The sequence below is a fragment of the Lissotriton vulgaris genome, chromosome 1_1 (genome assembly GCF_964263255.1).
Source record: "Lissotriton vulgaris chromosome 1_1, aLisVul1.2, whole genome shotgun sequence".
Taxonomy (NCBI): domain Eukaryota; kingdom Metazoa; phylum Chordata; class Amphibia; order Caudata; family Salamandridae; genus Lissotriton; species Lissotriton vulgaris.
Window position 1 is genome coordinate 1,524,479,977 of NC_141685.1, and position 72,089 is coordinate 1,524,552,065.

Here is a 72,089-nt window from a genome sequence, read left to right on the forward strand (position 1 = left end):
TACCCCTACGCTATCCAACGTTTTCCCTACTGTTGCACTCACTGGAGTGGGAATAGTAATTTTTACCTCTACGCTATCCAACGCTTTTCATACTGTTGCACTCACTGCAGTGGGAATAGTAATTTTTACCCCGAAGCTATCCAACACTTTCCCTACTATGGCACTCTCTGGAGTGGGAATGGTAATATTTACCCTCCCACTATCCAACGCTTTCCCTACTATTGCACTCTCTGGAGTGGGAATGGTAATTTTTACCCTCCCACTATCCAACTCTTTCCCTACTGGTGTACTCTCTGGAGTGGGAATAGTAATTTTTACTCCAACACTATCCAACGCTTTCCATACTGTTGCGCTCTCTGGAGTGGGAATAGTAATTTGTACCCCTACGCTATCCAACGATTTCCTTACTGTTGCACTCTTTGGAGTGGGAATGGGTATTTTTACCCTCCCACTATCCAACACTTTCCCTACTGTTGCACTCTCTGGAGTTGGAATAGTAATTTTTACCCCTACCTATCCAAAGCTTTCCCTACTGTTGTACTCACTGGAGTGGGAATAGTAATTTTTACCCCCACGCTTTCCAACGTTTTCCCTACTGTTGCACTCTCAGGAGTGGGAATAGTATTTTTTACCCCTACGCTATCCAACGCTTTCCCTACTGTTGCACTCTCTGGAGTGGGAATAGTAATTTTTACTCTCCCACTATCCAACGCTTTCCGTACTGTTGCACTCTCTGGAGTGGGAATAGTAATATTTACCACTACGCTATCCAACGCTTTCCCTACTGTTGCTTTCTCTGGAGTGGGAATAGTAATTTTTACCCTCCCACTATCCAACGCTTTCCCTACTGTTGCACTCTCTGGAGTTGGAATAGTAATATTTACCCCTACGCTATCCAATGCTTTCCCTACTGTTGCACTCACTGGAGTGGGAATAGTAATTTTTACGCCTACGCTATCTAACGCTTTCCCTACTGTTGCACTCACTGGAGTGGGAATAGTAATGTTTACCCCTACGCCATCCAACGCTTTCCCTACTGTTGCACTCTTTGGAGTGGGAATAGAAATTTATACCCCTACGCTATCCAACATTTTCCCTACTGTTGCGCTCTTTGGAGTTGGAATAGTAATTTTTACCTCTACACTATCCAATGTTTTCCCTACTGTTGCACTCACTGGAGTGGTTATATTAAATGTAACCCTCTCGCTATCCTACAATAAAAATATTGTATATGTTTAAATATTTATTAATTTTACATGTATTTGATTATTTTAAGTATGTTTAAATTTATTATATTTATCATTATATTACTTTTAAATTAATTTCAAGACATTTAAAAAATTCGATATTTTCACAGTCTATATGTTTTTACGATCAATATTTTGGAGTCAAACGTTTTTGTAATTACCTGTTTGTAGATAGGCAGTCGATATTCTGGCATTCTAAATTTTTACCTCGATATTTTGGTAGGTCGAAATTTTGTCTGTCGATATTTTGTCAGTGATCCGTTCAAAACACTCAACTCCAGGACCTTAGGATTGCAACATTGCTGTACGCATCCAACTGTATTTCTAGCACACGATTCAAGTGTTTTTCAAAAATCGCTTCTGTCTCCATGACAGCCCATTGCCAATGATTGCGCACGGCTTGGAAAACTGACTATCCAACGTGTTTATTTTTAAAAATACGCCTCCGTCTGGATACGATTCTATGGGCTATGCGTGCACACAGCTCAGTCCATGACTGTACAACGCATCTGCTTATGATTCACCCACGTTGGGTCAGATTGCATACGCGTCCAACATGCATGAACCGAGCCGTGCGCAGGCAATGGCAATTGGATTCAATGTGATTCGATGCGGGTGACTGTAATGCATACGCATCATACAGTCAATGGACAAGGTGTATGCACAACTCAGTCCATGCATGTACAGCGCGTCTGCATACAAATCAGCCGCATCGGATCACATTGGTGTGGCTTGCAGACAGTTTTGACACTGATTTAAGTGCCATGGCCACACCTTCAACACCACAGCATGTCCCACACTGCATTCCATGGCATGTAGGGCTATATCACCTGTGTGTGTATGGAGTGGGGCAACCTTTCTATCCTTTAATCATGGCACTTAGGTCAACCCACTCCCAGGCTGGGCATGAGTACATGGGGACAGATTACTTTTGGTGTGCTGCACCTCATTAATGTGATGTAAAAGTGTTGGCTTATGGGCATGAGTCATGGACATAGTACCAGTTTGCAGATGTGTATGATCTGTCACATACAACATGATTAGAAGGTTCCATGTCATGTACGTCATAGACAGAGCCATGGCTACATTCATGATCTATCCACAAAGTCTGTGTGCATGTTGTGTGTCTGATGTTTGTGTTTCCATGGCCCCAATGTGAGACAGGGTCCACCATGTGCCCTGTGCATGCTATTTCATGCTGTGTGTGTAAGGGGCATCCATGTATGGCCTGCAGGGACTAACTGAGGAAGTCATTATTGTTTGTTGGATTTCCATGACACAACATGGCATTCCAGTGCACATGTGGAAAAACAGGGACCATGAGTATCTCCCTGACATGGAGTTGTTAGGCCTGTGAAACATCTGTCATCACTTGTCTGTTGTGTGTTTGTAATGTGACAGCAGTCCATGGGTACTGTGCCACAGCCCAATGATTTGCCATAGCACCACAGGGAACTCATGCACACATGTGTCAATTATATGTGAGATGATGGGCATGAAGGTGACATATATGTCCATAACAAGAAAGCACACACCTTTGTTAATAGTGAATTATTTGATGTATATTGTGAATGTCTGCAAGATGAGTGCTACATGTGTAGCTGAATGTATAATGTAACTTTACCCATCTCTGTACTGCAGTTCACCATCAGTTCATAGACCATTCCCGGACCTTGAGGCCATGATGGAACGCAACAGCATCCGTCAGTACCGCTTCACCAGGAGCCTCATTAATGAGTTGGACAGAGCAGTTGGCACCACATCTCAAACCTGGCCGCACATACCCGACAGAACTGACGCCAAAGGTGAAGGTGATGTCAGCCCTGAACTTCTTTGCCACTGGTACCTTCCAACACACTGTGGCTAGTGTTGGGGGTATGTCACAGACAATGTTCAGCCGTGTGCTGCGGGATGTGTTGGAGGGAATGCTGCACCACATTGACTCATACATCAAGGTTCCAACACCAGGTGAACTCGCTGAGATCAAGGATGCCTTCTATGGACTGGGGAGGATGCCTAATGTGATTGGCTCTATTGATGGCACACATGTGGCCCTGATACCACAACGGGCACAGGAACAGACCTACCGCAACCACAAACATTACCACTCAATAAATGCTCTGGTGGTATGTCTGGCAGACATGGGTATTTCACATGTGTGTGTACGGTTTCCTGCTTTGGACCATGATACCTACATCTTGAGGAGGAGTCGCATCCCGGTGAGGATGTCACAGATGCCAAACCAGCGTGCCTGGCTTGTTGGTGTGTACTGTGTACCACTGTATGTGTTTTGCAATGTTGTCTCCAACCCTCTTACAATACTCAACTAATATGTGATTCTTTGTATGAAGGTGACTCTGGATACCCCAACATGTCTTGGTTGCTGACACCCCTGAGGAACCCTGTGACACCATCCGAGATGCGATACCATTGGGCACATGGCTGACCCAGGCAAATCATTGAGCATACCTTTTGACTCCTGAAGAGACGCTTCCGCTGTCTGGATAAGACCCGAGGGGCCCTCCCATTGAGCCTTCATAGGTGTGTAAAATAATCATTGTCTGCTGCATGCTCCACAACAAGGCAGTATGGAAGGAGATGCCTTTCAAGCTGGACGATGACGACCAACAACTACCACCTGTGGAGGATCCTGGCTTGGGCCACAAGGCCAGTGATGATGAAGAGGCTGACGTCCGCTTGCAGCTCATCAACAACTTCTTCAGCTGAAGGTGAGTTGACAGTGTTGTCATCTCAATGTCCTGAGTGAACCTGTGATGTGTTAGTGCAGCTCAGTTGCTGTTTGTGTTTGTTAGTGTGGTACTTGACTGGAAGCGTGCTGTGATGTGTCCCGTCCAATGGTCTGTAGTCCACAATTGTGTGGACATGCTAAGTTGTTGCTCTGTAGGTTTCTTGTGACATGTGATTGCATTTCCTTCCTGTTCCGGTGTGCTTCTGACTGTGTCTCATTTCGGTCCTTCCCAGGGTTCTTTGCTAGTTGCTGGGGCAAGTCTGACACCATTAACCAGAATTCAACCTTACAGCGCCATTTGACAACAGTTGTTGACCATGTGCCCACTGTCATGTGGATTCACCTTGAAACTGATGTGTAATAAACTTGTTTCTGATTTGTAATGTACCTGTGCTTCACTTAGTAATGTGTATTGTCTGTCTTCACACATCTGACTGGCATTTGGTAACCTCACCTGTGGGCTTGTTGGCAGTGACTGTGGAAAGGTGTGGTGTCTGTGGATTCCACCGTATATCTGGCAGCCATCTTTGTAGGCAATGTGTCACATGTCCATGGTAAGAATGTGTTGTGGAGCCCTATTGGTGTCTCTCCCTCAAAGGTGTCACATCAACATGAGTCACATATCAGTAATGACAGTACTGTAGTAGTCGGCATACACTGTGCGCTTCAGCATTTCATCATCTCCATGACACATACCAAGCTTGAATCACAACATAGGCAAGTATAGTGTAATGGTGATTTTATTTACTAACATGTGTTGAGATAGTGCTGTACATGAGGTTTAGAATCCACAGTTCACACATGAGTTAGAAGTATTGGTAGATGAAATGTCCAGAGTGAAGTCCACATTAATCTTCTACATTGGTACAACATGGACCCTCCATGTCATGATGGGGACCTGTGTCATGTGCAACAAGGTGAACGCTTTGCACCCAAAGACCAACATCCAAAACAGGTTCTGGTTTCCTTCTTCGGATGACCCCTCCTCTTCTTCTGTGGGGGATCCTCAGGAACAGGCGCCGACAGTGCATCGGAAACCTCACTAGATTCATCATCCCTCCCTGTGGCATTAGCAGATGTTGTTGCTTGAGATGTTGTGGGCACACAGGGAGGTGTGGGCATATTTGTGCGGATCTGGCGGAGACAAGTCAATATGTCCATATGCACCGCCGTGAGTTTGTCCCTCTTGGCCTCCATGCTGGCATGATGGGCAGCCTGCTCCTGCTGCATGTCCTTGAGGAACCCCACTACCTGGCTGAATCCTCCAGTGCTATACTGGTATGCATCTATAATGCGCACCAGTTGGGGGTCATCAGGCAGTCCAGGCCCCTCTGCAGTCCATGTCCTAGACCTAACACCACTCCCACCAGCCCTAGACACGCGGCCTGTACCTGTGGTGGCAGGCACAGTTGACCCGGCCCCCTTGGCTGTTGCCACTGGTGTCATTGTTGGTAGCATCCTGTGTGGCCGAGGCCCCTGTGCTGCTTGAACTTGGTTTCCTAGGTTGGTCCCTGTTGGCGGGCATGTTAGGTCTATCGGCAGATGGTGTTGACATGGCTGCAGGGGGTGCAGGCGTTTTTGATGATGGGGCTGCCTGATGTCTCACACCGGAAATGCCAGGGTGAGTGTCGTCACCCGAAGTGGACAGGGCCAGATCAACACCAGAGAGCTCATCCTCCACCAGATTCTGGGCCAGGGACTCATCTTCACTTGGTGCTGAATCCCTAGTGGCACCTGTGTTTGGAAGAGACAGACATTGTAAGTTATGTTATTACAGATATAAATGGTTGACCTATGTATATTGCAACAGGGAGGGGGGAAGAGATACTGAAATATTAATCTTGCAATGGGTAGTACTAACAATAAAGGAGGGGCAGTGGATCACAAATCCTGTGCATCCATGATATGTACATGATTTCATTCCTTAGTAAATTCCCTCCTATAAGTATACAGGAATGGGGCCGTGCTACTTGGATTGCTGCTTCAGTGTACTGTAGCTGCATTTACTTTGGGTCACCTTTACTGCAAATGATGTGCCTCCACCTGGAGGTAGACTGGCTGCTTTCCCAGTAGTGTCCAGTGGAGATATTAGGTCTTGGATCATGGGGCTGCTACATGTTGACCAACAGTGACCAACCCTGGTGTGGTGGATAAGTAGCTGGATCCACACACAACACCTTTGTTTGTAACTTCATACATCACAATGTTCAACATTTTTCCTTTGCCTTTGGGTGTTGTATGTGTTTTTGACTCACAGCACTTGAGCACAAACACACACTCTCTGTTTTCTGGGTGCTGGTGAGGAGGGATGTGGGTGTGTGGGTGCAAGTGAGGGTGGGTGTCTGTTTTGTTAGGTGTATCTGTGAGAGCTTTTGGAGTGGTGCTGATGGTGTGTGGTTTGAGTGATGGGTGAGTTGTGTGTGTCTGTGGTTGGTGTCTCAAGGTGTTCTGTGCTGGCTGCTCTGTTGTCTTTGACAAGGATCATGGTAGTGTGCTTTTGCCTTTTTATAGGTGGAGTTGGGGGGTTGTCTTTGTATTTTTTTTTATTTTTAGTGTATTTATTGACTTGGTCATTGCTTGACTGGTCCTTTTTTTGTGTATTTGGCATTGTTTTTGGTGGGCATGTAGGAAACGATCTTCTGACCAAGTCGGACTCTCATGTTGGCTTGTGCGGGCTGATCCGTGTCTTTCACGCTGATTGTGTTCTGTGTTGCATGCGAGTCTATCACCATGGTCTCTCGTTTCAGGTACTTTTTCGATCTGGGTCGGTCGTGTGGTTTGGGCTCCGTGCAGTTTGGTTTGACTTTATGCCTTTGCCATCCTACTGTGCGGCTCGGACGTCACGGGTACGTATCGGTTGAGTTTGTTGCGGGTTCGGGTCAGTCAGTGCGGCTCGTGTCCATTTATCGGTAGGATGGCTGAATTTTGAACGGCTCGGTAGGACGGGTTGTTTTTTTGCTATGGCTCGGTTGTAAAACACAGGCTTTTCATGGTACTGCACGGGTCGTAGGGTACTGGTAGGTGTTGGTCGGACTCCGCTCCGGATACGAGTCGGTCGGGCCGATTTTCGACTCGAATTGGAATCGGCCCCTAAATGTTTTTTAGAATTGCAATATTTGGTCTTCATTAGTATATCAGTTTTTGAAAATACACATTTTTCTATCAAAATCAGTTTCCAATTTGAGCAATCAAACTTAATTTTCTAAAAGAATAACCTTTCTGAAAAAAACATTTTTTCTTTTCAAAATCAAATGAGTTTTCCTTGTTAGAAAATAAACAGTCACTAAACGGTAAACAGACATAATATTGAATCAAAAATATAGAATGAACATAATATCAAAGTCAAAATATAGAATAGACAAAATATGGAATGGACAGAATATAGTGGTGAAAAATATTGAATTGAAGGTAAGTGATGCAATATCGGTTTATAACTATAGAAAGTCAAAATATCAAAATATATAATATAGGTATTTAAATATATCACATTTTTAACATATCAAATTTTTTAAAGTGTTTTTTTATGTTATTTAATTTTTGCGTAATTTAGTTTTGTAGCGGGTTGTGGGTTTATAGGAGAATAGGGTGGGAAGTAATTTAATTGTAATTAATTAAATATGTAAATGTATTTATTGGTATTTATGTTGAATTAATTGGTAACTCATTTTGAATTGGTAATTAATTATTTTGAATTGGTAATTAATTTTGAATTGGTAATTCTTTTTTATTAATTGATTAATTGATAATTATGTATATTTTAATAATTTATTTTCTCTAGCAGGTTGTGGGTGGGAAGTAATTTAATTGTAAATAATTAAATAGGTTAATTGATTTATTGGTATTTATGTTGAATTATTTGGTAATTAATTTTTAATTGGTAATTAATTAATGTTTAATTGGTAAATAATTTCTATTTGGTAATTCATTTGTATTAATTGATTAATTGATAATTATGTTTATGTTATTAATTTATAGGTGAATATGGTGGGATGTAATTTAATTATAATTAATTAAATATGTTAATTTATTTATTGGTATTCAGTTTGAATTATTTGTTAATTAATTATTAATTGGTAATTAATTAATTTTTAAATGGTAATTTATTTTTATTAATTGATTAATTGAGAATTATTATTCATTTTATTAATTTTATTAATTTATTTTCTGCAGTGGGTTGTGGGTTTATAGGGGAATAGGGTGGGAAGTAATTTAATTGTAATTAAGTACATCATTTGTATTTATTTATTTGTATTGATTTTTAGGGCCCCATTAGGATAGCGAGCTTAAAACCACCCCGACCGCCATGGAGGCGGGAAACAACCGCCCGCCGGGGCCGCGGATAAACCGGCGGCCAAATTAGGATCAACCGCCAAAACCGTCCGACGCGGGCGGTGACAGCAAAAAACTGACCACGGCGGTCGGACGGGCAGAGGAAAAGCAATAACCCGCCGCAAGCAAAGCGGAGACATTGCACGGGAAATTAGGATATCCCGGATGGTCCTGCGGACGGAACTGCTTTTTCCGACCGCCGCAGTTGCACACAGCAGTGAATAGGAGAGATAGCGGAAGAGCCACAGCATAGCCACCGCAGCGGACGGTACATCGAAAACATGGCGGACGATGCCAAAACACCGCAGTGATGCCAAACATTGCACAAATCAAAGTAGCCATGCCCTCCAAACACATAAAAAATATACAAATGTAATATATAAATGCAAAATAAAAACAAAAGCCCAGGACAACTCCCACAAAACACCCAATAGCCAAATCCCACTTGGACACACCCACATAGCTGAATATAAAACCAGCCCCTTCACTGACCCCAATCCTTTGCAATACTCCAGAAGAGAAGGCCATACACCAAATCCGAAAGGAAAGGAAAAAGAGCAGAGCACACACATACCACCACCACCACCATCATCACTACCACCATTACACCAGCACCAACAATTGCCCAGCATACAACACACCTCACACACCAACACCAAACCCACCACCCACATACCTGCACCCACAAACACTTCAAACACCACATCACCATGGCATCACAGAAAATGCCCAAATTCACAGAGGGTGAGTTGACAGTCATGGTCAATGAGATAGTCAGAGTGGAGCCACAACTGTTTGGTAGCCTGGTCCAACAGACACCATTAGCCACAAGGACACAAATGTGAGAAAGGATAGTACAAAGGGTCAATGCAGTAGGGACCACCCCGCGATCCAAGAAGGAGATCATGAAGCGTGGTATGATCTCAAGAGGGTTGTCAAAGAGAGGAGGAGCAAGAACCGGGAGCTGGCTGGCAGGACTGGCGTGGCCCTCCCATCCCACAGAAAACATTCACACAATGGGAGGAGAAGGTGCTTGCCATACTGCATCCTGAGAGTCTCACAGGAGTAGCCGGGGGAACGGAGGCTGGTAAGTACAACCAACACACTGAGAAGTACTTCCTTGCACAATCCAAACACCATTACACTGCCCACGCTTACCCAAAAGGTAGCTAGCCATCTTGCTTAGGAGGCCTGTATGGGAGAGGGAGGTCTGCATGACAACTCACACCATGCCTCCTGTCCCACAGCTGAGCAGCAGGATAGAGGCCTCCTCCACCCAGAAGCATGTGTCAGCCATTGCACTGTTAAACAAACAAACTTACAGGTAGGTAGCCATCTTTACTGTTCTGGATGTGTGTGTGTGGGAGACCTGCGTCCCTACACACAGCAACAATTGCATGTAATGCATTGACACCTGGCATGTATGAGTAAATGATGTTCCTCTGCACCATGAAAGTACACACTGTGTTGCAATGAATTATACTAGTGGAGACTTCTCAATTGTGTAGTGTACAGACAGTTGTTGACACGCAGCTGACACAATACTTGCACTGTGCACAACACTGACCATTCCTCATCTAATCCACAGGTGATGAAGAACTCACTGCTGAGGACCACAACAACGAACAGCAGAGCCAGTCTCCAACCCCGGAACATGGACTCTTGGATGTTGACTCCCAGTACAGTTTGGACAATGAGCTCCAGGCCGGCCCATCTGGTGTGCCAAGGCCCAACAGGTCCCAGGCCCCCATACTCCCCACCACCACGTCTGCTGCAACAACAGCACAGCAGACCCCTGCAGTCAGGGCCTCTGCCTCCACCACTGCCACCACCGACCACCACCACCAGTACCACTAGTACCACCAGTACCACCAGTACCAACTTCAGCACCCTCCCTGTCCCAGGGGATGACCAGGCCACACCAACAACTGTGGAGGACAGGGAGAGTGTGCCTAGACCTACAGTGGCGAGGCAAGAGGTCCGTGGCAGCAGAGCTGGTGGGAGGGCCAGGGTCACCACCAGACCTCAGGAGGAGTGGACACCATCCCTGGATCACTTTACTCAAGTTGTCGAGGCATACCAAGCGGTCAAGGGACAAAGTGGCCGGTCTGATGAACTATTGCGGGAGCTCATCCTGCTGATGAGATCCATTGACAACCACCTTGGACAGATGGTGGACCTCATGGGCCAGCAAGTGGCGTTGCAGAGGGACAGACCTGTGTCCCAACCAACGCCTCCGCCCCCTCCTGTTGTGCCGCGGTATGACAGTGCACCATCCTCCCCTGCGCCAACAGGGAGGGGTGAGTCCTCTGATGCCGCTGGCCATTCAGCAGGCCCCCCACTGCCAAAAAGATCTAGGGGGCATCCAAAGAAGAGCCTGGGAGTCTCCAGAGGCAAAGCACCTGCCACATGCTAGTCACGGACCCAGCCCTGATGGCAACCCTCTTCCCCACTGCATTGACCCTTTGGACTGTCCTTCCCCACACTGCCTTGTCAATGGCACATGTCTGTTGGACTGGGTCACCACATCCATGTGGTCACTACTCTTGCATCTCATCCACCATGACTGTCAACTCACTGCTCCATCACCACCTACATGTGGAAATGCCTGCACCCCTCACATGTCAACTTTGTAAATAAAACACCTTACACATTACAATCTGTGCTGTCTTGTCTTTAGTGCAATATTTACAGTGTCCAAAATGTCCATGATGTATCCAAAAGATGTACATTAGGTAGGCTATGATGACTATGATGCACCTAGGGAGATACAACAGAACAACAGTCACTGGCGTCAGTGTGGTATCACAGATGGTAACACAGACATAACACTACACCAAACATCAACATTACTGTACAGGCAGGCTACACAATGTGCAGCAAGTCTCAAGGAACAGAGTCCTGCATATGCTCACATGTGAAATGTCACTGCCACATTTTCACACACAGGTGACTCCACATGTGCCTGTCCGTAACATTCGCGCATAGCCCTTCACAACAAAAACAACCACACCAGACAATGTACAAATTGTACCTTGTTACCCACCTTCAAGTGAAGTAGCGGTCGATGAGGTGTTGACGCAAGTCATCTCCTTCCTCCTCTCCACTTTCCTCATCACTGGACTCAGGTCCTTGAGCAGGTGGTGGCCTTGGCTCCTCACCATCGTCCATGAGCAGGGGGATCCCCTTGTGGATGGCCATGTTGTGCAGCATACAGCATGCCGCAACGATCTTGCAGACCTTCCCAGGTGAGTATGACAGTGAACCTCCAGTCCTGTCAAGGAAGCGGAATCTTGACTTCAGCACGCCAAAAGTCCGCTCGATTACACGTTGGGTCCTACCATGAGCCTCATTGTACCTGATGTCAACTGGTGTCCTGGGATTCCTTAGCTGGCTCAACAGTCATGGCCGGCTGGGACATGCAGAGTCCTTTGTGAAGTACAAACATTGCAATGTTGCACAGCCAGAGGGCAGCAGGTAACACACAGCAGCCCATATCACTAGGCATACTCACCCACAATCCAAGCACGCTCGGGATGCAGATTTTCCATCATCCGTGAAACCATGCTGTTTCTCATGATGTACGAATCATGGGCAGATCCAGGAAATCTTGCACACACATGGGAAATGGTCATGTCTGCAAAGCACACCATTTGCACATTGTAATGTTTCCGATGTCTAAAAATATGCTCAGTTGCCTGTGGTGGGCCAGACCTACATCGGTGCAATCAATGGCACCTACAACATGGGGGATGCGCCCAATGGGATAGAAGTCACCCTTCACACCGGCCAGTTCTGCTCCCCAGGGGAAATGAAAGTAGCGATTCTTATATAACATCATGGCAGCAAGAACATCCCTCAGCACCTGGCTGAACATGGGCTGCCACATCCCTGCAGCGCTGGCCACGGTCTCCTGGAAGGAACCAGTCACAAAAAAGTGGAGTGCTGCCATGACCTTGTATGTGGGTGTGAAGGCCGTTAGGTGGTGGCGGCGAGGCTGTAGGTGGTGCTCCAACAGATCACACAGGGTCTTCAGTGTTGGTCTGTCGAGGTGGTATTTTCCTAATTATTTCAATATCCTGCATGTCCTCCAGCACTGTCAGGTGACGTAGGAGATTAGGCCTCCTCCTAGTTGAGATGGAAATGTACAAATGTCAACGACAACCATCATTAGATGGCCACAGCACATACCATCAATGATGTCATGGAAAAACAACTACTGCCCTGAGAGATGTGTGAAACACCAGGTTACATGGGTGGCCATTTAAGACACACAGAGGGCACACCTCTCCATTAACAATACATAAGTGCCGCTAACAACACATCGGTCAATGTGAATGCTCACATACTGAACCACACATTTCACATGTGCACGCATGGTGCTGTACCATCCACCAATGTGTCCAAAATTACCCTGAGTGTATCATACCCATCAGCTGTACCTGTCATACCTCAATGCATCATCTTAACCTTGCAGATATCCACACCACAATGATCACAGTAGATATAAAACTGTCACTTGTGTGCATGAGCTGATATAAAAGCAGCAGTCTGGTACGATACCATACAGTGAGACAAGCCATGCCAAGGTCAGCACTGACCCCCAAGACATTGATCTGTTACACATCATTGACACCAGCTTAAGACTGTCAAGCATCATCAACCGTCATGTACTGATGTAGTGTTCATGATGTACATAGCCATTACATGTTACAAAAATGGCAGTAGCTACCGCCTGGCCACAGCGGTGTGACACATTCCCCACCCCCTTCACAAGTGCGGTAGCCATTGGCATGGAGACATGTGTATATGTCTGTGGGCATGCTCTGCCAGCCATGGAGTATTGCCTACAGCGAATGGGAGCAATGTCTGCGGTGGCATGATGCAGATTTGAAAATCGCGGTACATGTGCTCCGCCACCGTGGGGGCAGTCATTGGATGCTTTTGAATGATGCACCATCGCGGTAGCAAACCCCGGGACCCTGCGGTGCATCACCGCCATGGAGCATTGCCTACAGCCAATGGGAGCGATGTCCGCGGTGGCATGATGCAAATTTGAAAATCGCGGTACGTGTGCTCCGCCACCGCGGAGGTGGTCATTGGATGCTTTTGAATGATGCACCATCGCGGTAGCGCACCCCGGGCACCTGCGGTGCATCACCGCCATGTAACATTGCCTACAGCTAATGGGAACGATGTCTGCGGTGGCAAGATGCAGATTTGAAAATCACGGTACGTGTGCTCTGCCACCGCAGAGGCGGTCATTGTATGCTTTTGAATGATGCACCATCGCGGTAGCGCACCCCGGACACCTGCGGTCCATCACCGCCATGAAGCATTGCGTACAGCCAATGGGAGCGATGTCTGCGGTGGCATGATGCAGATTTGAAAATCGTGGTACGTGTGCTCCACCACGCGGAGGCGGTCATTGGATGCTTTTGAAAGAGGCAGACCTGGACAACCAATTGTTGCATCTTTGCACCTTACAAACGACCCCAGAGGGCTATAAATCAGTGGGAGTGAGCCACACATTTCCACTGCTCACAGAGCCTGCTGCCTGGGACCCTCTCCTGCTGCTGCCTAATGTGCCTGCTGCCTGGGAACCTCTCCTGCTGCTGTCTGAAGTGCCTGTTGCATGGGACTCTCTGCTGCTGCTGCCTGCAGTACCTGCTGCCTGGGACCCTCTCCTGCTGCTGCCTGAAGTGCCTGCTGCCTGAGACCCTCTTCTGCTGCTGCCTGAAGTGCCTGCTGCCTGGGACCCTCTCCTGCTGCTGCCCGAAGTGCCTGCTGCCTGGGACCCCTCGCTACTCACTTCCACCACAGGTGTTCCATGCCCACAGGGATGGCAAGGACAGAGAATATCTGTGCCACTCCATTGACAACCGAGGAGCTGGAGGTCCTTGTGGACGAGGTGCTGGCACAGTACCCAAGGCTGTTTGGTGGTCCCAATGTAGTGGTAAGTCACCATGACGGTAGCTGTAGGGCATGGGGGTATCAGACATGCAGTTATGCTGCTGCAGTATATGCCTGAGGGTGTGGGGTTGTGTCAAACACTGACAGACAAGCTGTCCCCAGGGCGAGCGAGTGTGTGTGTCCCAATGTCAGTCTTTTCCCTGCCTGCACTTGTATGTGTGAGTGGGGTGTGTTACATTGTCAGCCATACAGAGCCACCGGATATTAGCCATGTAGGTGCCAGGACAGCAATTGCTTGTGTGAATATTTCTCTGTGCCCCTGTTGTCGTGCTGTGTGACCCAGACACTAGACCCAGTGCCTGCCCAACCAAACGAGAAAACATCAACAAACTTACATGCTCCTTCCTCCAGTCCCTTCACACTGAAGAGTAGATATGCCCCATCTGTGTCCTGTACACAATAACACACTTCTGTTGATGTATATTGTGTATGTGCATCCGGCATGTGTGTGACATTATAAGGGACCCTCTACACCCCAATGTGTGCATGCAATCAAATCTGTTTGGGCCATGAAGTGTACCCTTGCGACGGGTCCCCCAGTTTTGGAGGGAGGGAGGTTACAATTGGTCCTGAGTCTGTGTCTTGCTAATGTACTGATAGATGTTGGTACATGACACTGTGTAACTGGTCATTTAACCTTCTTTACTCTCATACCTGCAGCTTAAGGTACACCAGCGTAAGGCCGTGTGGAGAGCCTTTGCAGCAAAGGTGTGTGCCCTGGGGGTATCCAACAGACGACGCACCCACTGTCACAAGAGGTGGGACGACATCAGCCGGCTGGCAAAGCAAGTGGCAGAGATGAACTTGGGGATGGTACCATGCACAGGGCATTTGGCGCAGTGCGGCATGACTCCACTGATGGGCCACATCTTGGCAGTGACTCATCCAGACCTGGATGCACATCTGAAGGAGCATCAGCAGCAAAGCAGGGGTGGCGAGTATTTCGGGAGGTTGACTTTGTTTGGGAGTGGATGCATGTGTACAGGGCCTGTGACTGCGGTGACCTATGTGATGTGCGTGTGTTGGTGTGCTGTGCTGTGTAATGTGAGTGGCTGCTGTGATGTGTGCTAGTATCAGGCATTGGGCCACCCTGGCCTTACTAAGCTGATCCTCCCTGCTGTACTTTCTCAGTGCCAGATGTGTTAGGCTCCACATGGCCATTCAGCATTGGGATAGTGTGGGGAATCTATTAAGGGGTGAACAGCAGTGTACATTTACTGAGTGTGAATTCATGTATGCCTGCTTCGCATGCACCATGATCGTTGAGGCACACACATCTGCCAACAATGTGCCCCAGAGCAATACATGGTACTTGGTATGGCCCACTTGGCATTGTGGACTGGCATGTCCTAATAGGTGTGTGTGTTGTCCCCTCCTGTTCCCTGAAGGTCTGTCAGTGGTAATAAGTGTTGTGCCCTATTCATGTCCCAAGGTGTGGGCAGGCCAAGTTGTGTGTGTGGTACACTTCATCTACGATGTAGTGGATGTAGTGCTGTGTGGCATCAACATGGCTCAGTCAGGGCAGATATTCAGCGTTACAGGCACTGTTGTGGTCTATGTTGTCTGTTGCTGCAATGTAATTGCAGGGTGTGGTGGTTACCATGTTGGTTTTGGGCTCTCCGATACTGCATTTATTGTAATTCGTGTGACCAGATGAAGACACATACACAACCCAGTATCCCTGGCTCATGCAGGTACGTAAGAGACAACGGAGGAACACGGCCAAAAACTAAGTGTGGACGTAAAATCTGTTCCGTTTGCGGAATTTGCAGATTTTTGGCAAATTTGCAGTCTGCGAATCGTGCAAATTTGCCCCAAAATCCGCAAATTTGCAAGCTGCCGATTTTTTTGCTTGGTCGCACTTGAAAAATACAATATCACGCGCGCGGCGTTGACTTACCGTGATTCTGAGTCCGCCGAGTTGTTTTTCTCCCGGTTTACGTGTGCTGTGCCATTTTGGATCTTGCTGCGTGATCGCGCGAGAGTTTTTCGAACGCAATTACGTCATCGTGGCTCGCCATCATGCACAGCGAGAGTTTGACAACGCGAGTACGTCATGAGGGCCCGCGATTACGCATTGCGGGAGTAAACAATGCCGAACACGTAGATGCGGCGCGCAGTTGACTTCCGGCGGAGGATTTGAACAGCTCGCTTTCCCGAAAATGCAAAAATTGCAATTCTGCACAAGAAATCCACCGCAGGCAGCATAAACCTACTGAAAATGATGATTTTGATCAGAATAACTCCTCATATTGACATTTGGCTGCACTTTTTGGTGCAAGGAGTCCATTTTTTGGGGGGGTGGGTGGAAGGAAGTGCCCCAGAGTCTCCAACTTCCTGTTCCTGTCCAGCAGGCTCCTCCCAGTGCTTTGTCCATGTCCTGGTTACTTTTGATTTGGATCTGGAGCTGGAAGGATTACTTTTTGTGGCTGCTGCTGGACATTTGTATTTGATGACTTTTTGGACTTTGGAGTTTGGATCACTTTTGGACTTGAGATTTTAAAAGTAAGTTGGTGTTGTTTGTTTGGGGCATTACTGTTGCTGCAACTACAGTTTAACACGTTTTTCACAACTTTTAAAAAATATATGGGTGCATGATACAACTGTTTCTGTGATTTCTTTTACCTTAATTCTCATTTATGTCATGGAATTTTAGCTTCATTTATATGTTGATTTTTTTTTAAATTTTGGGGTGCCTGTAAATCCTTACTAAGCAGTAGGCCCTGGGGTAGTGAGTGATGCATGGACCAAGTCTTTCTGTGGGGTGTCTTGAATTTAAACATCATTGAGGGCATGGATGGCATTGGATTGTGGTGATTTTTGTGTGTTTTTCTACTTTTTGGGGTGTTGTTGGGGCCTGGCCATGTGGGTGGGGGCCATTTTGAGGCCTGGTCCAGGCAGGGCCTGGTCATGTGGCTGGGGGTCAAGGGCCCAGTTTGAAGCTAGGCAGTGTGCTCAGGCCTGCACCCAGTTTGCCTTGCTTTCATTCATTATGCCCAGGGGTACTCAGTGGTCCATGGACCTAGTCTTTCTGTGGGGTGTCTTGAATTTAAACATCATTTAGGGCAATAGGGCATGGATGGCATTGGATTGTGGTGATTTTTGTGTGTTTTTCGACTTTGTGGGGTGTTGTTGGGGCCTGGCCATGTGGGTGGTGGCTATTTTGAGGCCTGGTCCTGGCAGGGCCTGGCCATGTGGCTGGGGTACAAGGGGCCATTTTGAAGCCAGGCAGTGTGCTTTGAGCCACAGGCCTGCACTCAGCCTGCCCTGCTTTCACCCATTATGCCCAGGGGTAGTGAGTGGTGCATGGACCAATGCTTTGTGTGGGGCCTCTTGAATTTAAACATCATTGAGGGCTTGGATGGCATAGTATTGTGCTGGTTTTGGTGTGTTTTTCGACTTTTTGGGGTGTTGTTTGGGCCTGGCCATGTGGGTGGGGGCCAATTTGAGACCTGGTCCAGGCAGGGCCTGGCCATGTGGCTGGGAGACAAGGGGTCATTTTGAAGCCAGGCAGTGTGCTCTGAGCCATAGGCCTGCAGCCAGCCTGCCCTGCTTTCACCCATTGTGCTTTAAACATCATTGAGGGCATTGATGGCATTGGATTGTGTTGATTTGTGTGTGTTTTTTGACAGTTTGGGGTGTTGTTGGGGCCTGGCCATGTGGGTGGGGGCCAATGCGAGGCCTGCTCCAGGCAGGGCCTGGCCATGTGGCTGGGGGACAAGGGGCCATTTTGAAGCCAGGCAGTGTGCTTTGAGCTATAGGCCTGCACCCAGCCTGCCCTGCTTTCACCCATTAAGCCCAGGGGTAGTGAGTGGTGCATGGACCAATGCTTTGTGTGGGGCCTCTTGAATTTAAACATCATTGAGGGCATGGATGGCATTGGATCGTGTTGATTTTTGTGTGTTTGTCGACTTTTTGTGTTTTTTAGCTGATGTTCCTCCGGCTTCCATTGCTTTTAGGTGCACAAGAGAACCACCAGTGCCAGGAAGAAGTCCTGCAGCGGTGTGTGCAGTACAACGTTACGTGACGTCACGTGTGGCCCACAGACAAGACAACTCTGCAACTCGTGCAACAGCGGCCTGCTGTTCTGACATCTGAAGAAGATGGGCCCAAAGAAAGGCGGCGGTAGCGCCTCAACGAAAAAGTTGCCACTGCCACTGCCAGTAAGAAGGAGCAGAAGAAGCAAGTGGCACCACCTACCAAGGAGACTGGTGTGCCCACCGACACCTTTTTGGGGAGAAAAAAAAATTACGCCTGCAGCAGCAGCGGTGTCCGCCGGGGACCAAGCTGGAAGCAGCACCTCCGCTTCATTGGGCTCAGTGCCACCACACCAAGTTAGGTCCAAGACAATGAGTGCTGCTGAGGCAGTCAGTTTACTTTCTCAATCACCATCGACCAGTGATGTTGGCTCATCACAAGAAAGTACCATCCAATCAATGCCGGGTGTAACTCAGCTGATGAATGTTCAACAACCACAGCCGCAACGACACCCACAGGTGCAACTAGTACAAGTGCAAGTACATGGGCAAGGAGAGGCTCAAGGAAAGGCGCAAGGAGAGGCGCAAGGAGAGGCGCAAGGAGAGGCGCAAGGAGAGGCGCAAGGATAGGCGCATGGAGAGGCGCACGGAGAGGTGCAACTAGAGGTTTATGGAGCGGCACAACTGCCTAAAAAGCTTGTTCCTCCAGAAGTAGGGGCAAATCAGGAAATTGATATTCAAGCGGAGGTATCATCCGAGGAGGCCACTCCTCCTGATGATGATCCGTTGTCTTCCAGATCCCCAGCAAAAAAAAGGTCAAGGAGGGCTACTACTACTACTACTAAAAGTTCTTCTTTAAGCCCCCTTCATTCTGATGACCTTGATCCTGATTGAGAGTGAGGCAGGCCATGAGCCGACAAAGGTAGCTAAGCCTAAAAGGAAGGTTCCCGCAAGGCTTCGACTTATGGGTGATGACGACGAACAAGAAGTGGTGTCTTCTGATGCTGATGAACAGTCTGACAACGACCCAGTCATCATAGTCGTCACTCCACCCCCAGTGGGCATGCAGCAGACAGACATTTTCACCCTATCCTGAATGGCTGCTGAGCGGGATGTGGGCGGCGTGGCACTGGTACCACCACCAACGCAGTTAACTACAACACCAACACGACCTACAGCTGCCATATTTTTTTGTCAGAAGGGCCGGCAGGGACCTCTATTCAGCTCGACCTCCATTACCTCAAGTAGTGGTGCTGTAAGTAAACAACAGAAACAAATTTAGCCACGCCCATCCTCCACTTCATCTGGCATTGAAAGTCAAAGTAGCACCTCCACCACCAGCAGACATCTCCCGTCCCCAGTTTGGGACTTCTATACTGTTAGCGAAATGGCAGAAAACATGGTCGTATTAGTTAGCCGGGGTAAGTTTGTATCAACTATGGTACTGGAGGCCAGAAAGGTCATCTCAAAAAACACCACACTATCAAGTGGGATGCGCACCTTAGGAAAATCCAGGAAGCCCAAAGTAGAACTGATCCAAATGTATCCATTCACATTGCATCTGATGCTGAAGAGGGGCTGATTGTGCAGGGGGAAGTCAAGAACCGACCAACATTTTTTCTGGTACACCCAGTACCCCTGGTAGCAGCACTGCTGTGGTAGCGCCCACACCCTCTACCCCTGCAACAAGTATGATGCACACTAAGAGTCTGAGAGAGACACCAATGCGAAAAACTACATCAATGAGCCTAACTGGTTTGAAGAAGTCTGCATCATCATCATCACGTAAAACGGTCCAGCCCACCATTAGCAGGATGTTTTGGTCTGATGCGCCATTTGAACGCAACCACCCAATGGTACGTCTGTATAACGCAAAGCTGGCTAAAATGCAAGTGCAGGACCTTCTCCCTTTTTGTTTCGTGGAAGGGGTGGGTTTTCTAGAATTTGTCGCAACAGTCTGCCATAAATGGAAGGTTCCTAGTCGGTCCCATTTTGCCAGAGTTGCGGTTCCAGCACTACATCAAGATGTGCTGGAGGTGATTGGGGCAGCTTTGCAGAAGAGTGCTTTTCACACTATCCACTTGACAACAGGCATGTGGACCAGTTGCCAAGCCCTTGATTACATGTGCATCACTGCACACTGGGTCTCTTTTGCAGGGGTTAGAGACAAGACAAATGCAGGTGTTGACCCGGACACAGTTTTTCAAGCTACTCGGAAACATGCAACATTAGCCATGTTTGCCATGGAGAAAACTCATACTGCACCTAACCTTTTGGACGAGTTTGATAGGAAAGTCTCTGAATGGCTGCATCCAAGAAATCGCATAGTTGGTTATGTTTCCACGAATAATGGCAGTAATATAGTTAAGGCCATGCAGCAAGGTGGCTATTTCAGAGTTGCAGGTTTGGCGCACAGTATTACCGTTGTGGTGCAAGATTTCTTGAAAAAAGAAAACTTAGTCAGCAAGTTACTGTCCACCTGCCGAAGAATCTGCACACATTTCAGCCATTCTTTTAAGGCCCGGAAGGAGCTGAGGAGCATTCAACATGAACGTAGACTGCCAGTCAAAGGACTCATCCAGGAGGTGGCAACACATTGGAACTCAACCTTTTACATGCTTGTGCGTCTGTCTGAGCAGTGGGGGGTAATTCATGATTATGTCTATAAACTGGGTTCTACTATGAAAGACATGAGGCTAGAGTTGGAGGAATGGAAGCTAGTTGCAAGCCTCACAGACATGATTCGTCCTTATGAGGTCTGCACACGTGAAGTCAGCAGGGAGGACTGTTCTTTGGGGTAAAACTATCCCATTGTTGGTCATGCTAGAGCACCATCTGAAGGCGGTGTCTTCAACGTTCTGAGATGATGCTGAAAAGCAAGAAGCATATCAGGTTTTTTTTTAAAATCTGTTTATTGAGTTTTGCATAAAATCATTATGACACTCAATGAAATCAAACCATTACACTACAGCATTCTACTTCGGAGACATCGCAATACAATGTACATATCCAAACAAAAGAGCGGTGTTAGTCACAGGCAGAGTAATACATCTCATAACAGAATTCTTATTCATCAACTATGTTCGTCGTCTGAGTTCTTAAATAGTCTGTGAGGTATACCCAATAATCACGTGGTCTTGCCCAGGCTGGCAGTTCTTCCTCATATGTACGTAACGTGTCTTGACAGTATGCCATGTCCGTAATCCATTGCTTAATGGATGGTGTCTGTTTACTGTCCCAGCATAAGGATATTCTACGTTTTGCGAGCAACAAAGCTATCATGCAAAATTTTTGTTTCAAAGCTTTCAAATTTGGTACTAGACCCAACAAGCAACTCTGCACAGTACAGGCCACCGGAACCTCAAGCATGTCTGTTAATGTCCCAGTAACCCGTTTCCAATAATCGTTTATTTTTACACAGTACCATGCCAGGTGTAAAAAGTCAGCTTGATCATAGTTACATCTAATACATTTCGCTTCCGATCTTAAACCATATTTCTGAAGTTTGGCGGGCGTGTAATATGTTTGGTGTATGTATTTTACATGAAGTAGTCCTAGGTTCCCGTTCGGCGTCAACAATTGTGTTAGGCTACAGGTCATTAACCAGTCGTCTTCTGTTAGTGGATCTGTCAGAGACATATTCCATCTATCCAGAGCCTTTTGAGTTGTATGTCCTATTTCATCTTGCGCGAGTTTATAGAGTCATGATACCAAGTGTGTGGTATTAGGGGATGTGATGATATGTTGCAGTGAATGTAACTGTTCAGGCTCTTTGGGAAAATCTGGGTAAAGATCCTGTACAGCCCTCTTTAATCTATGGTGGTCGAATTGAAATAATAGTGATTGGTTTTGAATGTAGGTCAGGTCCTGGGTGGTGTTAAAGACCACATCTGTGTACAAATCACCCATAGTGACTATTCCCACTTGCTTTAGTAAGTCCATACCCAGCTTTTCGTTCGTCACTGATATGTCGGTGTGATGGTGTAGTGGGAGAGCTGGATCTTATAAAGGTAGTTTGTTCGCTAGTTTTCCTAGTGTGCGCCACGCTGCAGCAGTCGTGTCAATGGTGTTTATGTCACTCTCATGTAATGGTGGCCTCTTATGTGTGACTATCGCGTCCAACGGGAACAGACACGCATCTCCCTCTTCCACCGCTGTATGAGTCAGGTACGGGACTTCATGATACCAGTGGGTAGCGTATTGTGCTTGTGCGCATAAGTAATACAAATAAAAATCAGGTATGTTTAGACCGCCTCTAGCATATGGTAATGTAAGCGTGCGTAATTCGATTCTCGCCTGTTTCCCTGCCCATATTAACTTCAAAACCATCGTCATGATTCTCTTGAAGAATATCATCGGTGGATGGATAGGAATGTTGTTAAATAAGTAGCGCAGTTTAGGCAATATCACCATTTTAACTAGTGCTATACGGTCAGCTAGCGAGAATGGAAGTTGTACCCATCTGTCTACTTTGTCTTCTAGGTCAGATATTACTCTGCCATAGTTAGTGCATATAGCCAGTTCTGGGTCCCTATGATACCACACCCCTAAGTATCTGAGAGGGTCCGTCTGCCATTCTAGTGGAAATTCTACTTCATGTGGCGTAGTAGAGTCAGTTAGAGGTATAATGGAGGATTTGTCCCAATTTATTTGTAAGCCCGAGTGTCTGCCAAACGGAATATATTCCCGTATTAAAGTCGCCAAATTTTGTTCTGGGTCTCTTACATAAAGCATCATGTCGTCCGCGTATAGTGAAATATGCAATGGGCGGCTTGGGAATTGCAATGCAGAGTGATGATGTAATTGTCTGACCTTACAAGCGAGGGGCTCTAATGCAAGGGCAAATAATAAGGGAGAAAGGGGGCACCCTTGTCATGTTCCACGTTCAATCTCAAATGCTTCTGATATATAGCCATTTATTCGGACTCTGGCGACTGGCCTGGTATATAGAAGTTGTATCCATTGGGTATAGATCAGGGGGAATCACATTCGCTGTAAAACTGCGATTAGGTAGGGCTATTCGATGGAATCGAACACTTTTGCAGCATCCAACATAACCGCCAGTGCCTTAGTATTGGGAGTCAGGTAATGTGACAAAGCAAATATTGTTTGTGTGTTGTGTGATGTGGATTGAGAGGGGATGAAGCCTGCTTGATCAGGCAATACCAGCTTGGTCATAAGTGGTTGTAGCCTATTAGCCAAAAGTTTTGCCAAGATTTTGGAGTCCACATTGATTAGTGATAACAGTCTATATGAGTCGCATTTTTCTGGACTTTTATTGGGCTTTAGTAATGCTATTATCACTACTTTACGTAAACTTGGGGGTAAAACGCCAGTTTCAAAAGCCGTTCCGTACATTCTTACCAGGTGTGGAGCCAATATAGCTGCGTATTTTTTGTAAAATTCTCTAGTGAACCCATCTGTCCCCAGTGCTTTTCCGTTAGGCAAAGATTTGATCTGTCCACTACTTTTTCTACAGTTACTAGGAGGGATAGGTACTGCCTTTGTGTGTCCGATAGCCACGCGATAGCAACATTTTCCAAATATGCGAATATCTCAGGTGCTGGTTTGGTGGGTTGCTTTGCGTATAGGGCCTTATAGGATTGGACAAAACTAGTCAAGATGGACCGAGTGTCTGTGCATGTATCTCCATTAAGATCTGTTATCTGTAATACTGTTTGTGTGCTTCTGGTTTCATTTATTTTTGCAGCTAGTACTCTGCCCGCCCTACCGCCTTCGCCAAATAGTCGAGCCATTGGGCGCTTATGCATATATTTGATCTCGTCTTGTGCAAATGTTTGATGTTCTGAGAGAGTCTGTCTAATATCGGTCAATATAGTCGTGTTTTGTGTGCTGCTGTATAACATTTCTAGGTCCTACAGTCGTTTTTCACAGCGTGTTAACTGTGATCGTATGTCACGGAGTATGCCTGTGGTCGTGCTGATGCAGACACCCCTTATCGTCGCTTTAAAGCTTCCCACAGTAATCCTGGGTTGTCTGTCGTGTTTTCATTATGCATGAAATACTCTGTGATTTCTTGGGTTATTGTGTCAGCATAGATCGGGTCTACAAGTGCAGTGGCATTGAATCTCCAACTATATGGGGGTGGTGTATATTGCGGGATTTGCAATGTTAATATCACTGGATTATGATCCGATAATGTCTTCGGGGGGTGTTGTATTGTTTTGGTCCACAACAATGCATTCTCAGACCCTAGCCAATAGTCTATTCTTGAGCAGCTGTTATTAGCTGCAGATATGTGTGTAGATACTTGTGTTGTGGGATGTTTCACTCTTCAAATATCATACAATTGTTTGTCAGACAGTATATCGAGCAGTTTGGCCAGTGCCCTAGTATGGTGCTCTATGGTTGAGCCAGATCTGTCGAGTCGGTCATTGAACGACAAGTTAAAGTCCCCCCCCCAAAATAATGTCCTGTCTAGATCCTCCTGTAAATATCTCCATAGTGTGTGAAAAAAGTCTGGATCATCAGTGTTAGGTCCATATGTGTTCAAGAGTGTCACTCTTTGTCCCCTTAGTATCCCTTTTAGCAATATATACCTGCCCTCTCTATCGATTACCTCATTTTCCACTCAAAAATTCGTCCCTTTTTTATCATGATTGATACTCCCCTGGAGTAAGAAGAGTAGGCCGCATGGTATACTGTTTCTGCCCAGCGTGTGCCGATAGAGGCATATGGTGCCTTGTGAGTCTCCTGTAACATAATGATATCTTCATGCCATCTATCAATGCTAGCGATAATCTGCCTTATTTTTTTAGGGTTAGTGAAGCCCCGTATATTCCATGTGATCATGTTTAACTTTTTTTTACCTGCCATGTCATGTGTTACCACCAGTTGGTGCCCTCATTTGAGTGTATTGCAATGCAACCTCAACAGATGTCTGCATGTCTGTCTGCTCCTGTCTCACGTACCTTAAATGTATAGTTCTTACAATGCGTGTCTTCCAAAGTGTAGCAATGCTTCTCAAGTGCTTTGGTTTTATCAACTTAACAATGCCCTTCCCCCTCCCTCCCACCCACAACATCAGCCCAATCCTGCCGCCGCCATACCCAAACATACAACTTTTCATAACTAGAATTCAGGTCGGGGAGCTCCCATGTGGAAGCTCGCCGAGTACACACATCTCCATCCTAGTTAATGGATGTGGACGGACTATTGTATATTGCTGGATAGTGTCTACTGGTTTAGTCTTATAAGTTGAACGGTAGTAGACTGTCAAGTCATGTATTAACAACAGAAACATTTCCTCCCATATACTTAGATCTAGCATGGTTATAGAGAAACAACAGCAAGTTAAACAGTACACATACCTCGTCGCATATTTTGCATCTCTTCCTGCCCTACAATATACCCCACATCTCCCTCCGCATTCCGCCACCTCTGTGACTGTGTCACATCCCCTCGTATAGATCTCAGCGTGAGGTTTTACCAGTGACAACCATGTGACCTGCTACTCGCCGCACCTCCCATACAGCAACATGCCATAGCCAATAGCCCGAAAGGCCCATCTTCCAGACAATCACCACTGGCAATCTCCGTAGTAAAACAGTGTTGTGTCTGATCATTAGCTACTTTACTGTATATATGCAGGTGGAGACTAAGAATAGGCATCTGCAAGGGCGGCTGATCAGTCTGTGGGCATATCTGTGATATCTTATTATGATTCCTCAAGGACAAATATCCTTCAGTGTGACCTGTTGTAGTCCGCACTTCCGTGCACCCAAACATCTCAGTGTTTTTCCATCTTTCAGAACTGCCTAGTATGTCTTACAAACTTATCTCCGTGAAGTAATGAAGCGAGTATGATACAGTCTTGTGCCACTAGAAGTGCTATGTCCTTTGCACCTCTGCCCAGTCTTACCTTGTAATGGCAGTTCACGATACGTCGGATATACTCACTGCGCTTCATCCGGTGCATAACGTCACTTTACTGTCTTCATTCAGTGTTCTGTTCCTGCTCTTCGTGGTTTTGCTGTTTCCTCTGTTCATGAATTTTCTTGATAAACTCATGGGCAGCTTTCGGCGTAGGAAGTATCGCTGTTCTCCCTCTCCAGCTGACTTTGAGCCTCGCTGGATATAGCATCGCGTAATCAATTTGTAGAGATCGTAATTTTGATTTTGCATTATTCAACTCCTTCCTGGCCTGCTGTACCGCGTATGTGTGATCCGGGTAAAACTCCAGGCGGCTGCCTTGGTATTCAATGTCTTTCTTTTCCCGGGCCATCCTTAATATGTCATCCCGATCTCGATAATTCAGAATCCTGGCTACCACAGGCCTCAGAGTAGCTCCCACTGGAGGCTTGGGTACCAGTGAGCGGTGGGCATGTTCCACTATGAATATGTGTGACAATTGCTCAGTTCCGAAGATTGACTTGCACATATCTTCTATATATTTTTCCATCTTCCCGGTGTTGGTAGTTTCCGGTATGCCCGCTATGCGGACGTTGTTGCGCCTTGACGGCACTTCCAAATCTTCGGTTTTGTTTCTAAGTTGTTCCAGTAATTTTCCTTTCTCACCACTTTTTGCGGCGCTTACTCGTGTTTCATCCTCTACAATTGATAATCGTTTCTCAGCTTCATCCAGCCTTTCACCCTGTTTGTCAAGTTTTATCGCCATTGTGTCCACTCAGCAAGTGAGATGATCTAGTTTGCCGTTTATATCTTGGAGGCTGGTTTGTATTGCTGTCAAGATGGCTTCCATGTTATGTACAGCACAACCTTCCGCGCCTGGGTCACCGTCCCCAGAGGTGGTCGGTGGTCTCCCCGACCTTCGTGGCTCAACCGTGAGTTTTGGTTGTTGTCTTTCAGGCTTCCCCATTTTCCCTTGTCTTGGGGGAATGTATGGTAGTCGGGATCGCAGTTGGCCTCCTTTCGCTCCCGAGGCAGATTCCGATCGCTATTCACAATCTATCCAATCTGTGCCGTCTTCCCGAAGTGTTGTGCAAAGAATTAGCAGCTCACACACTCACGCTCATGTCGGGGTATAATCCTGCGATCAGTCTTACATGCACGTAGCTTTGCCACTGAGAGGTGAGGTGGTATTCTTCCGATATAACTCCAAATCTTCCCCCGACCACGTGCTGCCTGAAAAGTTGTGCGCCGGCGGCGCTTTCCAAGATATACGCTAAGGTGCTACTGTCGCTTGAATGTAGGAGACTTCGCTTGTTGGTGCTGCTTGCTAATCGTATGTGACAGTTAGAATCACTTCTGGCAAGGGCGATCTCTATGTGCCTCTTTCATCTGCCTTTGTTCCTTAAAATGGAGGCTGCCATGTAGGGAAGCGTCATCACCCAGATAGCACAAGCTTGAAGGGTACATTAGTGTGGGACGTTATTACGGGTGGCATAAGAACTCTGCAGCTTATGAGGTCTCCTGCAGCCTCATTCGACTTGGGCATTTACTGCACAAGATGGTCCCTATGAAATCGGCAGGCAGGTGTAGCTTCGGCGATCATTCGCGGCAGTTTGCCGAGGTTGTCAAAATCGCAGGCGCCGCCATCTTGGTGAAGTGACATGGGTCCGGCAAGTCGTGCTATGCAGGCATTGCAGGATGAGTTAACCACCACTTTCAGGAGCGCAGAGGACAAATTCCATTATAGCGCACGTCTCACTGAAAGTGTAGGTAATGTGTTCTGCAATGTCCAGGGTTTTAGCAACAGACGTTTCAAATTAGCGTCCGTCCGCCGCCATCTTTGTAAAACTGCTCCTGTGCTTGCACTTAAGGAATTGTAGTAAACATATTTCCACAGATTGTGGTAACAGCCGTGGCAAAGTGATACAGAGTCGAGTACCCCCCGGTTTAGTTCTCATGCGCCCAAGTTGGTCAGAGGGACAGTCACGGCTCAGCTGGGAGCTTCATTGCAAAGCCGTGCAGCCGCCATCTTACCCACTCATATCACAGGTCAGTCGGCGGAGTCCAGTAGCATTTTCCTCTTGAATCACCTGTATTAAGGCCTCTCACTAATACCCAAAGAGGCACTATATGCTCCCGCATCAGTCTATGCATTTCGCATTGTTGGCACTATCGGTTTACCGCCGTATTTTCGCGTTGTCCAGTTCGTCCGGCGGAGCTGATTCACAAGGCAGCCATCCCGCAGTGCGCCCTCTAGCGCCCCCCAAGAAGCATATCAGTTTGCGGAGAGGTTATTAAGCTGCCTAGTTGCCAATGAAAGGCTTAAAACCATACATACAGAACAACATTAAATTTGTGCCACTATTCTGGATTCATGGTACAAAAAAAACAGTGGCCAGCAAAGCATTAATTCCTTTTGATGAAGCAGATGTTTCAAAGTACAAACATTGGCTAGCTGTGTCAGCCACTCGGTTCGAAAAAGAGCGGCAGAAAATTCAAGGAGCCGGCAGAAGTACAACTGAATCAGCAGGCCATCCAGCGTCAAGTTCCACTTCTGAATCTGTGGTCGAAGGAAGTCACTTTACCTCACAGCCGTTAAAGACACCAGCAGCAACTGTATCATCATCCTCACCTGCACCAGGCCCAGCCATAATATTGTCGGAAGCGGATTGGCTAACTCATAAAGGGTTTGCTCTTTCCAGTGCTGCAAAAGCCACAGATGGTACCCAAAGTGGAGCAACCGTGGAGAACCTTGAGTCGATGGTGCAGGCATATCTGGATGACCAAACAGAGGTCTTTGTTAATCAGAACCCATTGCTCTATTGGGATAGGAAAAGGCCTCCATGGCCACTGATCACCAACCAGGCTCTAAATGATTTGTCTTGCCCTCTCGCAAGCATGTCTTCTGAACGTGTTTTCAGTGCTGCTGGTGCCATTGTAACTTCAAAATGGACCCGCCTCGCACCCAAAGATGTGGAGAGGTTAACACTGATCAAGATGAATCATCACTTCATACCACCAGATTACAAAATACGTGAATGCACGCTGGAAGAACAGGACACCGACTTAGGTGACGGAAGTTCTTCTCTGTTAGCTGACCTACTCCCATCTCAATTCATAGAGTTTGAGGACGAGCTCTACTTCCCTGACACCGAGGCCTGAAAATGAATTCCTTTTTTTTCGTCCTTATTCACTTGTATTCCTGTGTGTCTTTCATTGTTTTGCAACTTTTTCCACAACAAAACTCTCACAACAAGTCCATCAGCAGCACTGTCTTCATCTTATTTTCCTTATTGATTTGAAGGTGCCGCAGTCTGCATTCCTGAGGTTCACAAGTTCACAACTCAATCATGCTTCTCTATCCTCCTACTCCAGACTCCACCTATGCATTTCCCTCAAGGCAGATGGATTACCAAGAATAAAGAAACTTTGTTTTCATAGATGAGTCCCCTCAAGTGGGACTGAAAGTACTGACTGACTATATGCTTGCTGATTGCTGACAGAGTTACTTCTGAAATTGACAGGAGAGGCTGCCCTGTGGGCCCTCACATTCCGTAGAAGATGCGGTCAAAAAGTAGAACAGGCAATGAATAATTGAGAACATGACATGCAGTGGACAGCAATGTCTGTCTGGCTCTGATTAAAACAATTGCTGTTTGTTTTTTGTGCATTAAATGAATCATATGTCTTGTCTTAGTTATTATTTAATCTTTTACACAGGAATTGTAACTCATGTCAACTACTCTGTTTTTTTTACCTTCTTTAATTCAAATTGTACTTCAAATTCAGGGGCCACTATCTTGCATTTTACAATATGAAAAATGTCCTTGGAGTGGACTCACTTGCCAATATACCATGATGATTGATTAAATAATATATCTTTTTTCTTTACAGTCACTGACTGGGATGGATGGATCATCAGCGTCGGTTTACGGAAGAACTATGGGCAATTCGTGAGTGGCAAACAGGTAAACCAGTCTACAACAACTACTACAGAAGAACTACATGTCTGTCTATTCGTGGTATGTAGTGGTCGAGGGCGAGGCAGTGTACTGTTGTTGTTATGCCAGGCAGAGTCCACTCCAGACAGAAGTTCATGTAAAATTGGGGCTATGTGGTTTGCTGCATACAATTAGATATGCTTTGTCTGTCTGACAAAGAGCCTTGCTATTCTACATCAGGTTGCTTCACTCAGTGGTGCCTGCCTTGACAGTCTGCATGGCCCTGCCTCAAGCTTGGGGCAAACATCCGTTATGTTTGCGAAATTTGCTGTTTTCCGGTTTTTCCCAAATCTTGCGGAATTACAGAAAAATCGCGAATTCTTGGGCACAACGGATTTTTGGCCCATGCTTGCGGCAGGGCCATGCAGACGGTCAAGGCAGGCACCACTGAGTGAAGCATCCTGATGAAGCATACCTAGACTCTTTGACACAGACAGACAAAGCACATCTAGGGTATAGGGTTCAGTGCGATTTACTAGGGTTTTTGGGTTTAAGTTGGTAGGGTTCCCGCTGAGTCTATGGCTCAGGGTCCGATGCAGGCTCCTTCATAAGGATGTTGGCAAGGTTTTAGGGGGGTTTGGCGTTCTTTGGTCCAGAATTGGCAGAATTTTGGCCTTTTTTGATGTTTTTTTTGGGCGCGTGTGTTTGGGTGAAAACTAGTCGTAGACCTTCTTCTTCTTCTTCTTCAAAGAGCGCAGATGTTCGATTTTGCTCTGCCTTGCTGAGATTCTTGGGAAATGCTGGAACAAGTGTCCAGGAAGTGCTGAAAACAGCAATTTTTTGTGAACAGCGCAATTTGCCATGTTTTGAATATACCAGTATTGCATGTTTTTGGGGGGCTGTTTGGGGGTGTTCTAGATTTGTGGGGGTGGGTCATGGGTCTTGGAGCACTGCTGGGAAGGTCTAATTTTGATTGCAAGTGGTTTGAAGAAAATCCATGGTGGGTGGAAAAGGGGGGTTTGGGCCTAGTTGAAGACAGCTTTTTGGCACAATTTAAACTAAGGCCTAGCAGCATCGCATGTTTTTGGGGGCCTGTTTGGGGGTGTTCTATATTTGTGGGGGGGAGTTGGGGGTCTGGGAGCACTGCTGGGATAGTCTAATGTTGATTGCAAGTGATTTGAAGAAAATCCATGGTGGGAAAGGGGAGTTAGGGCCTAGCTGCAGAGTGGGTTTGGACTGATTTTGACTGGTAGGCCGAACATTTTCTGTCACTTTTTCCATTTTTGCTTTTGGCCTGCTTGGGGGTGTTCTACTTTTTTGCGGGTGGGTTGAGGGGTCTGGGGGCATTGCTGGGAATGTCTAATATCGGATGCACTTGTTTTGGATAAAATCCATGGTAAAAAAGTTTTTCCATTTTTGCTCACTTGCTTGTTTTTGGGGGGCTGTTTGGGTGGGTTCTAGGTTTTTGGGGGGTCTGGGGGTCTAGGAGAACTGCTGCGATAGTCTATTGTTGATTGCAAGTGGTTTGAAGAAAATCCATGGTGGGAAAGCGGAGTTAGGGCCTAGCTGCAGAGTGGGTTTTGGCACGATTGGAGATAGGGTTCAACCTGGTAGCAGTATTGCATGTTTTGAGGGGGCTACTTGGGGGTGTTGTACATTTCTGCGAATGGGTTCAGGGGTCTGGGAGTACTACTAGTAATGTCTAATTTTTAATGCAAGTGTTTTGAAAAATATCCATGGTGGAAAAGGGGGGTTTGGGTCTAGTTGCAGAGTGCTTTTTGGCACAATTTCAAGTTAGGGTTCAACCTGGTAGCAGTATGGCATGTTTTTAGGGGGCTACATGGGGGTGTTCTACATTTTGCCGACTGGGTTCAGGGGTCTGGCAGCACTCCTGGGAATGTCTGATTTTGTTTGCAATTTTTTTTAAGGAAATCCATGGTAGATCCGCAGAATTCAACCATAGTTACTATACTATCCTTGTAAAGGAGAACCAGGTTACGCACTTTTGAAGTGATGATTGTATATAATAATAATGTCAGCTCTGAAAACTGAAAGTGTTATTTTTGCACTACACAGCGTACCTGGTTCACTTCCTGTTTTTTTCCATCAAAAAATACAGGACGGCTTTTACCATGTGCCATGGAACAAACGCCGAACTCAGACGCAATCCGCAATTACTCAATAGGCAGCCAGTGGACAGTGTGTTTTGTCACCAATACTGATCGAAGGAGCATAAGATGGAATGGAGGAGTATATCGCGAATAGGAGGAATGGCTGGATGCATGCAACTTCACCAATTCAACAGGACAACTACAATATAAAGTTACAGTATTCTCTCTTAACTTCTCCTTATCTTTTAAATGTTATTGTTGTAAACTTGAATTTCTACGAATGTGACTAGGTGCGTTTCTTTGTTCTCTGCTTCAAAGTCATCTCTCCAGCTATTTCATACGTTTCTTTGCTATTTTTATAACTAACTTAATGTACTAATAATAAGTGTTTATTCTCTATGAGGGCAGAAAGGCAAGTGAAATTGCGTAATTAATGCAGCCCTGTACTAGTGTCAATGTCAAATTGTTTCCTCATACTTACTAATTAGATGTAGTAAGTAAAGCTTTACAGTATCCTAACCATCCGTTTAGCAAACAACTTCATGCATGCAGTAGTGCACTACCTTTATGTCCCTTAAAAGAATTATGGATAGCTTTGAATCCAAACCTTTGTTTCTCTCCATTTGTTGTTTGTCCATGCAGTGTTTTTTTTTCTCTCCACAAAACTTTTCCCAAAAAACCCCATTCCCATCCAATCTTCAAAAACCCTAACCCTCTTCCCCCGGGCTCTGTGGTTTTTCATTGAGGTATGACTAAATGACAACAAGAAATTCCACACACTTGCAGGGGAGGATAAGGTCTAAGCAGCAGAAAAATGTTGGAAAATGGAATTTCATGTGCGACATTGTGGATTGAGCATTAAACATCATGCTCGTACACATGACGAATCAAATGGTTAATTCTTATGTTTAAGAATCCTTTGCCTTCATAATATTTCTTATAGTAGCCATAGTCCACGAAACTAGTACGTATATTTAGAATACTTTAGCAGTGCTTAGGCTACAATTCATGGCACTGTTCTGGAGCGTACTATCTATCGTACTGTTTCTAATGCTACACTCAGCCACTCAATGTTTCATTTCCTTTTTTTTCATATGCTGCTACCACTACTACTACCAGCACAACAATGATATTTTATCCGTTGAGGATTCAAGTCAACAACCAACCTTAATCACCATTTGCCATGCAGGCAGCCCTGTGGCTACCTCTATTCTCAAACACGAATCACAGGCAAGATAAGCATTTTGGAGAGGTGGAATAATGGGCTAGAACTGTGAGGAGAGCAGAGACTGCAAGTGCTACTAGTAAAGTGCTAGTTGGATCATCAGGGCTTGAAAGAAGACTTCGGATGTTTTTCAGCTGAAAAGATAGAGTATACCAATGTATATCTGGAAGAGCAAGTCCCCCTTTTAACAGTCTTCTTTTCAACCTTTTCTAAGATAGCCTAGAATTTTTATTAGCCCAAATGAAACTGCTGATTTTTCCCTGAATACTCGCCAAAATATTATCAGGAAAAATCAGGTGTATTAAATTAAACAAGTAGGTTAATTTGGGGCCATAGATTGTAAGGGGGAGGTTCTGCCATCTAGAGAAGAAGTGGTCGCTATCCTTGCCTATATTCTTTGTATTGGTTTGAACTATACTGTTAAGATCTGATGTTATAATTATGCCCAGATATCTAAACTGGCTGCTTCGAGCGCCCTCCCAATTATCGACCCCCCAGCACATTATTTCAGTTTTCCCGTTGTTTATTTGGTATCCCGAGTGGAGGCCGAAATCAGTCATTATCTCCTCCACTCTAGGGAAAACCTCAGCTGGATTGCTGGGATAGACCAGAGGATCATCAGCATATAGAGCTAGCTTACAACTGTAATCCTTGACTCTAAAAGGTGTAATTGACTCATAAATCCGCAATGCCTGTGCCAAGGGCTCAATATAAAGGTCAAACAGAAGGGGCGAGATGGGGCACCCCTGCCTGGTACCCCTCTTTATACTAAAGCTTGATGTCAGAAGACCATTCAAAAGTATCACAGCAGAGGCGCCCTCATAGCACCCTCTCAATGTTTGAGTGAAGGTCCTACCAAAGCCCATAACGTTAAGTACATTCCACAAGAATCCCCAGTTTACACGGTCGAAGGCCTTCGCCGCGTCATATGCTGCAACCGCCAAGGGCTCCGATCGTGCCACCACTAGATCTATATTGCCGATCAACTGCAGGGTCAGCTCATTAATGTACCTTCCAGGTACAAAGTCCTTCTGGTCCGGGCTAATAAGTTGTGGGACCAGTTTAGCCAGTCTCCCTGCCAAAACACCGTTAAAGATCTTATAGTCAGCGTTTAGCAGGGAGATAGGCCTGTAAAAATCTGCCTTGAGGGGATCTTTCCCTGGCTTTAGTATGAGTACAATAATGGACTCCTTCCACGATGCTGGTGCCCTACCCTCCGAACTATAGACAGAGTTGCAAATCTCACATAGCCTTGGTACCAGGCTATCTTGGAAGACTTTATACACTTCGCCGGGAAGACCATCCGGCCCACTGCTTTGTTGTCTTAGATGATTCTAACTGGGGGCGTATTTTGAATACAATGGTGGATCAAGAGGTAGGCGGGTCTGGGTTTCTGTATAAATTTGGAGCAGCAAAGTTTTACAAAAAGGTACGCCTCAAGGCATTAAAACTAGCTCTTTCTGTATGGAATAGAGTCAAAGGAAGGTGGGGCATAAAATACTATTCTGATAGTGCCCCAATTTTGGAATCTCCGGGCCTGCCTCCATGCCTTAGGGACAGTCTGTCCCTTCCCATCAGGAGAGCAGCAATAAGAATTTGGTCGGACCTAGTAACATCAGAAGGGGTCCTCCCCTGGGTGGTTTTGAGATCTAAGATTGGGGACTCCTTCTCCAGATTTAAATATATCCAACTCTGTTCCTGGTTCTCTGCCGAGAAAGAGAACATTGGTGGCAACTGGAAAATCGAGTGTGCTCTCCTATCCCCGGGGCCTAGAAAGAAGGAAGTTGGACTTTGGTACAGGAAAATGCTGGAAGCAGAGGAATTACAGTCTCCCCCACTATATCGTGTCTGGAGCTCTTCTAGGCTTGAGGCAGTATCAGTCATTTTATATGATACATCTCTTCAAGTACTCTATAAATATGTCAGGTCTGCTTCTCTTAAAAAAAATCATTTCTATACTATAAACAGGCTATATTACACCCCCAAAAAAGTAGCAAAGTTTGTAAGTTCGTCTCGTCTTTGTCCAAGATGTGGACTTACTGAGGCAGATGATATCCATATTTTTTATGATTTTCCGGCAGTGGGTCCCTTCTGGGGTAGAGTGGAGCAGGCTATGGAGAGTATCCTTAAAGTAAAATTAGGCCTGAACATAGCTAGAGTTATGTTTGGCATGGATGCGGACCTTATTAGTGGATTAAGGGAGACACAAGTTGCTTTATTTTTTTGTTTTATCCTAATTGCTCGAAGAGAAATCTGTAGGATCTGGAAGGATGCTAGCCCTCCACTCTATGAAAACTGGCTTTAAACAACATTGAGAATCGCACGGTGAGAATCTGCAATGACACATAATGTAAATATTACGGTTTGGGAACCTTTTATAGAATAGGGAATAGTAATGAGGATGGCTTAAAGCCGTGAAAGGTCCTATGATTACACCATGCCCTGGTATAAAAGGGCAGGCCGGGCTGGCCCCAGGCGAAAGAAAGAACTCTGGCCCGGGACGCTCAGGTCAAGAATGGGCTGTAGGGGATAATTTGCACTCGCTAGTGGTGAAATGAGGACTTAAAAAAAAAAGTAAAGTACTAGTATGGCTACTGAATTCACTAACTCCGTTTCTGGCACTTTGGTACATTTCAGGACGAGATGTTTCATTCATGCTGGTAAGTTGGACGAAACCACATGTCTAGTAACCACTGCCCACCCCCACACAAAATAATATGAATGTGTATACTATGTTTTGGTATGAAAAATAATTATTAAGAAATATAGTGATGTAGTCACAAAATAAAATAAATTAACCCAACTCACCCCCTACCTAACCCCAACCAATGTCCAAAAGTCTAAAAGTCCACTTTCCCAAACACCCAATTCCCACCATCCAAACAGTCTTTAAAAAAGGGGCAAGGGACAGTCACTTCCTTCGGTGGCGTTGTGTGGACAGCTGTTGCTGCACGTCCCGCAGCTCTTTGCAGAGGTCCCGGAGCTGGTGCTGTTGTTTTTCGACCAACCGCTGCAGGTACTCCACTCTTTTACAGAGGCAGCGCTGACGTACCATCCAGGCCCTGGGGGGGGGGGATTGGGGGGAAGCTGATTGTATTGCTGCTGTGCGGCGGCGGCGGGAGGCTGTCGGGCCATGGCTCCGTTTGGCTGGAGGCTTCTGGCTGGTGGACATGGGGGCGCTGGAGGAGGATGCGGTGGTTGCTGTCTCCTCCTCCTGCTCCCGAGCCCACAGCCGCTGATACTCCGCACAAATAGCCTCCAGCTTTCGGTCCCTGGCCCGGACAGCCATCTCCTTTCTGGTGAGCTTTTTAGGACTAGCATCTATGTGAAGAAAGAAAGAAAAATACTGTAGCCAATAGTCATTAACATAAAGTCAAAATAATTCAACGGAAAGTTGACTCTCAGTAACACCAACAAGTAGCAAACACAGTATAACATTTTGGCATGTATCTTTCCGCCGTCTTTGTAGGCTTGTGACATTACTGGGAGTTTCAGGAATTCCACTAGCAGGACTATGGATGGACTCACTAATACATACATAATCAGAGAGTACCAAAAAAAGTCTTCTGCTTTTTCTCTTGTTTTGCAACAGAAATTACTGGTACGTGAACTTGTGGTAGCCGGCATGGCAGCTCACTCAGCTTGCACCCAAGAAAAACAGACACAATCCATGATGACGCAGACTTGCAGTACTTTAAGCAGTACATGTAGATGGGGATAGGAAGCTCTTACTTTTCTATAGGGGTGGCACTGCCACTGGCCATACTCGGTTACATCAAAGGCTACTGCTCAATGTAATGATATCTTTCGCACTGCCCCCCGGGCCTTGACTACCACAAAAGAAGAATGAAGATTATTCAATTCTGATCATATATCATTATCCTGCCAATCACATGATCTTTGGTTATATGATGGATGACTTTTGGTGCTTTGTTTTGATAGATTAAGTGAACTACAGCGATAGTCCACCCATGACACAGCTAAAATAAAATTATTAACATAGGGAGTGAGTGTGGTACCCATAATTGGTGGAGGAAGGGACTTGACTAGATATAATGTTGTCAACTATACAATCCATACACAATAGATGCTGTGCTTGAAAAGTAAAGTACTGTACTGTTAGTCAAGGCAGGGAGTATTTGTGAACAATCACAAATTCTAGTATTTGAATTTCCTCAACTTTGCTACTCTGGCACGGACATGCTGTTCAAAGTAACAATCTTCATCCACTGAGCATCTGCTTTACTACATCATACACCCCTGCTATCGATGAGGAAAAAGAAGATAACATCCAGGCTTCCAAAGTATGTCTATCATTCTTCTCAATGTCTCAAATTTGTGAGAAGTTGGCCTGATATATAGTGCTCACTATTCTAGTGATCACTTTGTATCATACCAAACGACCCTTATTGATGATTGGTTGTAAGTCAACCTTATAGACCAGCTATCCTAGTAGCATGGACAAGAGCAGTCTTTAGGCTAAACTCTAGAGGGCGTGTTAAGCCAGCTGTTATACCATCACATATACCCCTTGAACACCAAGTGAAAGGACACCACACAAGTTGTTATGAAAAATAAAGGATATTTATTTATAACAAGTCTACCCTGAACTCTTTATGAGTCAGGGAGCTAAGCACACAACAAAACTCTTAAGAAAATACTTTAAGTTGCACAATTTACACAAATGCCCGAGGGGCACGAAAAACCATATACACTGAAAGTGGAATGCGAAATACTAGCAGGTAAGTAACAAGATCCAGAGGCTTTAGGATCGCTAGGACTACACTACTGAACCTTCAGGTTGGGAGCAGGAGGCCTAGGGGGATCGGGTGCAGAGTGTGCACTCTCACGCCGGATGCGGGACAAAGTCTATGGATGCTAGTTTTCGTAAAGTTACTGTTATCGGACGAATCCGACTAGCTAGACTGAAAACGAAAAAGGATCTGGACACTTAGATAGTGAACCTACGCTGGAGCACTGAAATGCTCAGGTTACCTAGCCCAGGGGCCGCGGCTGCATAGGGTTCAAAAGACGTCGGGAAGACTCGTTGAAGTCTATGGAGCCTGAAAGAAGAAGTTGCTGGCAGGCGACCAGTGAAGATATTCGGAGTGATCCAAGCCTGGATCGATGATGGAGATGACCTGAAAGCAGAGGGGACTCAGTTCTTAATCACTAGCCAGTGATTAGATGGGTACCAGGATGGTACCGGATGAAGTCACCTCGGCCAGGTGAGTGGGCGACGCTGGACTCTGCTGTCCCTCGGACCAGGAGGCGTTGTCGGCGACCAGGATGGAGAAGCGAGCTGTCCCACGAAGGTGTCTGCTGTAGGCGATGCTGGACCCAGGATTGGGGCAACAAACCTTGGCAAAGGTAAGCCCACGCGGTGGAGTCAAGATGGCGTCTGGAGTGGACTAGGAGGGTCCGGAGTGCTCCTCTCTTGGAAGGGAGCAAGGGCCAGTCTGGAGCAACCAGACCAGCAATGTAGTCGTTGTGGTTCGTCGTCAGGAGGGCCACTAGCCAACGGGCAAGAGACCGGACAACGCGGTGAGCAGCAAAGAGCAGAAGGGCCCCACACAGTTCTTGTGGATGCTGGGGGCTGGACTTCGGTGCTGGAGCTGCTCAGGGTTAGGGCTTCTCAAACCCTAAAGCACTCACTCGAGGATCGAACTCGGCGGTCGTGCTAGATAAGCGTCTTGCAGGTCTTGAAGATGGCCGGTCCCTCAGGTCTCGTCGGACCCACAAATCTCAGTTGGGCTGATGATGCAGGTAGAGGTCAGAGATGGCAGGGAATCCAGGTCTCGTCGAGCTGGGCAGTCTGGATCCGGAGTATGGACAGCAAACCGCATGCGCTTAGATGGTGCCCGCTGGTGCAGGGTGGCTACTCCTTAGCCACAAGGGAGAGTCTTCAGAAATGTTCAAGAGTTCTTTCGTGGAAAGTAGTCAAGATTCAGAATTATCTAATTTGGGAAGGGGACCCGCTCCTACCTTTATTCTAAGAAAAGGGGCTGGCCCGTGACTAGGTCCTGCCTATGGGTGGGACCAGGAGGGGGGTGGTTACACCCCTCTCCTTTGTCCAGTCTCTCCCCAGCTCAGGGCCTGGTGTGCCCCTGGAACTGGTTTGAGCCGGCATATGCACAGTGAGCACCGGGGTGCCACTTGTAGTCAACTTCCTCTCAGCCCTGCCTACCTGGGATACACAAAACCCTGTCTGGGATGGTGCTAGCACCGCCCCTGACAGGAAACCCTTTGTCAGAGCTCTCCTCGCTGGAAGGACCCCCAGCAGCAGGAGGTCAGACTTGTGTCTGTGGTGGCAGCATCCATTTTGTGGAGCTGAGGCTGTGTTAAGCTTTAACCGGGGTTCACAGTTACATACATGTCGTGTCCCTCTAGAAGGGTGGAATGCTAACCCCGTCACCAGAATTGGCGAGGGGTTAGTATTCCAATTCGTATGACACCTTACTCGACATGTTTTGATAAAGCGATACCAAAGTTGGCAAATAACCGCAAGGATTATAATGCACTTAAGAGCATATGGTACGCGTTATCATGGAACAGCTATTAGGACTTGGTTCCGCAAGCTGCAACCGGGCTCAGCTCATGGCAGAGCACCATCTCACATAATTCCAAGCACTCTGCCTTCAGGATTGATAAGTCCTGCCATAGGAGTGACTGATAGGAATACATGTGTCCATTTAAGGGTTAGATATAGGAATACTATATCTAAATCAAAGGGTGATTACACCACCTTGCCCCAGCTGTCGTGCAGCCAGTTGTGTCAGATTTGGATGGCCAGCCAGGGGTGGCATAATACATGCTGCAGCCCCTGGTAGGCCCTTAGTGCACCTATGCCCTGGGTACCTAAGGTACACTGTACAGGGACTGATAAGGTGACTCAGTATCCAATTAGGTATGTACCTAAGGTACATGGAATCCATGTTAGAGAGAGAGGGCAGTGGGCCTGGGGTCCTGAATAGCAGGGCCCCAGGCCAACTAAGTCAGAAAACCAGCAAAACACCAGGCAAAAAGTTGGGGGTAACCATAGTCAGATATCCACCTTCCTACATAACCCACCCCCCCAAACGAAAGGAGATAAGGCTATCCTTGACCAGGTAAGCCTATATTGCCTGAGTGGCCATATGAGGTGGTATATGCACTGGCATGGTTACCTCCTATCTCATGGTCCACTAAGCAATCCCTCACCCTAAGGGTGTCTGAGGGTCTCCACCATAGCCAATCTCTACCTGTGGTGTGTTTTGGCAAAGTAACAGGCTGGTGTGGGAATGGAGTACTGAAGTGAGACTCCACTAATGTTGGGCTCAACTTCCTCCAATCACTATCCACCATATGTGCCTTTCTTTCCAGGACTGAGTTGCTGTGAGCTCTCAGGGTCAACCTCTGGCTACCTAAAGCTGGAGGCTGAGTCCCTCTGTTTAGCTTACTGGAGGGACAGGTCAGGTTTGGGGTTTTTAGGCCCCAGGTTTGGCTGTGCCCAACAGTGTCCATCTGTGGGAGGTCCCTAGCTAATTTTAAGGGGGATCCCTCAGGAGTGTTTTTTATTTTCACTTGGCTAGGCCTGCTAGCTTTAGTGCCCTTAATCTGCTGATTGGGGAGTTCTTTTGGACTGGGGGCCTTTTGGGGTCCACCACTGGCCTCCCTGACCTTTACAGCCCTGGGCTAACTGAGGCAGGGTAGAGAGAGGCAGGTTACCTGCTCCAGACTGGGTCCCACCTTGGAAGGGTCCACTGACATCAGAGGCTCTGCCAGGCTAGGCCTGACAACCTCTGGGGCAGTTCCTTCACAAGGGGTCAGATCAGTTCCCTGAGGAGGCTGATCCTTTCCTAAAGTCTGGTGGGAGGCAGATTTCTCTTCCTCCTCCATGCTCTCTGTCTGAGTGGAGTGATCCATAGTTTCAGGCTTCACAACACTATTATCTGTCTGAGTTTGAGCTGTGGCCATCACAACTCCACCAACCTTTTCAGGTAGGGACTCAGTTTGGGTATGGGCTGTTACTAACACAGCCTTGCCAACCTGTTCAGGAAAGGACTCTGTCTGAGATTGGGCTGTGACTGGCACAGCCCTCCTGACCTGTTCAGGGAGGACATCTTGGACTGGGGCTATCACTGCCCCACTAACCTTACCATGGAGGTTTACCATTTTAAAATGGGTTTCTTGCTCTACCTCAGCCCAGGCTGAGATCTCTAAATCATTCCCCAGTAGGTAATCTACAGGCAAGTTTGGTGACACTGCCACTCTCTTGTGGCCAGTGACACCTCCCCAGCTGAGATTGACCACTGCTATTGGATTATCTCTCTGCACTCCATCAATGTTGGTTACCTGGTATGTGGCTCCAGGTATAAGTTGCCTTGAGGGGACTAGGCTCTCAGTCACCATGGTGATTTTTTTTTAATTTGTTTTTATTGCAGAATTAGAAACAAGACCTCCGTATAAGCCAATCAGTACACTCACATCAACACCAACCCAAAAGGCGACAGGTAAATTGTACACAGCCATTCAGCCCACATCCCGGAGGCTGGGCGGCGCATCAGGATCACCCTTCCTAGGGAGACGTTTCCGTGTACTCCTTTCCCAGGTATTCGACCAGCTGCACGGTTCAGTATCTGCTTTTACCCCCTAAACTCCCCCCTTCCATGCCCCAGCCAGTGATCACAGAATTCACAAATAAATACCGTCAACTGTCCACATCCTATTTGATGCGGTCCCATCCCTATCCCTCCAGGGTCCACCTCCCGGATCCCGCTAACACGACTACTCTTGTGTCTGCTTATCTTCCCGGGGGACCCTCACTTCCTGGTTCAGTCCTGAGTACTGTTCCCTGCTATCGGTCTGTGATGCTATGTCGGGTCACCCCCCTCACATCTCCCCTCCCCCCTTCCCCCACCCCCTTTGACTGCTGCTAGTGCGGGTATTCTAATTCCATACTAAGTCTTGGGTTCGCCACATATCAGGAATTATTCGTAATCGCTAAAAGTACATGGAATCTCCACTGACTATTGTTCCTCTTCGTCCTCCTCCACCATGTAGTCACGCAATGCCTGAACCACCATCTCCCAGGCTCTCGCCATTTCCAGACAGCTCTCCTTGCCAAGCCTAGTAGCCTGCCGCATCCTGATAATGCTCTCACTGCCTGACCATTTCAACAGTTCATTCATCCATCTTCTTACCGAAGGGCCTTCTCTAGACTTCCAGTGCCAAGCTATTTCCCTCTGCGCTAACATGAGTCCCAGATCGATAAATTTGCTTGTAATTTTCGTTTTTTTGGTGTGAGGGAACCAGAGCAATAAACATGCTGCCATATCAAAGTCCACCTCTCTATCTGTCACCGCATTCAAGAGTTCCCCTACCTCCGGCCAGTACGTCCCTAGGTTCGGACATCCCCATAACAGGTGATCCAGATCAACTTCAGGCGCCTGCATCGTGAGCACATTGCATCAAGCACCCGGAAATACCGCTTGATCCTTTCCGGAGTCAGGTACGCCCTATGTACTATAAAGAAATGCACTTGTTGAAAACGTGCGTTTCTCGTACCTTTCCACGTCCGCCTCAAGACTTGGCTCCAGACCGTGTCCGGTATAGGCTTGCCTATGCTATCCTCCCACCGTGACTTCAAGGTACAAGCCCCTCATTCAACATTCTCGAGTGGAGGCACGTTACCGCCTTAGTAGTGCCCGCGGCCATCACCACGTATTGACATGCCATGGTCACTTCCGGCTCCGCAAGCCCTACTCCCCAATGTTTTTGCATCGCCGTCACCACTGCCGCATGCAATAGAAAGGTGCCATCCGGTAAGCCAAACTGCTCCTGCAGTGTGTGATAGGGAACCAACGCTCCATCAACGTATAGATCCCCCACCATCTGTAGACCCAACTCCTCCCATTCCAGAAGCCGGGACCAATCGCCCCCGTGCGGCAGCGCAGTCAGCATCCCCAGCGGTATCTCCCGTGCATACGGCCGGTCTTTCCTCGCTCTTTTCAGGCTCCTTTGCCAGCACATTTTAAGCGTTCTTTCCTCCACCGTTAGATCCTTTGAGTCCAGTTTTTGTTGCATGACTATATAAGATAGGATGCACCTCTGGATACCCGTACCGCGGTCGCTCTCTGGACCTCTAAATTCTCTAGCGACATTCTGCGTAAGGGTCTGCAGTTGCGCCGCCAGGTAATATAGTTCAAAATCGGGCACTGCCATCCCCCCCTCAGCCTTGGGCCTGGACAGGGTTTCCAACGCCACTTTACGTCGGCCATGGCCCCATAGGAAGCTAGTCACCAGCATCTTTAGTTCCTTAAAGATCCGCTGAGGGATCCATATCGGCAGTGTCCTGAAGTAATAAAGCAGCCGCGGGAGCGCCACCATTTTCAGCAGTGCCACTCGGCCCAACACCGACAGAGGGAGGGAGGCCCAAAACGCCATGCTGCCCTTTAGTGCCCGAATGCAACGCCCTATATTTCCTTCCAAGAGGTCTGCGGCCCCGTGGTAAATGCGCACTCCTAGGTAGGTGAAGCCAGCGGGCTCCCACACTACCTCCCTCGCCAGTGGGGAACAGGGCGTGCCCGCCCGCAATGGGAATATACAGGTCTTAGTCCAGTTCACCTTAAGGCCGGACAACCGGCCGAATCCAGCCAGCAGATCCACTGCTCCCTCCAGGGATCTTTCAGCGTCCGCCAGGTACAACAGCAAATCATCAGCGTATAATGATATATAGTGCGATACTGGCCCCTGTGCTATCCCCCTGTACATGGTGCCCATCCTCGCCTGTGCCGCCAATGGCTCCATCGCCAAGGCAAACAGCAGTGGAGACAACGAGCAGCCCTGTCTCGTCCCTCTACAAACAGGGTAGGCTGAAGACACCAGCCGCCCCAGGCGCACTCTTGCTTTTGCCGACGTGTAAAGCACCCTCCTCCATCTCCGGAATCCTTCCCCGATCCCGAACTTCAGCAGCACTTCGTCTAGATATTCCCACTCAAGGCTGTCGAAAGCTTTTTCGACATCAACCACCAACACCACTGAGTCAAGAGCCGAGGTCCCGGCACCATCCAAAATTCCGACCAACCGTCGTATATTCAAAGAGGTGTTCCTAGTCGGGATAAATCCCGCTTGGTCTCTGTGCACTAGTGTGGTCATGTGCGGCAGTAACCTGGTGGCGAGGATACGACTCAAGATCTTATAGTCCACCGTCAGCATAGATAAGGGACGATAAGACGTCACATTCAACGCATCTTTGCCTGATTTCAACAGTGGTACCACTAGTGCTTCTCTCATCGATTCCGGCAGGCAACCCAACTGCTTGGCCTCCAAATACACCTCCAGTAGTTTAGGTGCTAGGATGTCCACGAATTTGGCATACAATTCTATCGGCAGGCCATCCACCCCTGGGGTTTTATTTCGAGCCATCTGTTTAATAGCTACTCTCACCTCCGCTAGCGTTATGGGACCTCCCAATTCCTTAGCCTCTTCGCTGTCCAGCATCGGTAGTGGGATCAGGGCCAGGTGGTCGCCTATGTCAGACCTCCCCGCCTCCAGGTGGCATTCATATAGGCCCTTATAATAGGTCCAAAAACACGCCAGAACTGCTGATTGCGAGTAGACTACTTCCCCCCTCTGCTCTTATACTCAAGATCAGGCCCCCCCTAGGCTCTGGATCGGACAGCCTGGCAAGGAGAGTGCCCACTTTATCTCGTTCCTCATGCACCTTGACGGTGTATAGCCTGTAGTCATAGCACCGCAGCCGTTCGGTCTCAGTCGCTACTATCTCCTTAGCCTCCACCAATCTCTCCTGCAGATCTGGCCGTTCCGGCCTCTTTTGTTCCAATCCCTGCAGCTTCTCTTCCACTTTCGCCAGATTATTCAAAACAGCCGTCCTCGCTGTCGGGAACCTGCCCATGCACACACCTCTCACCACCACTTTCATTGCATCCCACTCTACTGACCGTGACGAGGCAGAGCCCTCATTCTCCGCAAAGTAACGGTCAATGCCCTGCCGAACCGCATCACTGAACACCAGATCCTCCAACGTATCAGACCTCAGCCACCATGACGGGACTGCCGACCAAGCCTGTTGCCATTGCACTGACACCAATAAAGGATTATGATCTGATATGGTCCTAGTCAGATACTCAGTATGAATCACCACCGGCGCCAATGTGCCACTACACAGCACTGCATCCAGTCTAACATGTAATTCATGCATTGCAGAAAAGTAGGAGTAATCTCTTATCTCAGGATGCTGCTCCCTCCACACATCAAGCAGTCCCCACTTCTCCTGCCATTCTCTCCTATGGGCCGCCAGCCTGTGTACCGGGGAGTCGATCAATGGGGGATGCGACCTATCCAGTACCACATCAGTGATCGAGTTAAAGTCTCCCTCTATTAAAACAGGACCAGCAAGGAAGTAGGCCAGCGAACTTGTTAAGCCGTCAAAAAAACGGGCCTGATCGGAGTTGGGGGCATACATGCTACACAGGACCACCTCCCTACCATACAGTCGTCCCTCGACAGCCACATATCTACCCTCAGGATCAACCCGTTGTGTCGTGACTTGAAATGGCGTCCCCGCCCTTATCCATATTAAGGCCCCTCTGGCAAACGCCGAATATGTTGTGCCAAACACCTGACCCGCCACCTCCGTTGTAGGGCTCCACACTCTTTCTTAGTCAAATGAGTCTCTTGAAGCATTGCTATGTGCACTCCCCGCCTCACCAAGTATGCGTGCACCTTATGGCGTTTCACCATTGTCTGAAGTCCACGGACATTCCACGTAATACATTTCACATTAGGTAACAACCCCATTGTATATTTTTCTATACAGTATCATCATCAAACAGTTGTTCCCCGCACCGCAGCAGTAACTTTTCCCTCCCCCGCCCCCCCACAAAACACCCCGAACCCCACTCCCCAGGACAGGACCTACTAACCCAGCTTTAGCCCCGCTCCAAACCATCAAAACCACACACTCACACTAATCTGCGGTCGTCACCACACACGGCCTTAAGGGCCCTAAGAGGGTGATAGAACCCCAGTCCAGGGTAGGCAGAGCTCCCACCCCGCGCTCTCCGTCCCATGCTGCCTTCACAACCCCATACCTGACAGTACACCAGAAGTCCGGAGAGTCTGACCCCGTTGGCACGCTGGAGTGATTAAGTTCACCGAAACATTACTCATTAAACAGTCCATCCGAAGTCTGTGGGGTGACTGCAGGTCCCTTCCCGCTCCCTGTTTCCGATTCATCTCCTCCCGTTTTCTCTCCATCTTCTTCCGACTCCGAACCCCCCGATGTTCTTTCTGGCTGTGACCCTGTGATGCTTGCCGTTGCAGCCAATGCCCCTTTCCTGTCCTCCGCCATCTTGACGTCTCGCATGGCCCGCTGCAGTTTGTTCCGTGAGCGAATGCGCTGCGACTTCCTAATCCGGACCGGTTTTGGCCTTTCCCTCTCACTCCTGTTCGTACGGTCTGTTCCAGCACGGTACAGTTCAAGCCACGACCATGCTTCGTCCGTGGTTTGGAAAAAATGTGTCCTACCATCAAGGATAACCCGTAGTTTGGCAGGGAAGAGCAAGGAGTACTGAATCCCCTCTTCCCTCAGTTCTTTTTTAATTGCTAGAAAGGACGCCCTGTTCTTCTGCACTTCCTGCGTATAATCCGGGAAGATCGTGACCTTGCTATTGTCCACTTGAAAGGGACCCAGAGTCCGCGCTCTCTGAATCAAAAGATCTCGGGCCTTGTAGTGCAGTAGTTTCACCACCATCGGTCGGGGTGGGCGGCCCTCCGGGGGTGGCCTAGCCGGGACCCTATGCGCTCTTTCAAAGGAGAAGAAAGGAGAAAGCCCCTCCGGTGCCACTACCGTTTTAAACCAGTCCTCCATGTATGCCACCGCATCATCCTTTTCAATCTTTTCCAGAAGGCCCACCACCCTCACGTTATTCCTCCTGTTGCGACTTTCCTCATCCTCCGCCCTTCGCTCCAGAGTCGCCAGGCGACCAAGAATATCCGTCAGTTTGTGCTCCGCCGTGACCACTGCAGGTTTCAGCTCCTGGAGTAACTGATCCTGTTCCTTCACTTTGTCCGAGAGCTTGGCATGGTCCGCCCTCAGTAGGCCCAGCCCCGTCGCAACCTGCGCTATATCATGGTGCAGCGACTCCTTCGTCGCAGTGATCGCCTCCAGGATAGCATCAAGGCGTAGGTTTAACCGCTGTTCCGGCGTAGAGCCTTCCTGTGGGGCATGGGTACCGCCATTTTGGGCCAAGGTAGCTGCGTCATCCTGTCCTTGAGGCGCACTCAAAACCCCTCCAAGAGCGGCCATCTTAATCGCAATAGCCACCTCACCCAGGCCTTTACTTATGGCCTCACTTCCACCGGTAGTCCTTCACAGCACACCACCAGTTGCCACGTGTCCCGAAAAACAATGTCTATACACAACAGGGCTCCACACTCCTCCTCATAAATTGACCATGCCCCGTCCTCCCGTCGTCCAATGTCCCAGAGGGCACTTTCAGATTCCAGTCACCATCGGGAGTCCACAGCTGCAGGCCACGTGTTCGGCAAAGCACCAGCAGGGACCCGAGCCCCCTCCAAACCAGCTGCCCAGACCAGCAGCGCTACCTCTTGCAAGGAGGCGGGTACCCCCCAGAGCCGATCGCGCCGGCTATCCGACCCAAAATGTCACGGCTGGGCAATTGCGCAGCTCCAGCCCTCGCTCCACATGCACTCCGCCTCCACTCCTATGGCGGCCCAGGCGGGCGACGACCGCCGATGCAGCAGATTCCCTGTGGCCCCCTCCGGCATGCAGGGCGCCTCACTCTCTCATCTGCTCTCAGTTTTAGCTCCGTCTCCCGACGGTCAGGGCTCCCAGTTGTGCACGCATCGTTCCCGGCATCACCACGGCACCAATGTTCCCAGCTCTCCCGCACCGCCAACTCCGTGAGCGGCCAGGACCTCCCGCCCGTGTGGTTCCCCTCCGAAGGCTCAGGTCAGCGCTCCTCCGTTGCGCTCCTCACCGGCCACAGGCGCCTCCGCCCACATTCAGCCCGGCCTATTTCAGTCTCCAGGTCGGGGAGCGGGGGAGGGAGGGGAGGCCGCACTCACCACCGCCGGGGCACGATGTCTGCACCCCTCTCTGTCGGCACCGGAGCTGCCCCCAGACGAGCCCCGACTCTCCTCGCTCTACCCGTCAGCCGCCGGAGCAGCTCCGAGTGCGCTCCTTCACTGACTCGCGCCGGAGCTTCACGCCGCCATCTTGTCTTTGTCCGCGGCTCTGCTTTTCCGGGGTCTGGGACTCGATCACTGCTCGTCTCCCAAGGTCCCGCCAGCAGTCAAAACTCTCCGCTCCGCTCCACGATCGCTTCAGGTGGGGATTCGTGCCTGCAAAGACGCTGCAGGCGGTAATTACAGGATTAATATCGGGACTCGGCGCGGAGCTGCACGCTCACACAGCCATCCCGGTCGGCGCTCAAACCACGCCCGCCTCAGTCACCATGGTGATGCTAGCCCCTGTGTCTCTGTAGGCCTCAACTTTTGTACCATTGATGAGGGGCTCCTGTCTGTACTTGCCCAAAGTGTTGGGACAAGCTGTGAAGTTGGCAAACCCCCGGACAGTCTCACAGACAAGAGTATCTAAGTTTGGGGACCTGGTTAGGCCAGAGTCCACAGGAACTCCCAAAGTAAATACACCCAAATTCTTGGGGGCACTTCCACCACCTGGGGGATTACTACTAGTAGTAACAGGAGGCTTGGAAGTGTTACTTGGGGGTATGTTCTCCTTATTGTCGTTGGCCCTTGGGCAACTGCTGTCACTTTTGTAATGGCCTACCTGTTTGCAGGTATTACAATAAGGTTTCTTTTGGGTATTGGAAGGATTTTGGGACCCACCCTTTTCAGAGGATTTTTGGGGCCCTGGGGTTTGATCAGAAGATTTATTCCCACCCTTCTCTTGAGGCTTGGTTGATTCCTTCTTTTGGTCACCACCCTGGTTCTTAGGCCTAATCCTGGTTCTGACCCATTTGTCTGCCCTCTTACCCAATTCTTGTGGAGAGGTCAGATCAGAGTCTACCAGGTGCTGGTGTAATAACTGGTTCTGACAATTATTTAAGACTTGCTCTCTCATAATAAGATTATACAATCTTGTGAAGTCAGTAACTTTACTACCCAATAGCCAGCCTTCTAGAGCCTTTGTGGCACAATCAACAAAGTCAGTCCAATCCTGAGACTGAGTTTTCTGAGTGTCTCTGAACATCAACCTGTACTGTTCAGTTGTTAAGCCAAACCCATCAACCAGTGTATTCTTCAGGACTTGGTAATTATTAGCATCCTCAGCTCTAGTAGTGAGGAGCTTATCTCTACCTTTACATTCAAAGGAGAGCCACAGAATAGCTGCCCACTGACTCTGGGGGATGCACTGGACAGTGCAGGCCCTCTCCAAAGCAGTCATCCATTTGTGGATGTCATCCCCTTGTTTAAAGGGGGGCACTATTTTACTCAGGTGTCTAGTGTCTAAACTCCTGTCTTTATCTCTGGGAGAAATGCTGCCACCAGTGGGGTCTGCCCCACTCAATTTCTGCTCTCTAGCAAAGGCAAGTCTCTCTTTGGCCAGGGCAAGTTCTTCCCTTTCAATCCTCAGATTGACTTCCCTCATCTTAGCTTCATGCTCTCTTCTCTGAGGGGATGTCATCCCTCTGTGAGAAGAGGCCTGAGAGCCATTGGTACGAATGGATCTGTTAGAGCCTCTGGAGAAGGACCTAACTTGTCCATTCCCAATGTTAAGCCCGCCTGAGAGTGGGCCTAGGGGTCCCCCAGTTCCATTCTCATGCATGCTTAAGTTGGTCCTGGTGAGTCTTCTGACTACTACCTGACCCTTGTCTGCCTCATCCCCTGACAACTCCTCTTCCTCTTCCTCCTCTTCCTGGAGGTTAAGGTCAGGGTCACCAGTGGTTCCCTCTAAGGGAGGCATGCTCCCATCTGGATTAGAGGGGCCTGTGTTAGAAGCCCTTCTAGCATCATAAGTCTCTAAGAGGCCTATCAGAAATGGGATGGTAGGGTTAGAACCCTGTTTTAGCTTCCTGGAGGTACACACTTGTCTCATCTCCTGGAAGCTAAGAGCTGCATATCTGGAAGTGTCCTGTGGAGGGTCTACAGCCACAAGGGGAGTCTGTGAAGATTCTCCTTGGTCAGACATGCTTCTAGTGTGGTGTAAGTGATGCACCTACCTATACTATTTGTTTGCCTACTGATCCCTTGCTAAGAGTTGTAGTCAGGGTGTGCTAAGCCCTGTTACACTACAACAGCTGGTTCAGTGGAACTCAGAGTATTCTAAGCTAAGTTATAAGTACCTTGGTACTTATGTGATCTTTCAAAGGATATTCTTAGGATACGTGTGATAAAACAACAGCAAGCTCAAATCCCAACCGCTGCTCACCAATGTGAGAAGTTGGCCTGATATATAGTGCTCACTATTCTAGTGATCACTTTGTATCATACCAAACGACCCTTATTGATGATTGGTTGTAAGTCAACCTTATAGACCAGCTATCCTAGTAGCATGGACAAGAGCAGTCTTTAGGCTAAACTCTAGAGGGCGTGTTAAGCCAGCTGTTATACCATCACATATACCCCTTGAACACCAAGTGAAAGGACACCACACAAGTTGTTATGAAAAATAAAGGATATTTATTTATAACAAGTCTACCCTGAACTCTTTATGAGTCAGGGAGCTAAGCACACAACAAAACTCTTAAGAAAATACTTTAAGTTGCACAATTTACACAAATGCCCGAGGGGCACGAAAAACCATATACACTGAAAGTGGAATGCGAAATACTAGCAGGTAAGTAACAAGATCCAGAGGCTTTAGGATCGCTAGGACTACACTACTGAACCTTCAGGTTAGGAGTAGGAGGCCTAGGGGGATCGGGTGCAGAGTGTGCTCTCTCACGCCGGATGCGGGACAAAGTCTATGGATGCTAGTTTTCGTAAAGTTACTGTTATCGGACAAATCCGACTAGCTAGACTGAAAACGAAAAAGGATCTAGACACTTAGATAGTGAACCTACGCTGGAGCACCGAAATGCTCAGGTTACCTAGCCCAGGGGCCGCGGCTGCATAGGGTTTAAAAGACGTCGGGAATCCTCGTTGAAGTCTATGGAGCCTGAAAGAAGAAGTTGCTGGCAGGCGACCAGTGAAGATATTCGTTGGGATCCAAGCCTGGATCGATGATGGAGATGACCTGAAAGCAGAGGGGACTCAGTTCTTAATCACTAGCCAGTGATTAGATGGGCACCAGGATGGCACCGGATGAAGTCACCTCTGCCAGGTGAGTGGGCGACGCTGGACTCTGCTGTCCCTCGGACCAGGAGTAGTTGTCGGTGACCAGGATGGAGAAGTGAGCTGTCCCACGAAGGTGTCTGCTGACGGCGATGCTGGACCCAGGATTGGGGCAACAAACCTTGGCAAAGGCAAGCCCACGCGGTGGAGTCAAGATGGCGTCTGGAGTGGACCAGGAGGGTCCGGGGTGCTCCTCTCTTGGAAGGGAGCAAGGGCCAGTCTGGAGCAACCAGACCAGTGATGTAGCCGTCATGGTTCGTCGTCAGGAGGGCCACTAGCCAACGGGCAAGTGACCGGACAACTCGGTGAGCAGCAAAGAGCAGAAGGGCCCCACGCAGATCTCGTGGATGCTGGGGGGCTGGACTTCGGTGCTGGAGCTGCTCAGGGTTAGGGCTTCTCAAACCCCAAAGCACTCACTTGAGGATCCCTTGGCAGTCCTGCTGGATAAGCGTCGTGCAGGTCTTGTAGATGGCTGGTCCCTCAGGTCTCGTCGCACCCACGAATCTCAGCTGGGCTGATGATGCAGGTAGAGGTCAGAGATGGCAGGGAATCCGGGTCTCGTCGAGCTGGGCAGTCTTGATCCAGAGGATGGACTTACAGCAAACCGCATGCGCTTAGATGGTGCCCGCTGGTGCAGGGTGGCTACTCCTTAGCCACAAGGGAGAGTCTTCAGAAATGTTCAAGAGTTCTTTCGTGGAAAGTAGTCAAGATTCAGAATTATCTAATTTGGGAACGGGACCCGCTCCTACCTTATTTCTAAGAAAAGGGGCTGGCCCGTGACTAGGTCCTGCCTATGGGTGGGACCAGGAGGGGGGTGGTTACACCCCTATCCTTTGTCCAGTCTCTCCCCAGCTCAGGGGCTGGTGTGCCCCTGGAACTGGTTTGAGCCGGCATATGCACAGTGAGCACCGGGGTGCCACTTGCAGTCACCTTCCTCTCAGCCCTGCCTACCTGGGATACACAAAACCCTGTCTGGGATGGTGCTAGCACCGCCCCTGACAGGAAACCCTTTGTCCGAGCTCTCCTCGCTGGAAGGACTCCCAGCAGCAGGAGGTCAGACTTGTGTCTGTGGTGGCAGCATTCATTTTGTGGAGCTGAGGCTGTGTTAAGCTTTAACCGGGGGTTCACAGTTACATACATGTTGTGTCCCTCTAGAAGGGTGGAATGCTAACACCGTTGACAGAATTGGCGAGGGGTTAGTATTCCAATTCGTATGACACCTTACTCGACATGTTTTGATAAAGCGATACCAAAGTTGGCAAATAACCGCGAGGATTATAATGCACTTAAGAGTATATGGTACGCGTTATCATGGAACAGCTATAAAGCTTGGTTATGCAAGCTGGAACCGGGCTCAGCTCATGCCAGAGCACCATCTCACATAATTCCAAGCACTCTGCCTTCAGGATTGATAAGGCCTGCCATAGGAGTGACTGATAGGAATACATGTGTCCATTTTAGGGTTAGATATAGGAATACTATATCTAAAGCAAAGGGTGATTACACCACCTTGCCCCAGCTGTCGTGCAGCCAGTTGTGTCAGATTTGGATGGCCAGCCAGGGGTAGCATAATACATGCTGCAGCCCCTGGTAGGCCCTGGGTTAACCTATGCCCTGGGTACCTAAGGTACACTGTACAGGGACTGATTAGGTGACTCAGTATCCAATTAGATATGTACCTAAGGTACATGGAATCCATTTTAGAGAGAGAGCAGTGGGCCTGGGGTCCTGAATAGCAGGGCCCCAGGTCAACTAAGTCGGAAAACCAGCAAAACACCAGGCAAAAAGTTGGGGGAACCATAGTCAGATATCCACCTTCCTACAAAATTTACCAAGTTTTCTTTTTCTCAACAACCAACTAACACCCTTTTCATTATATTTTGGAAACCACCGTCTTCTTCTCTTGACTTGCATTCAAAAACACCATTCTTTACAGTCATAATTGTTAAGACTCGCTCGTCCTTCGTTTCACCCTTCTTTCACTTTTTGTTCTTCACATCCCTAAAGTACATCTGATATGACTTGGCTTCACGATAAAAGTTTGCCAGCTGAGTTGAAGTCAAATAGAGGGGGCCATTGCTTACTCGAGAAGTACCGCCGCTAATGCTATTACAAGTCAAGGTTGACTGTCTTCTACATGATAGCCAAAAAAGTAGTTCTAAATTAGTAACTGTTCTTGACAGTAGAGTGTACTTGTACTAGTGTACTGGGTACTGTACAGTACATCATACACTCCTTTGCGAGCCTACTCAAAAATCTCAATAAGTAAGGAGTATAATACCTTACCACCGTCTGACGCTGCTGAACCTTCCCCCCAGCTCCTCCTGGTGGCGCCGCCGCATCCGCCCCTAGAGTGGAGCCCTCAGCACTGCTGGCCCCCGGCATTGGTGGTCATCTGTGCCGCATCACATGTTGTGACGTCTAGAAAAAACATGTCATATTTTCAGATGCCATACACAACCCCCTATTTCGTCTCGTAATTGAAGAAAATGTTACATAACACATTTTTTATTACTGGGATTGAAAAAAAGTAACGGTTTTGGGGACGGTGTTAACTTTTTATATGCTTATTCCATTAAATGCTACACTTCTTAGGACAACTGATGAATGCTTGCTTAACGTGCACCATTTTTCTAATTACAGAAAAAAGATTACATTGCCATTCTGCCAACAGGACGATTCACCAACTACTAGTAAGTCATCACCAGCAGCACTTTAAATACTTTAAAGAAGGTGGGGGCTCCTGCAAAGTTATTCTAATAATTTCATGTGTCTGTTAACTATTACGTTAAAGTAATTTGATTCATGGGAATATTGTTTAAACTTTAGCGTCATCTATTAGCATGCTCGCTCCGAATACTACGCTACTAAAAATAAAGAAATAATTTTTTCATTTCTTAATTGAAAATAAAACTTTAAAACGAACAAACACTGTGAGTGAGCAGAAGGGTTTGAACTACTGCACTTGGCAGTCATGTTTCAGTAATTCAGATAGGCCGGGACTCGGTAGTAGTCTTCTTCTGTTCTTCTGGGTCGTAAAATCATTGGTCAGACACACTAGATAGTCGGTCAGGGAATTGGGGGGTTCAGCTTCTGTTTGGACTGAGGTATGTGGAAAGTTGATCTGCACTTATCATCAATAATGTCCTATTTCTCTTGTCCATACTTCTTTATGTGCAGAATAGTCCCTGAAACACTAGCTGTATGGTATGTGCTCCTAGCAAATCAAAAAGGCAACTGCTACCTTTTTCTTGGTGTAATTATTGACATTTTGTTGTTGGAAATTTTCAAAGCCCTTACATTAAGAAGACTGGAATAGACAGCAAGGGCAACCCAGATGACTGCACTCAGTGCCTAGAGCTATTGCTGGATCAGAGTTTTGTTTAACACCGTTTGTCGACTGGGCAAGCTTAGCTACCTACACAGATAGACCGTAAATAGTAGTAGCACAGAGAGTGATGGTAGAGGCAGGATAAGAATGTAGAAAGTAGTCTAGATTAGAAGAAGATCAAAGACTAATTTGTAAAAAATAGAATTTGGAAACAGTTTGTAATGAATAGGAGCTGTAAAAGTTATGGAAGTAGAAGTATAAATATAACAATAGAACAACTTACTGGGGCCAGCAGAAGAGCCTGCAAGGGACCGATCCTGTGACTGTCCACCTTCTCCCACCGGAGTCTCAATGGTGCTAGTCGCCTTGCCCCTGGGAGGTGCTGATGATCATGAAATAAAGAAACACAACATGGATGACTGTTTTTTTTTAAATATTTGATTTCTTTGACTACAATCTAAAATTATCTTGGGTAAACAAATTAGCAACAATTGCACTACATGTATTTACCTATCTCATCTGGTCAACTAGGAGGATACTAGTACAGTATTGATGGATTCGCAGACCGTCTACTTGGAAAGTTATATAAATCACTAACGAAACCAACAACAAAAAGGTTCTACTACGACTGCCAGCACTCAGCAGCACGCAATGTGACAGACACAGTCCGTCATCATGATTGCAGAGCACTACAAAATATTTCCTACTACTAATAACAAGTCATAATATACTCAACCTATCAATCCATTACTATTTCTTCTTCTTAGTGGCAGCAGGAGTACAAAGGAAGGACTAGACTTGAGTCTCTAGTCTCCTTAGCATTACGCAGTTCTGTAAAGTACTACACTCATACATATTCTCAGGCCAAATGAGCACAAAGTTGCAAACAAGTAAGCATAGTAGCAACTCCACTGAGGAGGCGAGCACCTGCAATCACAAAAGCTATTTAAACTCTATTTTACCTGCAATGTAATCGAATAGGCAGCATTTTTGCTCTTCGGGAAAAACATATATTAGCAATATACCACAGAGCAGAAGAATACAAAGTAGTTATTAATTAGCCAATCCCCAAGGCCAAGGATCTCCACACCTAGCAGGTGGAGCAGGTCCTGCTCCCGGTCGAGGACGTCGGCCCACCAGTGCGTCGCTTGGTCGTAGGTGCACCGGACCCCTGACTCCCTCTGCATGGCCCGGCACACCTTATCCCACCGCTGCTGACGCTCTTGGAGGCCATACCCTTTACCGGGCCTGCCTCCTGCTGCCAAGGTCTTAGGGAGGTGGCGCTGAACAAAAAATATCAGACTGGCCACCTCCACCTCGGTAAAAACCTCCCTGGCCACTATATCCACTCCCCTCAATCGCCTGCAAGGGAGCCGGCTACCCTTCCCCTTTGACTTGCCGGCTCCCTTTGCCATGGTCCTGGCCGAAAGAAGAAAAGAATAGGGGGAAAGAAATAAATGAAATAAAAGAGAGCTAAACAAAAAAAGTAGTTATTAAAGTAACAAAAAGTTGAAAAAACACAAAATATAGATCTAGACAAATGGAGAGATAGATAATGAGCAAAAAAGAGCAAAAAAAGTTCAAAAAAACAAAGGATTGGAAAGATTACAAGAGGATAGAAAAGCCAGGCCCAGAACCATAGCAATGAATGAAAAACAAGATGGCCACGCCCGTTGAGGACCGCGTGGCTAAGTTTGCGCGATATTTCCCCCACGAGCACGCAAAAACACACGCAAACTTGTTATAGCGCTCCGCACAAAACGCGAGATTGCCTATAGCTCCCGGACACAGAAATACGCAACGCGCACAAGATGGCCACGCCCATGTATGACCGCATGGGCTACTTCGCGGTCGGTGCCCTGCAAGCGGTCCCCGAATAGGCAAAAAACCCAGCGAACATGCAAAAAAAAAATCCGCAAATTTGCAAGAATTCGCGGATTATGCAGATCGTGAAGTCAATTTTGCGCAAATTCGCGTACCGCAAATTCGCGCATTCCACCCATACTTAGAGAAACCAGTGGTGGCGATAGTAGCACTACAGCTGCACCGGAGGCCAGTGACACAGAGCCCACCAGCGCACGTGAGGGGGACAGAAGTATGCAGGAGGAATCCGTGGCTGAGACTCAGAGTACTACATCATCTGATGCCAGTGGTGATGCCCCCATGTTGTCAGGCACAGGGGATGGGGAGTCAGCGTCATCATCTACCACACAGCGGCCAGTGGCCAGCCTCCCATCCACTTCCTCTGGTGCTGCCCGTATCCATGTCAGTAAGAAGGGACGAGTCACATTCACACCTGGCACCGATGCCCCTGCACCTGTCACCCCTGCTGCCCTCAGTGCAGAGTCTGTAGAGCACCTGCGACCACCATGCTCAATGCCTTCAGCGACCATGACAAGAAATTAGGCCAGGTGGTTGCATACATGGAGGGCATACACTCTGACGTGGGTGGGCTACACCGTACAGTCCAGGCATTATGATCTGCAGTGACGTCTGCCCTTCAACAGGCACATGCTCCCATTGAACCTCAGGTGCCTTTGTCCACCCCCCACTCAGTGCCCACATCAGATGACAGTGATCAGGGTTCGGCTGTGTCACAGAAACGATACAGCACAAGGAGCACACAACAGACACAACCCAAACACTCCTGCCCACAGACACCATCCCCACAGAAGAGCAGGGCCACCCCAGAATGCACAGACAAGAGCCAGTCAGGGAAGAGCAAGGCCAGAAGAGCAATGAGGCAGACAATCGGCTCCCATGCCGCAGAGGCATCACCAGCAAAAGACTCTCCTGTCACTTAAACTTCATGCAGACCTACCCATGCAGTGTCTGTGCCCACTGAGGAGGTGTTGTATAGCAAGGGTACACGTAGGAAGAGCACTGGGACACATCCCCCCACCACATAAACCCCAATTCCGAGCCCATTGAAGCTGGTGGAGGAGGGCACCGTTAAGACCACCCCTGAGAAAAAGGCAAAGGAGGGCAATGTAAAGATCACCCCTTAGAAAAGGGCAAAGTAGGGCACTGTAAAGACCACTCCTGAGAAAAAGGCAAAGGAGGGCACAGTAGGGGGTACACCTGGCAAAGAGGGGAAGGTGGTCCAGAGGCGTACCCAGGCAAAGCGTACCACAGGATCCAACACATCACCAGAGGTAGTGCCAGAGTCTACACCTGATGTGGACAGTTGGTGTGTGTGCCTGTTGTGTCATCACCCCTTCCCATCAACCCCAAGACAGGGAAGCCATTTCATATTCCCAAAAAGTAGAAGGGCAACCCTCAAAGCTCTCCCACCCACACTGTGTCAGAGGTCGCCATGACTCCACCTCCACGTGCCACTAAGCCACCTGGTCTACACAGCCCTCCAGCTTGCCAAGCCACTGATAGCCCTACATCAACTGGGGCTCTGTCACCCGACTCAAGTGGGTCTGCTGTCCCCGAAACACAGCCAGGTCCAACTCCGCATGACAGCCAGGAGTGAGTGGACATCCCCCTCATTCTCCTGTCTCTCATACAGGTGTGCTATTCCTGAAGCTTGTTTACAACCTGAGTGTGTTGCTGGCCCTGTTGCTCTGCTGTGCTGCACTCTCAACTGTGCAGCCTCTCATGTACTTGCTGTGCCACCTGTGCCAGGGACACTGGCCCTGTTGCTCGGCTGTGCTGTACTCTCACCTGTGCCATGGACACTCGCCCTATTGCTCTGCTGTGCTGTACTCTCCCCTGTGCCCTGGACACTGGCCCTGTTGCTCTGCTGTTCTGTACTCTCACCTAGGCCCTGTACACTGGCCCTGTTGCTCTGCTGTGCTGTACTCTCACCTGTGCCATGGACACTCGCCCTATTGCTCTGCTGTGCTGTACTCTCCCCTGTGCAGCCTCTCATGTACTTGCTGTGCCCCCTGTGCCCTGGCCACTGGCCCTGTTGCTCAGCTGTGCTGTACTCTCCCCTGTGCAGCCTCTCATGTACTTGCTGTGCCACCTGTGCCATGGACACTGGCCCTGTTGCTCTGCTGTGCTGTACTCTCACCTGTGCCATGGACTCTCGCTCCATTGCTCTGCTATGCTGTACTCTCCCCTAAGCCCTGGACACTGACCCTGTTTCTCTGCTGTTCTGTACTCTCAACTGTGCCCTGGACACTGGCCCTCTTGCTCTGTTGTGCTGTACTCTCACCTGTGCCATGGACACTCACCCTATTGCTCTGCTGTACTCTCCCCTGTGCGTCTCTCATGTACTTGCTGTGCCACCTGTGCCCTGGACACTGGTCGTGTTGCTCTGCTGTGATGTACTCTCCCCTGTGAAGCCTCTCATGTACTTGCTGTGCCACCTGTGCCATGGGCACTGGCCCTGTTGCTCTGCTGTGCTGTACTCCCACCTGTGCCATGGACACTCACCCTATTGCTCTGCTGTGCTGTACTCTCCCCTGTGCAGTCTCACATGTACTTGCTGTGCCACCTCTGCCCTGGACACTGGCGATGTTGCTCTGCTGTTCTGTACTTTCCCCTGTGCAGCCTCTAATGTACTTGCTGTGTCACCTGTGTCATGGACACTGGGCCTGTTGCTCTGCTGTGCGGTACTCTCCCCTGTGCAGCCTCTCATGTACTTGCTGTGCCATGTGTGTTCTGGACACTGGCCCTGTTGCTCTGATGTGCTGTACTCTCACCTGTGCAGCCTCTAATGTACTTGCTGTGTCACCTGTGCCATGGACACTGGGCCTGTTGCTCTACTGTGCGGTACTCTCCCCTGTGCAGCCTCTCATGTACTTGCTGTGCCATGTGTGTTCTGGACACTGGCCCTGTTGCTCTGATGTGCTGTACTCTCACCTGTGCCATGGACACACGCCCTATTGCTCTGCTGTGCTGTACTCTCCCCATGGCAGCCTCTTATGTACTTGCTGTGCCACCTGTGCCCTGGACACTGGCAATGTTGCTCTGCTGTGCTGTACTTTCCCCTGTGCAGCCTCTCAAGTACTTGCTGTGCCACCTGTGCCATGGACACTGGCCCTGTTGCTCTGCTGTTCTGTACTCTCACCTGTGCCACGGACAGTCGCCCTATTGCTCTGCAGTGCTGTACTCTCCCCTGTGCAGCCTCTCATGTACTTGCTGTGCCACCTGTGCCCTGGATACTGGCCCTGTTGCTCTGCTGTGTAGTACTCTCCCCTGTGCAGCCTCTCATGTACTTGCTGCGCCACCTGTGCCCTGGACACTGGCCCTGTTGCCCTGCTGTTCTGTACTCTCACCTGTGCCACGGACACTCGCCCTATTGCTCTGCAGTGCTATACTCTCCCCTGTGCAGCATCTCATGTACTTGTTGTGCCACCTGTGCCATGGACACTGGCCTTCCTGTTTGTATTTAACCTGTGCAGATTCTATTGCATATGAGCATAATTTTGTGCCTTGCTGTTGTCTACTTTTGTTATACTTCCACATCTGTGCAATATGTGAATAAAAACAGGTACTCCTGTTGTGTGTTTTGTCAGTGCCCTTGCTGATTGGAGTTATTTTGGTGTTTGCATTTGATTGCCTGTGCTCCATGCTCTTTCTATCACTTCAACTTTGCCAAGATCTTTTCCCACATCAGATTTTTAGACATGGGTGACAGGGTCTGCAGTCCATTCAGACACTGATACTAGTGTTATCTGTGATGGCTATTTTACGTGCCATGCAGTCATGTTTCTGGTGATTTGCTATTTTTGGCTACACTGTTCACATGTCAGGTTGGGGGACACTGCCAGCACAGGATGTGATGATGTGCACAGGTTTGCATGCAGGGTGGGAAAGGTCATAATGTATGTGTGTGGATTCATTTCTGTGTGCCCAGCCGTGTATGTGTATGGTCATCTTGTGTTGGCCGGCCCTTAGTCCTGGTACCATGGCCTACATGAGATGCATTGTCTTGGGTGTAGCAGAGGTGTGCCGTGTGAAGGGTGTAAGTTTGTAGTGGATGTGTTTGTGCCCCTGGATTGTGAGAGACACACATGTGTCACCCAGGAGTTCTGTGACTGTTCTTTGATTTGTGTTGCCCTGTGTAGAAGATTGTATGCACTTGGGTGAGCTGTTTGTTGTGCAGTGTGCTGTGTGTTGGTGTGTCCATGCTGTTATGTGTGACTCCTCCTTGTTGTTCTGTTAACTTGGAAGTGTGCAAAGTTTGTGACTTGCACAGCAGTGTTGTGTTTGTTTGATCCTCAATGTGTCTTGGGTGTGTTTGTGTAGACTGTGTGGCCCTGCTGCTCCACACTGTCATTGTGTTTGTGTTTGTCATGCATTCCAGGAAAATGGTGCCTTTTCTCCTCCTGTGTGGCATGGTGTGTGAGGTGTGCAGCCATCCCCGATGTGTGATACTTGTGCCTGGTCATTGTGGGTCTGCCTTCCCTCTATTTGCGTGTGGTACATCCCTTACATGTCTACTACTGACATGCAGGGTAGTTCACTTTGATGTCAGCTGTCCCCTTGGTTTCCATGTGTGTGTGCCTACCAATCACTTCATTTGTGTGACTGTGGCTTGTGGTGCAGTTCTTGGGCCAAGAGTGTTGTTCCACTCTAGACATTGCCCCAATGGTTTTGTGTTGTTTTTGGTCAGGCATCTATTGGTGCTTCCCTGTGTGTGTGTTGTGTTTGTGGCTACACCCAGATTGTGTGTTTGTTTGTGTGTGTATGTGCTGGCAAGTATTGTCAGCCTTCAGTGTGAGTGGCACTGGTGTTGTGCGTTCCTTGTCAGCCACTCCTGCAGTGTCTGTCTCCCTGGTTGTGTGTTGTGTGGTGCAGGGTGTGTATTGTGCTTGCTTGTTACAGTGACTGTTGCTGTGCATGGGGGTGCACAGGATGGACAGCTGGCCTGTGACTTGCTGGTGTTTGTTGATGTGTGGTTGGGGGTGGTGTGTCCCTGTGGTGTTTGTGCCCTGCCCATGCCTTGGAGTGACCCTGCCTTTGGCATATTGAGCATGTGTTGACCGCGGCGGGGACGTGACAGGGACCGGGATGTTGTTGCTGGTTGGCAGTCGATGTGTGTCCCGGATGCAGAGGGGTGCCTTGTTGTCAGGTGGGTCATGTGTGAGTGCCCTTGTGGATGTGTTGTGACCCCCAGCAGGGTGTCTGTGTGGTGATTGGACCCTCTGTCGGCCTGTGTGTTGTGTGTTGTATTTGTGTAGTTGCATACCTGTTGCGACGTCCGCGGCGTCCCATCTGACGGTAGTGTTGTAGGAGGTACATCACCGGATGCATATGGAAGGCTGGGTGTATGGCGTTCATGACCGGGTCTCGGCGATAGTGCTTCCCTGTCGACTTTCCGGCATCTCTGGTTGTGCGGTGTCTCCGCTGCGGTGCGTCTGCCTGTTTGGGCCATCCTCATTTTTGGAGTGGGCGGGTCGTCATTCCGCACGGCGGAGAGTCTTGATTGGCTCCCACCGCCGCGGTGGCAGGCGCACTTTGATGGCGGTGCGCGGCGCTCCGCGGCGGACAGGAAATGACCTATGTTTTCCTATGCTAATATGACGGACATGATTCCCGCTGCTCGCGGGTGGAAAAGGCTGTTTTCCGCCCTGCCACCACCGCGGTGGTGCCACCGCCCAACATCCTAATGGACCCCTCAATGTATTGCTATCCAATGCTTTCCCTACTGTTGCACTCTCAGGACTGGGAATAGTAATTTTTACCTCTATGCTATCCAACGCTTTCTCTACTGTTGCACTCTCTGGAGTGGGAATAGTAATTTTTACCCCTACGCTGTCCAACGCTTTCCCTGCTGTTGCACTCTCTGGAGTGGGAATAGGAATTTTTACCCCTACGCTATCCAACGCTTTCCCAACTGTTGCACTCTCTGGAATGGGAATAGTAATTTTTACCTCCCCGCTATCCAACGCTTCCCCTCTGTTGCACTCACTGGAGTGGGAATAGTAATTTTTACCCTCCCGCTATCCAACTCTTTACCTTCTATTGCACTCTCTGGAGTGGGAATGGTAATTTTTACCCCCTGCTATCAATCAATCAATCAATCAATCTGTACATTTGTAGAGCGCACTACTCACCTGCGAGGGTCTCAAGGCGCTAAAGGGAGAGAGAGGGGTCGCTACTGCTTGAATAGCCAGGTTTTGAGGTGTTTCCTGAAGGTGAGATGGTCCTGGGTCAGTTAAAGGTCGGCGGGGAGGGAGCTCCATGTCTTGGCGGCCAGGTAGTAGAACGATCGTCCTCCGGTAGTGACTCTGCAGATCCGTGGGACGATTGCGAGGGCCAGGTTGGCGGAGCGGAGCTTGCGGGTTGGAGAGTAGAAGGAGAGGCGGTTGTTGAGGTATTCGGGGCCCATGTCATGAAGTGCTTTGTGTGCATGGGTGAGGAGCCTGAACATAATTCTCTTGCTGACGGAGGGCCAGTGCAGGTTTTTCAGGTGGGCCGATATGTGGGTGTGGCGAGGGATGTCGAGGATGACGCGTGCGGAGGCATTCTGCATGCGCTGCAGTCGTTTCCGAAGTTTAGCTGTGGTTCCTGTGTAAAGGGCGTTCCTGTAGTCCAGAGGGCTGGTGAGGAGGGCCTGTGTGACCGTCTTTCTGGTTTCTGTGGGGATCCACCGGAAGATCTTTCGGAGCATGCGCAGGAAGTTGAAGCAGGAGGATGAGATGGCATTGACTTGTTTGGTCATCGTGAGCGAGGAGTCCAGGATGAATCCCAGGTTGCGTGCGTGGTCCGTGGGTGACGGTCCGGTGCCCAGCGCAGTGGGCCACCAGGAGTCATCCCAGGCAGATGGGGATTGTCAGAGGATGAGGACCTCCATTTTGTCTGAGTTCAGTTTCAGCCAACTGAGCTTCATCCATTCCGCGACGTCCTTCATTCCTTCATGGAGGTTAGTTTTGGCGGTGGTTGGGTCTTTGGTGAGGGAGAGTATCAGCTGGGTGTCGTCGGCGTGGGAGATGATGTTGAGGATGTGTTTGCGTGCGATGGCGGCGAGGGGGTTCATGTAGATATGGAAGAGGGTTAGGCTGAGCTAGGAGCCTTGGGGTACGCCGCAGATGATCTTGGTGGACACGGAACGGAACGGCGGGAGGCGGACTCTCTGGGTTCTGTTGGAGAGGAACGAGGTGATCCTGTCCAGCACTTTTCCTTGGATCCCAGTGTTGTAGAGGTGGGTTGTTGGGGTGTGGTGGCAGACAGTTTCAAAGGTGGCTGAGAGGTTTAGGAGGATGAGGGCGGTCTCCCCATTGTCCATCATGGCCCTGATGTCATCGGTGGCTGCGATGAGGGCTGTCTCGGTGCTGTGGTTGGTTTGAAATCCGGACTGGGATGGGTCGAGCTAGTTGTTTGCCTCAAGGAATGCAGTCAGCTGTTTATTGACGGTCTTCTCGATGACTTTAGCCGGGAAGGGAAGAAGAGAGATGGGACGGAAGTTCTTGAGGTCTTTAGGGTCAGCTGTGTTTTTTTTAGAAGGGCGTTGATCTCTGCGTGCTTCCAGCTCTCTGGGAAGGTGGCTGATGCGAAGGACTTGTTTATGACGTTCCGGAGGTGGGGTGCGATGATGGCGTCTGCTTTGTTGTAGATGTGGTGGGGGCATGGGTCAGAGGGAGAGCCAGAGTGGATGGTGTTCTTGGCGTGGGTGGTGTCTTCTGTGCTGATGGGGGTCCAGTCGCTTAGGGTGGTGGTGGGGGTCATTGGTTTGGAGACCGGAGGCAGAGTCTGGGTGTCAAAGCTGTTGTGTATGTCTGAGATCTTGCGGTATAAGAACGTGGCGAGGGAGTTGCAGAGGTCTTGTGATGGTATGATGTAGTTGTTGCTGGCGTTGGGGTTGGAGAGCTCTTTTAAAATGCTGAAGAGTTCCTTGCTGTTGTGAGTGTTGTTGTCCAGCCGCTCTTTGAATGATGTTCTTTTGGTGGTGCGGATCAGCTGGTGGTATTTGCGAGTGGCGTTTTGAGGGCTGTCATGTTTTCCGTCCTCCGTTCATGGCGCCAGTTTTTTTCAAGCGTGCGGCATTATTTCTTTGAGCCTTTGAGGGCGTCGGTGAACCATGTAGTTTTCCTGTTGCTGGTCTTGCCTGGGGGGGTTCTTCAGCGGAGCGAGCTTGTCGGCGCAGTTGGTGATCCACTGTGCGAGGTTGTGAGCTGCGTCGTTGGTGTCAGAGGTGTCGGCTGGTGAGTTCTGGCTCAGGTATGTGGTGAGCTGGTCTGTGGTGACTTTGCTTGAGCATCTCCGGGGGATCTGTAGCGTGTGGTGGTGTGTTGTGGTCTTCTTGTAGGTGAAATGGATGCAGCTGTGGTCAGTCCAGTGTAGTCCGGTGGAGTGGCTGAAGGAGATGTGGTTGCTGGCGCAGAAGATGGGGTCCAACGTGGGTGGGGGTGTTCACCAGTTGCTTGAGTCCAAGGTTGGCAAGGTAGTCGAGCAGAGGAGGTAGTGTTGATGTCGTTGTTGTTCTCTAGGCGGAAGTTCAGGTCCCCTCGGAGAATGTATTCTGGTGAGGTTAGTGCGTGCGGGCGGACGAAGTCGGCGATGGTTTCGCTGAATTGTGTGCGCGGGCCCGGGGGTCTGTAGACGAGGGTTCCTCTGAGTGTGGTTTTGGGGTCAGTGCGGATCTGGAAGTGTAGGTGTACCGTGGTGGGGAGTGTGTCTTCGGCGTTGGTTGAGACACTGATGGTGTTCTTGTAGACAATGGCAATTCCTCCTCCTGTTTGGTTGACGCGGTCCTTCCGGGTGATCTTGTAGCCGTCCGGGATGGCTATGGCGATGTCGGGGGCCGAGGAGGCGTTTATCCAGGTTTCCGTGAGGAAGGCGACATCCGGTGCTGTTGTGTCTGGGAGGTCCCAGAGTTCGATGGCGTGTTTGTGGACAGAGCGGGGGTTGAGGAGGATGCCCTTGAGGTGGTTGTCGTTATTGTCGCTGGGATTGACGGGCGGGGTGTATAATGGGAGGCAGGTGAATTTTAAGGCTTGACAGGTGTAGGGTCCGTGGGTTCGCTTCGGGGTTGCTCAGTAGCAGGCGGGTGGTCGTCCGGTGGTGAGTACGTTGAGGGTGGTGGTGTCGTAGCTCAGTCGTGTGCCCTGGCTTCGGCGAGGACCAGGGGTTCTGGCGCTGGGTGCGGTCCATGCGCGGACAGGCACAGACGGCCTTGCCTTTGGCGCGCCTTCGGTGCGACTGCGGCGCGGCCGTTGCGCGGCCTCCATATGAGGGGTTGTGGGAGGGAGGAGCAGCTGGGAGGCGGGAGTGGGGCGGTGAATGGGGCAGCGGGGGGCAGGGCCGCTGGGACTCAGTGGCGGGAAGCAGAAACAGAGACGAAAGGGGTAAGGGGGAACAGGGGGCACACCAGTGGAGGAAAACAACGAAACAGAGTAAAAAAGTAAACCAACAGAAATACCAGTGCAACATTACAGCGGGCAGAATCAGGCTATTGTGAGGCAAGGACTCACACACTCAGTACAGGCAGCGGCAAGAGCGAGGCGGGGGCAGGCGTCACAGGAGAACCGTGTGGCGGCTGGGGGGGCGACCTGCCTGAGGACAGGTTCGAAGGTCGCTCCCTTCACAGCCGGACGGCCTCCCTTTGAGGGGCTGTGGGAGGCAGGAGCAGGGCGGCAAATGGGGCAGCGGGGGTGGGGCCACAGGGACGCAGCGGCGTGAAGCAGAAACAGAGACAAAAGGGGTAAGGGGGCACAGGGGCACACCAGTGGGGGAAAAACACAAAGCAGAATAAAAAATAAACCGACAGAAATACCAGTGCAACAGTACAGCGGGCGGAATCAGGCGACGGTGAGGCAAGGACTCACACACTCAGTACAGGCAGCGGCAAGAGCGAGGTGGGGGCAGGCGTCACAGGAGGACCGTGTGGCGGCTGAGGGGGCGACCTGCTTGAGGACAGGGTCGAAGGTCGCTCCCTTCACTGCCGCACAGCCTCCCTATGAGGAGCTGTGGGAGGGAGGAGCAGCTGGGAGGCTGGAGCGGGCGGCAAATGGGTCAGCGGGGGGCAGGCTGCAGGGACGCAGCAGCAGGAAGCAGAAACAGAGACGAAAGGGGTAAGGGGGCACACCAGTGGGGGAAAACAATGAAGCAGAGTAAAAAAATAAACCAACAGAAATACCAGTGCAACAGTACAGCGGGCGGAATCAGGCGACGGTGAGGCAAGGACTCACACACTCAGTACAGGCAGCGGCAAGAGCGAGGCAGGGGCTGGCGTCACAGGAGGACCGTGTGGCGGCTGGGGGTGCGACCTGCCTGAGGACTCTTTCCCTACTGTTGCACTCACTGGAGTGGGAATAGTAATTTTTACCCCTACGCTATCCAATGCTTTCCCTACTATTGCACTCACTGGAGTGGGAATAGTAATTTTTACCCTCCCGCTATCCAACGCTTTCCATACTGTTGCACTCACTGGAGTGGTAATAGTAATTTTTACCCCTACGCTATCCAACGCTTTCCCTACTGTTGCACTCACTGTAGTGGGAATAGTCATTTTTACCCCTTCGCTATCCAACGTTTATCCTAGTGTTGCACTCACTGGAGTGGTAATAGTAAATTTTACCCTCCCGCCATCTTACGGTAAACATATTTTATATTTTTTATTAATATTATGTTAATATATATATATATATATATATATATATATATATATTCACTGAAAAAACCATAGGTTATAGACCATATATAGTTAGGAATTCGCATTTACAAAACCTTATTTTGCTCACACAAAACCATTGAAATTCCATATATAGTTAGTTGCACTAACTATATATTGCGCACCCGCAATCCACTGCTGATGATGTCACATATTACATCATTCATGACATGGTCAGTGACATCACTGATGACATCACTGATGACATCTCAAATGACATCACTGATGACATCTCAAATGACATCACTGATGACATCACTGATGACATCTCATTTGACATTACTGATCACATCACTGATGATATCATTTATGTGATAATACGATGAACCTCTTCAGACTCTAATATAACCTTAGATACAATCAGTGTAAACAGACACTCACAGACTGTCACTCATCCATGGAGTTACTCACTACACCTAGTCAGTCATGCAAAGAATCAATCACACCTCCATTTCCTCAACTATACAGTTATATAAACTCTACTTATTCAAACATATACTAACACATATTTACTCTCTTATACAATCCCTGATACAAGTTCACAATGATCCATACAGCCACTCACACATTCACTGGCTCTTATGCACAGTTATTTATATATGTCAACTCTCACATGTACTGTGTTTTACATATGTACTTACTTTGACATGTAGCACTGAGATATCCATTCACTCACCAATACACTCATGCACACAGTCAACCGCCCATACAGCTGTTTTTACATGCACGTTTGAAACCATACATCTAGTGAATCAACTGCTCACACATCTATGCACAGAGTCATACACCTCCCAGCCACCCACACACACACTCAGTCTCCCATACAAATACTTGGGCAACCAATCAATAACCCATATAGTTACTCATATAGCTACTTATCAACACATGCAACAGTTTACAGAACAACAGACATAATGATACACAAATTAAGACAGTTTAGTCACTAACCCATGCACTCAGTGAGACACATTTAATCACTCACTCATACAGTCAGTCATGCACCTACTAAATCCTTCATCCAGACACTTATACATCCACTCATTCTTCAATATGCAAGACATATTTTAACTTTACAGAAACATACAGTCACTGGATGTTATCATCAGTGATGTCATCAGTGATGTCATTTGAGATGTCATCAGTGATGTCATCAGTGATGTCACTGACCATGTCATGAATGATGTAATATGTGACATCATCAGCAGTGGATTGCGGGTGCGCGATATATAGTTAGTGCAACTAACTATATATGGAATTTCAATGGTTTTGTGTGAGTAAAATAAGGTTTTGTAAATGCGAATTCCTAACTATATATGGTCTATAACCTATGGTTTTTTCAGTGAATTTTCAAGGTTTTGTAAATGCTAATTCCTAACTATATATGGTCTATAACCTATGGGTTTTTCAGTGAATTTTCAAGGTTTTGTAAATGCTAATTCCTAACTATATATGGTCTATAACCTATGGTTTTTTCAGTGTATATATATATATACATAGATATATAAACATATATCATCTGTATATCTATATAAATACAAACATAAATGCATGCATCCATATACTTATATGCATACAGATGCATGTTATTTACATGAAAGTTGAAAAAACACTAATAAAAGCAAAGCTAAAAAGCCACCTCATTACAAACAGAATGGCTTTAACTTAAACGAGGGCGAGATCTATTGCATTTTCAATGCTTGTTTACTTTGGTTCCATCAAGAAGGCATTCAGATGTGTCACACATTTGCCATAAATTCTGAATGTTAGCACTCTAGTTGCACATTAGATCACTGTAGTAAAGCTACTGCTCACCAGGGACGTCTGCTGCTGGTATTCAAAGTGCATGTTTCAGTCTGCATGTCAGAATTTTTTTAATGAAATAGAAGAGGATTTGAGAAGTCACTCAAAATGATCCCTAATTTTTCTTTCTGAAGCACTAATCATACTTTCTATGGCAAAATTAACCCCCTCATGTTGTTCCTTTTTAAATTGAGTGTTTTCAGACTTACCACTTCATTCCAATCAAGATGGCTTCTGGTGTGCCATACTTTTGTCATAAGTAGGACTGTTAGCGCTCTAGTTGTTCTTTAGAACACTCTGGGACATTCTGTCATTGGGCTATACTTGGGGTACATCTGGGTGATATTTGGGCTACATTTAGGCTCTTTTGTCTCTGGTGGCCATCTTGGGAGACTGTATGTCAGAATTTTTTAATGAAATAGAAGAGGGTTTGAGAAGTCACTCAAAATGTGCCCTAATTTTTCTTTCTGCAGCACTAATCATAATTCATATGGCAAAATATACCCCCTCATTTTGTTCCTTTTTAAATTAAATGTTTTAAGAGTTACCACTTTATTCCAATCAAGATGGCTTCAGGTGTGCCATACCTTTGTAATAAGTAGGACTGTTAGCGCTCTAGTTGTTCTTTAGAACACTCTGGGACATTCTGTCATTGGGCTATACTTGGGTTACTTCTGGGTGATATTTGGGCTACATTTGGGCTCTTTTGTCTCTGGTGGCCATTTTGGGAGACTGCATGTCAGAATGTTTTAATGAAATAGAAAAGGATTTGAGAAGTCACTCAAAATGTGCCCTAATTTTTCATTCTGCAGCACTAATCATACTTTCTATGGCAAAATATACCCCCTCATGTTGTTTCTTTTTAAATTAAATGTTTTAAGAGTTACCACTTTATTCCAATCAAGATGGCTTCAGGTGTGCCATACCTTTGTAATAAGTAGGACTGTTAGCGCTCTAGTTGTTCTTTAGAACACTCTAGGAGGCTGCAGTAGAACACAAAGGAATCAACTGACAGTCTCTGTCCTTGTTGGATGTACATGTTTTACTGAGAATGTCAGACTTCATTTTCACATGACTGAGAAAGATAATGTGAATTTACAGAAAATATGCTTTCAGTTTAGCTTATAGATCCCCTTCCAAACCACTGTGGGAAAATCATGAGATATTAGTTTTCTTTCAAACAATATTCATGAAATCACAGCAGAAGGTTTTTTCACATGGTAAAATCACCTTAGAACCCACCACAATTCCTAAAACGAGTATGGTACCATCAACAAATGATTTATAATGTAACTAAAGTCCTAAAACCCTCTATTAACTACAATGCTTTTTAATGAGGTGCTATCATGTATATTGATCCCAAGATGGCTGCCAACACTTCTTGGATGAAGTGCTGACAGCCAATCAGATCAGATGTGTGGTTAGGCTCCGCCCAGATATATATCTTTTTTTGAACCTAAATTACTCAAAATCCACTGGAGCACATATATTGAGACCTAGCAAAGGCACATCGGGCTAACAGTCCTTACAATTTTGCCAAGTTTCGTGCAAATCCATTCAGCCGTTCGAGCTAAAAAGGAGGCCAACCGCCCTATGGAAATTAACATGGGAAAAACGTGTTTTGGGACCCCCCTTTTTTCTCGGCCCCCCCTTGATGAAACCCCCCCAAATTGTCAGGGGCTGCTCAGAAACAAAATGTTCCATTTTCCTGAAAATTCCAGCCAATTCCGTCCACAAACGCCAAAGTTATTAGACATAGAATTTTCAAAAATCCCATAGAGAAAAAATCCTAACTATATATACCTACTGGCGACCGCCAGTAGGTAATATGTATATATATATATATTAAGTTCCACAAAGCACCCCAATGCAAGGCGCACTCCCAGACAGCTCGCTCCAGGTAGGGGAGAAATCAAGTGCAACCTGCGCCAGCAGAGTCTGACGCGTTTCGGGCTACGCCCTTCTTCATAGACTCTCTGCTGCTGAATCACTGCCACCAAGGAGACATCCGGTATATTACCCTGTATTTATTCACAACCACACTCAGGTGAGTAATGTTAAACCAAATGCATTATGGGGCCGGTAGTCTCAAATAATGCCCCAGTGGGCTGGAAGGCAGTCAATTCAGTAAAATCCCCAACATTTATCAAGGGTACACTCTTGCATTGTCTCTCCGTTCAAATTCTGAGCCAGAATGTTCCATACCGCCGATATTTTCACCAGCAGTGGATCCGCTCGATAACGCGGTGGTGCGCCTCCCGGCCGGGTCGGCCATTCAAATTAAGTTCCACAAAGCACCCCAATGCAAGGCGCACTCCCAGACAGCTCGCTCCAGGTAGGGGAGAAATCAAGTGCAACCTGCGCCAGCAGAGTCTGACGCGTTTCGGGCTACGCCCTTCTTCATAGACTCTGCTGCTGAATCACTGCCACCAAGGAGACATCCGGTATATTACCCTGTATTTATTCACAACCACACTCAGGTGAGTAATGTTAAACCAAATGCATTATGGGGCCGGTAGTCTCAAATAATGCCCCAGTGGGCTGGAAGGCAGTCAATTCAGTAAAATCCCCAACATTTATCAGGGGTACACTCTTGCATTGTCTCTCCGTTCAAATTCTGAGCCAGAATGTTCCAT